This window comes from Haliotis cracherodii, unplaced genomic scaffold, assembly GCF_022045235.1.
Source record: "Haliotis cracherodii isolate W230 unplaced genomic scaffold, xgHalCrac1.p SCAF_2, whole genome shotgun sequence".
Lineage (NCBI taxonomy): Eukaryota > Metazoa > Mollusca > Gastropoda > Lepetellida > Haliotidae > Haliotis > Haliotis cracherodii.
The window spans coordinates 65,848,215-65,912,126 of NW_027266275.1; the positions used below are offsets into that span (position 1 = coordinate 65,848,215).

The window sequence follows — 63,912 nt, forward strand, 5'->3', positions numbered from 1 at the left end:
GTGTAGGTGGGTAGAGAGATGTTAGTGTGTTGTGTGTTGGGGTGTAGGTGGGTAGAGAGTTGTTTTGGTGTTGTGTGTTGGGGTGAAGGTGGGTAGAGAGATGTTAGTGTGTTGTGTGTTGGGGGTGTAGGTGGGTAGAGAGATGTAAGTGTGTTGTGTGTTGGGGTGTAGGTGGGTAGAGAGATGTAAGTGTGTTGTGTGTTGGGGGTGTAGGTGGGTAGAGAGTTGTTTTGGTGTTGTGTGTTGGGGGTGTAGGTGGGTAGAGAGTTGTTTTGGTGTTGTGTGTTGGGGGTGTAGGTGGGTAGAGAGATGTAAGTGTGTTGTGTGTTGGGGGTGTAGGTGGGTAGAGAGTTGTTTTGGTGTTGTGTGTTGGGGGTGTAGGTGGGTAGAGAGTTGTTTTGGTGTTGTGTGTTGGGGGTGTAGGTGGGTAGAGAGATGTAAGTGTGTTGTGTGTTGGGGGTGTAGGTGGGTAGAGAGTTGTTTTGGTGTTGTGTGTTGGGGGTGTAGGTGGGTAGAGAGATGTTAGTGTGTTGTGTGTTGGGGGTGTAGGTGGGTAGAGAGATGTTAGTGTGTTGTGTGTTGGGGTGTAGGTGGGTAGAGAGATGTTAGTGTGTTGTGTGTTGGGGGTGTAGGTGGGTAGAGAGATGTTAATGTGTTGTGTGTTGGGGTGTAGGTGGGTAGAGAGATGTTAGTGTGTTGTGTGTTGGGGGTGTAGGTGGGTAGAGAGATGTTAGTGTGTTGTGTGTTGGGGGTGTAGGTGGGTAGAGAGATGTAAGTGTGTTGTGTGTTGGGGGTGTAGGTGGGTAGAGAGATGTTAGTGTGTTGTGTGTTGGGGTGTAGGTGGGTAGAGAGATGTAAGTGTGTTGTGTGTTGGGGTGTAGGTGGGTAGAGAGATGTAAGTGTGTTGTGTGTTGGGGGTGTAGGTGGGTAGAGAGTTGTTTTGGTGTTGTGTGTTGGGGGTGTAGGTGGGTAGAGAGATGTTAGTGTGTTGTGTGTTGGGGTGTAGGTGGGTAGAGAGATGTAAGTGTGTTGTGTGTTGGGGGTGTAGGTGGGTAGAGAGATGTAAGTGTGTTGTGCGTTGGGGGTGTAGGTCGGTAGAGAGTTGTTTTGGTGTTGTGTGTTGGGGGTGTAGGTGGGTAGAGAGATGTAAGTGTGTTGTGTGTTGAGGTGTAGGTCGGTAGAGAGATGTAAGTGTGTTGCGTGTTGGGGGTGTAGGTGGGTAGAGAGATGTTAGTGTGTTGTGTGTTGGGGTGTAGGTGGGTAGAGAGATGTAAGTGTGTTGTGTGTTGGGGTGTAGGTGGGTAGAGAGATGTAAGTGTGTTGTGTGTTGGGGTGTAGGTCGGTAGAGAGATGTAAGTGTGTTGTGTGTTGGGGGTGTAGGTGGGTAGAGAGATGTTAATGTGTTGTGTGTTGGGGGTGTAGGTCGGTAGAGAGATGTTAGTGTGTTGTTTGTTGGGGTGCAGGTCGGTAGAGAGATGTTAGTGTGTTGTGTGTTGGGGGTGTAGGTGGGTAGAGAGATGTTAATGTGTTGTGTGTTGGGGTGTAGGTGGGTAGAGAGATGTAAGTGTGTTGTGTGTTGGGGGTGTAGGTGGGTAGAGAGATGTAAGTTAGTTGTGTGTTGGGGGTGATGGCGGGTAGAGAGCTGTAAGTGTGTTGTGTGTTGGGAGAAAAGGCGGGTAGAGAGCTGTAAGTGTGTTGTGTGTTGGGGTGATGGCGGGTAGAGAGCTGTAAGAGTTGTGGTCGGAGTGCCATTGAGGATAAGGTTGTTGAGTGATGCATAGCTATATCCGCTTGACAATGTATTGAAAACACACTGAAGACTAGACCCTGATGAATAGACGCTTTTCGCCTTTTCTCTATGATACTAAAGAACCAGCCATCCCTGCAGAAAGGAAGAGTGGGTGAGGGAACTATCATGATTTGTTTGTTTGTTTGTTTGTTGTTTAACGCCGCACTCAGCAATATTCCAGTTATATGACCACAGTCTGAAAATAATCGAGTCTGGACCAGACAATCCAGTGATTGACATCATGAGCATCGATCCACGCAATTGGGATACGATGACATGAATCAACCAAGTGAGCGAGCCTGTCCACCCGATCCCTTTAGTCGCCTTTAACAGCAAGCATGGGTCGCTGAAGACCTATTCTAACCCGGATCTATACCGGTCGGAATATCATGAAGACACCACCCACCACAACCTAAAGACAAACCCAAACCCATGTATAAAAAGTTTGAGAAGGGCACAGTGACCTAGGTCATTGCTAGGTTATCGCCTTAGTTTGTAACTATGCAACTCAAGAGGTTGTTTTACCATTTCCTGTTAGGGAACATGAAGAGTATGGCGTTTCACGGCAGCTAGGCAGGAATGTATAACAAGGTCTGCTTATTACTAGCTCTCTCTGTGCATTATCAACATCTGCCGGTATTTTTCAAATACAGCAGCATGCATTCCAGGTATATGCAAACATTGAATACGGGCAGGATTAATGTATTTTGTATGTTCTATAGGGTTAAATCAAAAGAACACGTGAAGATCCGGGTTAGAATATGCTAGAACCCAAGCTTGCCGCAAAAGGTGATGATGCTTGTCGTAAGAGGTGTTGCTGTTTGTTGTTCAACGTCGCATTGTGATATCAAGTCAGCGAGCCTGACCACCCGATCCGTTAGTAGCCTCTTATGACAAGCGTGGGTTGATGAAGGCCTGTTCTAACTTGGATCTTCACGAGTCTGTCGTAAGAGGCGAATAACGGATCGCGTGGTCAGTTTCGCTGACATGGTTGATGCATGACATCGTATCCCAATTGCGTGTATCGATGTTGGTGATGTTAATCACTGCATTGTGTGGTCCAGACTGGAGTATTTACAGACCACCGTCATATAGCTTGAATATTGTTGAGTGCAATAAACAAACAAAATTTTACATCCGCGTAGCGTAGCGGGATTATACAAAGTGTGCACACCGGTTTTCGCGTTTATGCTTCTACAAAGGCAAAAACATATTTAATTTAATTTTTTATGAATAATAACTTCACAGACTGCTTATTTAATCATTAACACAAAAAACTGCAGACGACAATACGGAATCAGTGACATCGTTCCGTGCAATAATTCAACCAAAGCCCCGCCTACCTTATTATCAGCCAATCGGGAACACATTGACCGCTGGTAGACGTGGGCTAATATTTCTTTTTATTCTTCGGTTGGGAACACAAATGAAACACAAAATCTTGGTTAACCAATCAAATGCCATGGCATAACATGCAGTTTATTTGTTCATTTAAGAAAATTAGTTACAAAACCTACATGTAATTCCAAATATTGTTTTACATTAACGTATTTGGAATGTTGAGGTTATAAACATGTGTATGCAATTCCCTTCTGTTAATCCTGACAGTGTTGGTTCTGCTAACGCACTGATCAAGGCTTATAAACTGCAACTCAAGTGCACAGGAAATGCCTCATGTCGAGTCACCAGATCCCCGACAGATACCCCATGTTGTTATAAGTCTGTGATAATCCCAACCACTTACAGGAAGCCAGCAGTGTATCATCAAGTGCTATATATATCACGTGTTGGACATTCCTGGCGGCGCGTTGTGTTATGCTCGTTCACGTCAAAAGCTGTCAGTAAGACGCGTGAAGCAGGTGACATACTTATATTCACGCACGTGCGGGGATTACATAACGATGCTTGGCGCGGTATGTGTACCGAAGTGTCATTGAACACGTCACAATATCTAACACATGTTATCTATAGAAGTCATGAATGGGTGAGTTGGGTTTAACGTCAGGGCTTTAAAGAGTGGTCGAGTACTCGGGTACGGGCCGAGTTTAGCGGTACTCGAGTCCAGTTTGAAGGACTCGAGTACAGTTTGAAGGACGCGAGTACTCGACCAAGGGAGATAACTCTAATTTGGTCGACTTTCAATAAGTTAATAGAAACGTGTCTTTAGGTAACTTTCTTTTTCAGGAGTAATCAATTAAATCAAATAAAAGTGGCAATAGCTTTTCTTTTAGTTATTTTTCGAAACAATACACTTATTTACAAACATTTCTTAAGGGTATTTCCTGTTTTAAAAAAGTATTTTATTTCTTGTTTAAAAGGGATGTTTTACGAAACTATTTAACTGTCGCAAGCAGTAGACCTATTCTCTCTAAATTAGCGTCGTAACGTTAATCATAATTAGTTCAATATTTTCATAAGATATTTATAACTGGACATCACTTTACTGAATATTAACATTGTGTTACTGTATCTCATTCGATTTCATTCTTCAAATGTCGGGAAAACGTCTTATAGAAGTCAACTATCAATTTACAAGCCTAGTAATCTTTCAATGTCGGTTACTCGAGTCCATACCCGTTGAAGCCCTATTAAACGTCACTTTGAACAGTATTCCAGTTATATCACAGCGTGCCAACTAAATGTGGGAGGAAAGCCTGAAGTGATGCTAGTCGCAGACCTTTACCACTTTGGTGAAACCCACGAGCACTTAGAAACATAATGAAGGCGAACTGGAACCCAAAATCACAGGTTTCTGGTTTGCACAGGGAACACTACTCTGCACAACAAAATGCGTCGCCTTAAACCACTCGGCGACCCGTATCCCCTCTTTAGAAATAGAACCCTATCGTGTTTCTCCGATTTTCGTCAGTATGGGCCTTTAGTATATAAATAGGTTTCATGTGGTAAAAAAAGAAAGAAAATCACGTAGGATATTTGCCAAATATTTCGTTGAAACTTTCAGTGCCACATTTGGTTCTCATCTTACTAATTGAGAGCGTATCTATATTTTATACGTGGTTATTAGTTTAGTGAAAATCAACACAATGAGTATAGTATGTGATCTGCAAATGTACAAATACATGAATAGCCAATTATGGGTTGTCAGCTATGCCGGGCGAAAGTGGACTTTGATCGCTATTCAGTAATACTTTGCTAATTTATTTCCCAAATGTTACTAAATAGCGATGAAAGTACATTTTGGCATCCAATACTGGAGTACACATTATAAAGCGTTGCAACGCAAGTACAACAAATACCCAGTCTGTATGAGAGAAGGTGAGGTGAGGTAAAATGGGGTTTAACGTCGCATCCAAGAATGTGTGTGGCTGTGTGGTTGTGTGTGGCTGCTTGTGCTAGTTCAGAGTAATGCCGATTTTAGAGTGCCCACTGAGACATCATGCCGCAGTTTACCATGAATACCCCACTCAGAAACAGTATACTGACTCCGAGCCGACCAGTCCTTGTTTTAGACCCTTAATGCCGAGCGGCAGGCAGGGTAACAACAAGTGCCATCTTTTTAACGTCTTTTGGTATGGCGCGGCAGGGGATGTATGAGAGAAGCGTCATTGCAATGTGTTATACTCATACTTAACGATAAAGGTATAATTCGAATCACTGCCTTTAAAAAATTAATGTTGCCAAAGGTTTTTTATTCATTCGAAAGACACTAGAGAAGAGGGAACAAATACACCCTTTCATAGGTAGTGTTTATTTAAGAATGTAGCATAGAATGTGAAAAATATATTGCAAAATGTTTGATAACATAAGACTTCCGACATATTTCGTTTTCATTCACCGTAACTCATTTCCCAACAAACAAATACGTCTGCGGGTATTCAAAGAAAATGCTATTACAAGGGAGATAACCATATATCAACATACAAGGGAGGTAATGGAAACAGTACGCGTATATCCCAGAATGCTTCAGCAAAAATGGCAGAGTTCTGAGAGAGTCGTGAATTTGACAAGATGAAAAAAGACATTTAAATACAGATCATTGGTGTTCTAGGCTTGATTAACAACTGCAACTTGAAACAATAATGGTAACTATTCTATGGAATTGTTTGCAAATATTTAACTTCAGATCAGTAAGGGAAAGGCAACAGAACATGTGCGTGGGTTGAACCGTGCGAACTGTCACATGTGATTTGTCGTGTTTTGCAGACTTAACATTTTTACATAAATGAACATGCACTTCGTCAGCAGACCTAATCTGTAAAGTTACTTTCAGAAGGTGAATATTTTTGTTTTATCGTTGTTTTCGGATCAACACGAACATTCTTGAACTTCCATTGGCGTCATATATCTTCAGCCTAACATCTTCAGCCATGCTGCAAGGATCTATCGTTCAATACCCTGAACCAAACCAGCTGTGTCAATGTCATATGTTTTATTGTGTATTATTTGTAATATATATCCTACATCCGGGCCAACCAAATCTGTTTGACACTTCCTGTGATCACTTTCAAGTAATCATGTATACATCTTGTTCCACTCACTGACACAGTACGTGACAGGCAGGACACATAACTGGTGGGGTAGACTGGTGGTTAAGTGATGGCTGATTATGGCGTGAAACCAGTTTTTCTGGTTTCCCCCGCCATGATATTGATGGAATATTGCCAAAAGCTGCCTAAAATCATACCCACTCAATGACCCAGCTAAAGGTTGTTTATAAAATGTCAAGCTCCTTATTGTTTGTAAACTCCTTTACTTCTTTGAGACCGAGATAGTCCTGTGTCAAAAGTTTACTGCCACTGCAATTGCCAGTGAGATTTCTCTCTGATAAAGATGATTGACAATGGCATAAGAGGACAGCTGAGTCATCATTATTACTGGTATGTTTGTACCATAAACTTCTTCCACAGGACAATTCTGTTGGAATGTGTCATTGGCATGATGATAAGGTCAAGATTGTGAGATAAATATATTTTCCCTATAATATTTGTGGTGACCATGGTAACATTATCTAAAAAGGAATTCCCATTTTTTTCCTGAAATTTGGTATGTAGGATGAGGCCTGCTTTGAACATGTTGAAAGGTTTTGTTCAAGATAAAAAGTGGTTGTATCACTCATTCATTGCCACTTACATATGTTTGTTTACCTGTCATGTGCTTGCAGTTGTAAATCTCAAGTTTTCATAATTATTGCATCTAAAAACTTGTGTATGTGAATTGGATCTATCTGAAGTATTTCATTGATAACAACTGAAAATCCAGTTGTCATACCAGTATTATCTTATGTTCTGAATCATTCGACTGGAAGTGGATGCAAATGTTTATTATGGTGGCACGTGGTCCTGTGCACAGCGCGCAGGTCACAAGTTAAGCAGCGTCGGTCGCAGAGAGTTCTTGGACGGGTGACAGCGTTTAGGAAGCTTGGTTCCTGAGAGTTTCTAAAGCTTCAGTCCTGTCCGATTCCCGACATGGGTATAATGTGTGAAGCCCATTTCTGGTGTCCCCCGCCGTGATATTGCTTGAATATTGCTAAAAGCGGCATAAAACCATACTCACTCACTCAGGGGTCATCATGGTCAAGCCTATATAATGAGAAAAGTCTAAAACATTTTTGAATTTTTTTAAATGTTCACACATTTGGGGGAAAAAACAATAGAGTGATGAATAGATGAGAGAAAACAATTTTGGTTACCCAATGAAAAATGTAATAACCCAATTAAAATAGAAAGCCTAGAGTGAAAAACTCAAAAAGTTATCTGGAGCTCTGAGTAAGTGTTTTTTCCAATATGCTTCAACATGGGGAAAGGGTCAGACATTGCACTCTTGTGACAGTTGTCCTTGTATCTGGGGGATGGGGGGTGAAGTTTGGGGCAGTATTGCTCCCAGAACCGGCAGGTAGCTGAGAGGGAGGAAGCTATGCCCGATTTTTAAAAAATGCTCTTTTTAAATTTGAATTTTTACTGTAGTAACCCACACTGACAGATGCACAGAAGTTGCCTTCATTTTTAAACATGCTGTTTGAACAAATACATTTTGCAGCATTTTTTAATTTTATAAGATGTCACAGTTGTTACATGCCCCACAATATTGACTTTTTCCATTGATTTATTACATTTTCTGGGTTCAAGTCATTGACAGTCTTCAAATTTTGAATTGAGAGCTTTGTCAATATATTTTTCAAAACATAGTCTGGAATGGACGTCTGGTCCAGACTTGATTATTTTCAGACTGCAATCATAATACTGGAATATTGCTGAGTATGGCATTAATAATTAAATGTCTTCGGCCTGACATGTGTTCTGCATTGTTGAACAGCAAAGATGATCAGAATGCCATTACTATTGCATTATTACTGAATTTCTGTGAAATGGTGTGTTTTGATGATTTGGAGTCTTTTGATGTTTTGAAAAATTCTGGACTGCATTATTTTTTTCTTCACTGCTGAAGGTATCCAATGACAATGAGTCAAGCGTGGGGTATAAGTAGCCAGACTTCCAGTACAGAATTGCAGCAGATGGAGGGATAGATCACATCCTGATGACTACACTTCACAATAGGGCTGTTATGATTCATTGTGTATTCGGTGAATGGAACCGTATCCATTCATGAATTGAATTTGTTATTCGGGACCAATAGAATTGAATATTCATGAATATGCAGTCATGATCATTTACGTACCCTGTATCCATGGTATCTGAAAATATCCATAAGAGCATATTATATGCATAGATTTCTTAAAAGACAACACTCTTATAGCATTTAATTTGAGAGTAATGTGGTCACTGGTCATTGTTGCATTTGAGCAGATACTAGTACCTGGATAAGTGCAGCATATAAACGTATAATATGTTAATAATTAACAAACCATGTCAAATAATTTGTGTTGCTTTTGTTTCACTGAATATAATAAATAATACATCAACTGCTGACTTCTTATTGTATTCGTGAATTAATATTCGTTTTCGTTACGAATCGCATTTGCCTCATAGTGTATTCGTTGCAGCCCTACTTCACAACCTAACTATTCCTAAAATTATCTGTGTGTTTGACTTGCAGGCATCTACAGAACATTCTCTGAGGTCCTTGGAAACATTGATGACCGAGTTTTTTGACATCAGAACTACAAATGAACGGAAAAGAGAAATTGGTAATTATTTCTTGAACATGATGAAATGCAAACTTTCAGATCCTGCAGTTTGAAACAGCATGTAATTCCATCTAGCAGTAAATATATCCCTTGATGTTTTTTCATTCACCATGATTTGAAAGTCGTAAACTATTTATATATTGTCCATAAAAATATATGCCATGTTATCATGCTTTTTGTGTTGATATTGTGCTACCATTGTTTCAGAGTCCGTGCTGAATAATTTTACTCAGACTAAAGATGCATGGCGACACAGCTTGTTCTTCATCGGTCACACTGGCAACGAGTATGTCATCATGTACTGTCTCAATGTCCTTGAGGTAAGACTAGTTAATTTGTTTTTCACGTTTACCGAAACAATCTTCATAAACAGTGATAAAATAACAAATGTTTAAACTTATCCTATCTCAAACATTATGCATCGTGCTTCAACAAAAGTTTCCATCTTCTAAAAATCAATTCACCTGAACAAATCCCAACATCACCATGGTCACTACCCAAAGAAATGGGTCACACACTAAACGCCCGGCTTTCAAAGATTTTCTCCGCTGCTGATCCTTGTGATCTGTGACTGTCAGCAGAAAGTCGCTTATCGTCCCCTGCTCCTCAATTTGATGTACAAGTTACCGTTGTCCCAACCATGTTGTCTCAGGACACAGTCATGCTTAAGTTGACATCAACAGGGTCGACATCACCTCGTCAGCCCAACTGTGATCGATATCCTATGGACAGTTATCATCTTATGCATGGCTACCCTTATGCAGCATCGCCTGGCCGTTACCTGCCTTATCCTAACTACTGTTCTCGTGAAGACTTCTACCGCTCCATCCCACCCCGAGACCGACAACAACCCTCTTCCCTGGTGGACATTCACAGATAGACACTCAACTAGTCCATCCACGTCACACTCTCCGGCTCCTGCGCCAGCTAAGACTACATCTGTGTTGGCTCCACTGTCTTGTCTAGACCAGTGCTTCGACGCCTGACTTAGAGTTACTCATACAGGCAGTCACTCCTTCTCTACAGCATAGTATCGGTCCGCCCTTGGTACCTCCTCGGGACACTTCGACTCCCATGATGACTCCTGTATAGGTCGATCATCCCGGATCCACAGCTTCTATTCATCCTGATATTGTTACTACATCGCCTCATGTCGTCTTGGATCATCGGTCTTCCCCTGACACGTCTACGACTTTGTGGATCGGGCTATGGTCCTTCCATGGATCGCAGATCACCTTCATTTTCAACATAGCCCTTCTGCAGATGACCAGTCAGCATGTTTTGTTGTACCCAGTGCCGGCTCCTCTACCAGAATGCTACCTCCCAGGCCTTTGCACTTTTCTGTATGACAAGATCAACTCAATCTCATGGTTCTACTTAAAACATTACCAGTAATTACCAGTTTTTTACCGATGCAATTAGGCTTGGACGGTAATTCATATGACTGCCAGTCCCTGTGGACCGGCAAATAAAGTACCTTATAAATCATTGTTGTTGAACAAAACATTGGTGGTATATGATAATTTTTAATAATATTTTTATTTGTTGAAAGTATGTACTGGCAAAAATTAGGGGGAGAGTGGTAATTTTTAGAGTTGCCAGTCCACAATGACTGGCAGTTACAAAAGCCAGTGGGAACACTTAACATACTGGCATTCATGGATTGTCGACTACCACCGTGGCACCTGAATAGGATGGAGATATTTCGACTCTCTGCCCCAAGTGTTCTATTAGTATTATAAGCGCCCATAGCGATATTTGCTAATATATTGGCTAGTGAACAATCCCAATTAGCACCCCTTCCGATTGTTTAATGTACACAAGACTTTTTTATTCGTGTATGATATGTGTGTTATATGCATCCTTAATTATGGGAAATTAGATTCTGGAAAAATATATCTGTCGTATATAAACATTGCAAGCTGTCAGCATAAACCACAAAATTTACGATGTTTCAACTCCATTTTTCACCAAAATAATATTCTGATAAGAGCCCCCTATTTCTAATTTTGAGAGCACCCTGGGTGCTTATTATGTCAAATACGGTACATCTCCTGTAGATGATTGGGATCTACTCCACTTTGACAACCATGTTGTTGGCAACTGAAGCCATTGGTGAATCGGTATCACACACAGTCATCTGAAGAAGCACTTATCGTCGCACTGATTCAAGAACATGGATTCATGGGTGTCTGTAGATCTCCTTAACTTGGAAGACCTACTGAAGAAAGAACGACGTCGACTGCAGTTTGTCCCTTCACAGTCTGATCTCTTTGAACTTATTGGAGCTAGTACAAGTTCTTTTTGTGGCATAGGATGTGGTCGCCCAAGATATCATGGTTACAAGTCCACCAATGTAAGGTCCAAAAATGCGACTCCCCCCACCCCATCCCCAGTGATACATATCCGTACCTTAATCCAATCCAATCAAACAGCAAAAAGTACTGCTTCCGTAAAAACAATAAACAGTCTTTTCCTAAAAATAACACACAGTTTATATGTTTACTCTTTTGATTGGTATTAAGGAAGTTCAAAGGCAATAAAATAATTGAACCAACAACAATTCACCATTTTAATTGGGTTATTAAATTTTTCAGTGAGTAACCAATATTTATTCACTCATCTATTCATCACTCTAGTGACCATTTTAAGATTAAAAAAAAAGGAAATGATGTTTTCGATGTATGTATGTAACTGTTCTAAATATATAGGCTTGTCTCAGAAAGTAAATTAACTTGTAATTGTGTCTCGGAAATTAGCTCCTTTGTACGTATGCAGACAAATCTTCATTGGGTATTTACAGTGCTGTTTTTATACATTTGAGATTTTCATTTAATTCATGCGTTTCTGTACGCAAGTTAATTGAAAGTAATTGGGTTTGGAATATTTTTTTTGGGTATTTTACCCAAATATGCTGCTTATCTGTAGCTCTGGAGCTCTCTGCACTACTTCGAGGTTGTGCAGCCACTTAGGCATGCACGTATGAGACTCTTCATCCCACTTTCTACAGCATCCGCAATGGAAGTCTCCCATACCACAGTCTCCTTTTGGCTCTGTTCGACTATACACCTTACTACAGCTTATGCCTTGCCTCCTCCTATGACATCCAATCCACATGAGACTAGAGACATTGCCTCTACCATGGCCTTACACAGCAATTGCACACTGTTCTCCTTCACGGAGGGTTTCTTTTGGAAGTCAGATAGGTCTTTGCTTCCCACTATCTACGTGACATCTCAGTCACTGATGTTCTTCTACCAGTTTGGGGGGGGCACGGGTGGCCCAGTCGTCTAAGGCGCCGTGATTCGCTGTGCAGAGTTGCGTCCCTTGGGCATGCCAGAAACCTATGATTTTGGGTTCGAACCCCAGTTCGCCCCGATTATGTTTCTAGATTTGTCAGCACCATACCCGTGCTCGTTGGTTTCACCGAAGTGGTAAACGTCTGAGACCTGCATCACTTCGGGCTTTCCTCTCACATTAAGCTGACACGCCGTGATATAACTGGAATACCGTTAAAAGCGGCGTTAAATTCAACTCACGCACTCTACCAGTTTGGTCCTTTGTTCCTGGCGCAACAGTTGTCGACTGCCAATCAACGCAGATAGACAATACTGTACCCATGCCTGTTCGCCAGTACTCTGTAATCTGTATGTGCATAATAAATATTGAAATCATCACTCCTGTGTTTATTTCCATGATTATTCAGGTTCCCAGTACCCAGTGGAGGGTGAGCTACCTCGTCTGTAGAGACTCTGGTCTCCAGCATAAAGTGACTGCAAGGCCTGACCATTTCGACAGTGTCCAATACATTGACCTGCCCACCTCTGCTTTAGGCACGTGCTTCGGTACTGTTTTGAAGATGCTCTGGTGGATGTTGTTAATTGTTCCTCTTGTTGTCTTAGCATGCTTCAATCCCGCGGTCGTGATTGATAGCTATGACAAAGAGATAAAAGAGATCCCAAGCTGGCTCACCTCTTGCCTGTCGGAGATAGAGGTGTGGTCTGTCTTGTCGAACTGATTGGCTGCTGACCCCTTCCTGATCGTTTATTAGTCACAAGCCGAATAGATCTCTTTTCATAGCTGCGTGGTCGACCTTGTCTTGATGTCCTTGCCAGTCATGTGACTGTGAAACTGATGTTCATAAGTGTATGAACGACACAATTTTACTTTCAAACGCTTTTCACAAGGCAGTATTCGTCAAATGGCGTAAACATTAATGGACTACCGGTAGTTCCACATTCCTGGGGACACTTGTGGGAATTCCCTTGCTAGAATACATACAAAAACATTCGTTTCTGATCCGTTAGACCCTTTATTCTTTAACTCAGCATTTTAGCATACATTAAGAAACATCAGAGAGTTTGACTGTATGGTCGTTCACAAAAATCCTAGCTACGACCAATCGTAGTGAACAAAACATTTAAATGTACATCCACTAGGTGTGTCATGATAAATTGAACTATCAATATATTGCTATTGGTAAGCACTTAAAGTCAATAAATGGATTGTTAAATGAGTTTCCGATCAATAGTATCGATTTCAGTTAGGAATATCACATGATTTACCATATCAATGAAATACATGCAATGCTGTTCAAATTTGTTTTTCTTTTGATCATGAGTGGTAGTAATTTACACATGGTAATGTGGAAGTTTCTTTTTATTAAATTATAAGGGTAAAGAAAAAACAAATCAGTCTTATCTCAAACTTTACTTTTATGGTTATCACATTCAAAGGATACTTGAGTTCCAAGGTTTAATTCAACTCTAAAATCCATCTAAAATGATACACTGAAAACTATCGATATTTATCGCAATAGTTGCTTGCAATATCAATACTTATCGCAATAGTTTCTTTCAATATCAATAGTTATCTCAATAGTGATTTCCAGACCAAAAGTCACCCAAACATCACACACTTGATCTGTGTCTAGACTTACAGTTACAGTCTACAGCAGTCTAGGAATTTACCTTAGTATCTATTTGACACATGTTTAGTATTACCTTTCGATGATCAGGCAACTGATCTATGATGACTGTTGTATATTAAGTTCATTAACAACTTTAGAAATCTCTCCCGTCACATTTATCGTGTCGGCCATTTTGACATTTTGTGCTTGATGTAAATGTACTTAGATGCACTGTCATTGTGACTGACTTACTGAGGTTGTTCTTAACATACCGTTCTCACCGAATGGTGATATTACTTGAATGCATGTCTTGTAAACAAACTACAACAGCAAGTTGCACATACATTTGCTCATGTCACATCTTGTTTTGGGGAACTATTTTATTCAGCGCTACAGCTGGTTGTTGTATGGCTATCAGTGTAAACATGAATGACTTTCACTTTGTGTGAGTACATTGGAGTATGAACCTTCATAGAGTGAGGGCCAAACATTGTATGAATGTTGTCGCAAGCACCGACGCTAATACAGTTTGGCCCTGACTCTATGAAGGTAAGTGAAAGTCAATTCTTAAATATACATTAAGTATATGCACATATTACACATTAAACATCCCATAATGCCCATGGCATTTCCACAGTAGATTTGAGTCCCAAGTAAAATGGATCTGTGGTTCAGGTTATTGTCAATTTTATGTATGGGTTGCTGCTCAGTATGTCAATCACTGGTTTACTGGTCGCAGCCCAATCCCGTTGACCATATATGTCAATAAAATATGTTTAAAACAAACTGGTCGCAGCATTTTTTGGCTGTGGCATAAACAACAAACAATCCAACTTTTGTTATCTAAACCATATTTCAGAACCTTATCAACAAGCAATGGTTGGGGTTTGATGGTCAGGACAAGATCAAGATCCGCAACACGCTGAACCAGTTCCTGCTGATACACCATACTGTTGTGCCCTCGTACATCCGCAATAAGATTGTCAAGCTTGTTGTGCACATCGGCAGGATCGACTGGCCACATTTCTATCCAGACTTTTTTCCAAGTATCTTACAGGTATTATATATGTTAATTAACAAATTTGAGATAATTCATGTATAACAACTTCTTTATTTACTGTAAAGGTTGTTTAAGGTGTTGATTGCCACGTCTCCATGTAGATGACGGATGAATTGTTTGATAGGCGTTACTTAGAAGTTGACGGATGACAAAGTAGAGATAATTTATGGATAAAAATGCTTTATTTACTGTAAAGGCTTTTCAGTAAATATTATAATATCAGCAGTAACTATTATAGTACCAGAAGTAACAATTAAAATATCAGCAGTAACTATTATAGTATCAGCAGTAACCATGGTAACTATTATAATATCAGCAGTAACTATTATAGTGTCAGAAGTAACTATTATGATATCAGCAGTAACTATTATAGTATCAGAAGTAACTATTATAATATCAGCAGTAACTATTATAATATCAGCAGTAACTATTTTAGTATCAGCAGTAACTATTATGATATCAGCAGTAACTATTATAATATCAGCAGTAACTATTATAATATCAGCAGTAACTATTTTAGTATCAGAAGTAACTATTATAGTATCAGAAGTAACTATTATAGTATTAGAAGTAACTATAGTAGAATCAGAAGTAAATATTTTAGTATCAGACAAAAGAAATCTTAGCTTGGTCATTAAGATTTACTTTTTCCCACTCTATAGTACTGTTATTGGTGTAAGACTACTGACGTTTTGTCTACAACGGCAGTTATTTTTTCGAGTATCGCATGTTTTTTCAACTGTGTCTCATGGTGAATAAGCACTGTGCTAGAGACGAAACAAGAGTGCAAATTGTTGTTCTGTTTATAACGCTGAAAATATTCAAATCTAAGATCTGATTGTTAATTGGTGGTCTGGCTCGGTGACTTGGTTGATTGCATGTCATTGTGATGATGTGAATCGCTGCTCACAATATCAATCACTGGATTGTCCTGTCCAGACTCAATGATTTAGACTGATGCCATATAGCTGGAATATTGCTGAGTGCAGTATTAAGACACAAAGGAAAATGAAAACAAATCATTATGATAATGAGGTAATATTTTTCAATGGCCAGCTTGCCCAGGGTCAAGACACAACCATGCTGGGTGTTATACTACTGCGGACAGCGTCTGAGGAACTGGCCGCCCCCCGGGAGGACCTGAGCATGGCCAGGAAGGATGAGCTCCATAGACTCTTGCTGGTACAGGTGCCCAATGTCCTGAGTATACTCAACAGTGAGTACCACTTGCATGTCCTCAGTACACTCAACAGTGAGTACCACTTGCATGTCCTCAGTACACTCAACAGTGAGAACCACTTCCACAGTCTCAGTACACTCAACAGTGAGTACGACTTCCATGTCCTCAGTACACTCAACAGTGAGTATCACTTGCATGTCCTCAGTACACTCAACAGTGAGTATCACTTCCACAGTCTCAGTACACTCAACAGTGAGTACGACTTCCATGTCCTCAGTACACTCAACAGTGAGTACCACTTGCATGTCCTCAGTACACTCAACAGTGAGTATCACTTGCATGTCCTCAGTATACTCAACAGTGAGTACCACTTGCATGTCCTCAGTATACTCAACAGTGAGTACCACTTGCATGTCCTCAGTACACTCAACAGTGAGTATCACTTGCATGTCCTCAGTATACTCAACAGTGAGTACCACTTGCATGTCCTCAGTATACTCAACAGTGAGTACCACTTGCATGTCCTCAGTATACTCAACAGTGAGTATCACTTGCATGTCCTCAGTATACTCAACAGTGAGTATCACTTCCATGTCCTCAGTATACTCAACAGTGAGTACCACTTCCATGTCCTCAGTATACTCAACAGTGAGTACCACTTGCATGTCCTCAGTACACTCAACAGTGAGTACCACTTGCATGTCCTCAGTACACTCAACAGTGAGTACCACTTGCATGTCCTCAGTATACTCAACAGTGAGTACCACTTGCATGTCCTCAGTACACTCACCAGTGAGTATCACTTGCATGTCCTCAGTACACTCAACAGTGAGTATCACTTCCACAGTCTCAGTACACTCAACAGTGAGTACCACTTGCATGTCCTCAGTATACTCAACAGTGAGTACCACTTGCATGTCCTCAGTATACTCAACAGTGAGTACCACTTGCATGTCCTCAGTACACTCAACAGTGAGTATCACTTCCACACTCTCAGTACACTCACCAGTGAGTACCACTTCCCCACTCTCAGTTTATTCAAGACTTCAGCGTCCACATCTAAACCCAGTGGGTATTTCGCTTCAGATTAGGTCCCCAGTTATCAAGGCAAGAGGCGACTGTCGACTGAATAGACTTGGTTGATTGTATTTCGTTCTTACTTCTCTGTAATTTACATTCAACACTATTCAGATATTGTATTAGGATGTTGACATGATTTTTTCTTCCTGTTGTTGTTTTCAGATCTTTTAGAAACAGTGCTTGAGAAGCACCGCCACCTAGTGGCAGCCACTCCTCCACCGTCGCCGACTCAGGGCGACAGCGGCATTAGTCGCCGATCTTCTCTCATGCTCTTCTCTTCTTCACCTATCAGATCAGGTAAATAAATAACGAGTGTCCAACATGTTTTGACAAATAAAAAGAGGATATTATATGAGTGTTCATGTCATACTATGTTTACGACACAAATGTCTAAATTCCACTATTTATGGAAATACTGTAATTTAGGCATGATTGGTGTAAACACAGTATGACATGAACATGTATTTAAAGTTCTATTTATTACCAAAGATGATGTCTACATTCAGAGACAAATTTTAGTGTTTACCTATAAGGACAGCAAGTCGCAACAGCAGCGGAACCACAATTTGTCGAATGACGTCAACAATCTTCAACTATGATGTCTAAAGGATTGATCACCAGAGTAATTTTCATATCTAACATGTCTAAACAAATATATATATATAGGATTTTTTAAAGGATTGATCACCAGAGTAATTCAGATGTTTTCTGATGTTTCCAATGTCATATTTTCATGTCATATATGCAACATTGAGAATTTTTGGGGTGACTCTCTCTCAGCCATACAAATTGGATTGTTGTTCATGCTATCAACCTGTGGTTTTCTTGTCCAGGCCCAATTATGACCAGACTTCTATGATAAACCCGATCTATTGATAACTGCAGTGTCTACAAAACAATTGTCGTAATTAATTTCATTGTTTACTGTTAATTTTAATGTTGAAAATGTCATCTTTTCTATCATAATCTTCTGAGAACTTTTTCCACAAGTCATGTTGATATTTTAATGTAGAATTCAAATTATATTATGGCATTATCAAGAAATTTGCACAAGCTGTACAACTTCATGACTCTCATGGCCTTTCTGATTTTTTTCAAGACACTCTTCTAAGCAGTATGTTCAAGTCTCCCATCCGAGGCACCCGCATGGAAGCGCTTCCTCCCCTGGACGATGAATCCCAGCAGCTGTGTTCCGCAGCCCTGTCCTGCCTGGCTCACTACTTCAGCTGGATCCCGCTGTCCACCACCATCACCCCCACACTGCTCAGCACCATCTTCCACTACGCAGGCTTCGGCTGCGAGGTGCGCAACAACCGGGCGTCCAGCCCCAATATGTCCTTCTCTAACAGCACTCAGTGTCTGGGGGTGCTGGCCATGAACTGTGTCAATGAGCTGTTATCCAAGAATTGTGTCCCACAGGAGTTTGAAGACTTTCTGCTGCAGATGTTTCAGCAGACATTTTACTTGTTACAAAAGATGACGAAGGAGAGCTCGACTAACCCCACAGGAAACAGATTAGCAGAACTTGAAGATAGGTGGGTGACTTTGTCATTTTATACCCGATGTAGGGGGATTTTCTGTTGTAATCTCATGAAGGTTCCTTGCTGGGGCATGTGGAAGGATCTTATGATTGTGGGTTCTAATCCGAGTTTCTCCCTGATCCTTGGTTTGTCTGCACCATACTTGTGGTCATGGGTTTTGACGACCTGCATCATGGGGTTCTTTTCTCCCATATATTAAATTTACTAAGTTTGATTTGCTGGTTTTTTGAAGACTTGCGTCATGCTAATATGGCAGATGCTTGGGTGATACAGGGTGTCTATGTTGAATGCAGTAGTTTATCATTGAAAGTTTATCAGGCTATTTTTTGTCTGTGAATAAGTTATCCTACAACATTATTATTGATAACCTGCTGTTGATGTTTTTCTTTCAGCTATGTGGAGAAATTCACTGATTTCCTACGCCTCTTTGTCAGCATACACTTGCGTCGGTTTGAGGGCAGTGCCCAGTTCCCTGTGTTAGAATTCCTCGCGCTTCTCTTCAAGTATACCTTCAGACAGGTAAATATGCACAGTGTTCTAAGGCTTACTCCTAGTTTGTTGTTGACCCGTGAAGATCTGGGGTAGGATATGTCTTCTGCAACCCTTGCTTGCCGTAAATGGCGACTATGCTTGTCATAAGAGGCAATGTACGGGATTAGGTGGTCAGCCTCGCTGACTAGGTTGATGCATGTCTTCGTATCCCAATTGTGTGGATCAATGCTCATGATGTCAATCATTGGATTGTCTGGTCCAGACTTGATTATTTAGAGACCGCCGTCATATAGCTGGAATATTGCTGAGTGTGACGTTAAACAACAAACAAAAAAACATAGTGACTCAGTGACTAGTGACTAGTGACTAGTGACTTTTTGATAAGGCAAATTTAAGTATAGTTAATATCATATGCCATAGAGTCGTATTTGTGCCCATTTCTTGCAATATCACATTTGCGGAGAGAAAAGGGCCAAAGGGCCAACTCCAAGATGTCTCTAAGGCTTGAAATACACTCTTACCAGTAGTTGATTTCTATCATGTTTTCTAGCGAAATGTATTGACTTATTGTGAAGATTGTAGAAAACAAAAATCTGCATTTTAACCTACAATAGTCCAGATCATTATTTCAAAATGACTACTGACTATGACTGATAATGAAGTTCTTTTCTATGATTATTAGCTTGATTAGTTTTTGTTTTGATGCAGCCTTCAAATCAGCAGTTTGAATCTTTGGCAGTTATTGATTTGAAACTTTGACCAAATAGAATGTTCCTGGTATAGTACATTATACTGTAATCTATGGTTATAAAGAACTCAAAAGGACTGCTAATTTAAGATCATTATAACCATTATTTGTTATCAGCATTTCGACTGAATTCCCTCTGTAGTCGTTGTATTTAAAGACAGTTATCCACTTCAAAGGCTATAACCTAATTACTGTTATAACCATTTTATTGTTAATTGAGGATGTAATTTGGGGTCATGGTGTCAGTACTTTTCCAGTTAATCACTTGCCTACAATTGTTTATTGCTCATTTTGAAGAGCTGGGTGTGGCCGCGGATGTTTTTATAAGCTGATTGGTGATACGTGATTAGCTCAGAGATTAACGGTTCATTATACACCAAAGCATTGTCGTTAACAGAGTACACGTTGGACCACAAAGTGAGTTCGCTATATAAGTTATTTCGTTATAACCATGTTCGTTATATCCATTAATTTTATATGATAAAATATACAGCCAGTGCCCGGGACCGAAGAATTAGTGCATTATATATCTGTTTTAAACGTGTTCGTTATAAATGCTGTTTACTGTAATACTGTAAAACATGAAATTAATGCGAGCTTGAATTAAATGTGAAGAATGCGAGTGGTCTTTGCTCGCATTATTAAACATCGCATTTATATCAACAATAAGACATTTTGGATAGCAGAAATACCAACTTAGACATAAGCTGAAAACAAACAACTAATTACATCCTGTGAATTGTCACTGCTGGGGTCAAGACAAGCGTTCTACTCACTTATGTCATCACTGATCACACCTGCAAGTCCAGACAGACGCCACCCACGTAACACAGTGTCTTTGCTCTTTGCAACAGCATCAAAGGCCGACACAAGCCAGCGCGCACGTATTGTTTTAGCTGAAGTACTCTACTCAGCGTTAATAAATGTGCTATTTGGTGTGTGATTGGATTAATGTAAGGTTGGATTAGAGTGAGGATTCTCCTGGAAACCCGACAGACGACATTTTGTTGAGATATAAATCCACTGATGCTTGAGAGGAGGGGGTGTCGCATTTTTGGCTAGGGTCCAGCAGTCACATTCTTCTGGAGTATTAATTTCACGTTTTACAGTATGTGTTTACTTTCCCCAAGTGGGCTGAGTGTGACAAGTTTGTTTCAGCCTGGCAATGATGGCTTCTTCAACTGTCTGGACATCTGGAACACCTTCCTGGACTACCTGCTGACAAAACTACAGGAGAGGACGGCAGATGGCCACAACACAGTCAGCAGGTATGCTTAGGAGTCTCCCCAGACACGTGTACAGTAATTAGGAGATGTACGGCACTGTGTTTAGCATGTAATGTAATGTTCCCTGAACTATGGGTTCTAGTATTCTCAGCTAATCATGATAATACAGTGGTAGAAACTAACAGTTTCAGTCCACTAGTCCTTATAATGATAGCATATAGCAAAACCTTTAAAAATGTCAAAATTCTACTAGTCCTTAGTATACCTTTACTATTGGGCAGTTTGGCAAGGACTATGGGACTAGTGCCAATTTCTAACCCTGTAATAGTCCATATATTACCATGAGTAATCTTAAAATCTACTTAAGCTGATGTTAGGAGATCTCATTTGCACTAATCTTGATAACTACTGGAGTATATATCAATTCTTTCTTTTTATTGTTACCAATAACCAAGTTTACAAGAACACCCGTAGTTGAACAAGAGTGAGTGAGTATGGTTTTAAGCCGCTTTTAGCAATATTCCAGCGATATCATGGCGGGGGGCACCAGAAATGGGCAATGGGCTTCACACATTGTACCCATGTCGGGAATCGAACCCTGGTCTTCAGCGTGACGAGCAAACGGTTTAACCACTAGGCTACCCGACCGCTCCTAGTTGAACAAGAAGTGTTGTAACATTGCGAGAGTGCCTCCAGCTGTGTTCCTCATTCTCTCCCTTTTGTCTGACAGATACCAGGAGGCGCTGCTGTCTCTCGTGTCCCACATCCTGCAGAAGTTCCAGTTCCGCTTCAACCAGTCTCAGCTGGAGGAGCTGGATGACGACACGCTCGATGATGACGTGAGTAAACTGTGCTCTCCATCCAGGAAGTACATCTCTTCAGGCTTCCATTCCACTGACATTATCATGGATAGAGAACAGATATACTGTTCAAGCAGAACTGATCACGTCATAGCAGCTTTGCGTGGAATGAAAGCGATAGGTCCTACATGTAGAGTTCTCACAAACCACAACTCATGATCAGGTCGAATTATCAAACTCGTGATCTTTGGATTCTGGGATGCAACTCTGCACAGCGAATTCTGGTGCCATAGGCCACTTGGCCAACATGTGGGTCATGTCAAATGTTGGCGTAAAGGTGGTGACATGGAGTGATCACATGATGATAGCCTCATCTGCTAGAGGTTGGAGGGAATATGTGTCCATTCATCATGCCCTGATGTTGTGGATTGTTCCTCATACCTTCCAACAATGCTTTGTCTGGTCCAGACTCGACTTCCCGTGGAGATTTGGGGCCGAATAGGTCTTCAGTAACCCATGCTTGCAGTAACAGGCGACTAAGAATGTCCTAAGTGGCAACTAACGGGATTGAGGGGTCAGGCTTGCTGACTTGGTTGAAACATCATATCCCAATCGCGTAGATCGATGCTCATGATGTCAATCACTGGGTTGTCTGGTCCAGGCTCGATTATTTTACAGACCGCTGTCATATAGCTGGAATATTGCTGAGTGCGGCGTTAAACAACAAACAGACAAAAAAAACTTACACATGGTGATATTATTGAAGTAATGGCGACAGTTTTGTTAAGTAACAGTCACTCAGCAAGGATGGAAACTGGACTTTTAAAGTCAGGTAGCTCTCTTGCTTGGGGTCTCTCACTTGACAAATAAACATATCCTTCACGTTTTTCTTTGCAAATACTTTAGGCAGTAGGAAGTTGTTAAATGCATTGATGAAGGATAACCATGAAACATGAGAATGACAAGTCTTGTGTGTCCTTGTCATTTCAGTCGGAGACAGAGTGGCAGCACTTCCTTCGTCAGTGTCTAGAAGTAATAGCCAAAGTTGCTGAACTCCTCACAGCGGAGACATTCCAGCTTATAGTGAGTTCATGTTTCTCTGATTCAACATTAAATAACAGAAATATAGCAACTTATGTCCATACATGCTCAGATAACATAGATGACACTTGGTAGTCTTATGTTCTTGGCTTTATTTGATTTGGACATATTATTGCTCAGGAGAAACTGTGAGATCAAGATGGCCTTTATCATGTTTATATCAAGTAGATGCAATATTGACAGACATTCTCATTTACACTCTCAGGGGTTTATACCATGCACGAGACAGCCTCCGTGGTCTAGTGGTAGAGCGTCCGCCCGGAGAGCGGAAGGTCCGGGGTTCGATCCCCGACTGTGCCATACCAAAAGATGTTAAAAGATGGTACTTGTTGTTACCCTGTCTGGCGCTCGGCATTTAGGGGCTAAAACAAGGACTGGTCGGCTCGGAGTCAGTATACTGTGTCTGAGTGGGGTATTCATGTTAAACTGCGGCGTGGTATCTCAGTGAGCTAGCACTATAAATCGGCATCAGTCCGGACTAGTACAAGCAGCCACACACACACACGTGCATGCACGTCGCTATATAAGTGCAATAAACTTGGACGCGACGTTAAACCCAATTTCACCTCACCATGCTCACCTCACCTTATACCATGCACTGACCATTGATATTAGTTTGTTATAATCGTTGTTTCTTTATAAGCATATATACCATGATATACAGCATATGTACAGCAAATAAACAGCAAATGGCCGGGACCAAAAAATATGTTCGTTTTATCCGTCAGTTCATTATCAGATTATAAGCGTGTTCGTTATGAACGTAGTTTACTGTATATGTATGTTTAGTCTTTTTAATTAGAGTGTATGTAAGTCTCTCAATGCTCAGAAATAGTTCAGTCATTCAGTTGTCAGATTGCGATTCCGTTGCAAGTTTGAAGAGACGTATACGTGTGGGTGTTCATTCACAACTTTCAGTGGGAGCCTTTCAAGGATTATATGAATGTGTACATGGGGCTGGAGACGTGCGTGATTAACGGCATGCAGGGGCGTCGGCTCAACATCACCGGCGAGAACGAGTGTCGGAGACTTCATTGCACACTGAGAGATCTGTCATCCCTTCTGCAGGCACTTGGGAGATTGGCAGATCATTTTATTGGGGAGAAGTTTGCCGAGAGATACACCATTGCACAAGTTCTGGTTGACAAGTAAACATATCCTTCTTGGTTTTCATCTTTACAAACTCTTGATCATGTGGTACTGAAGCAGTGGGATGCAGTTTCTGTGATTGCCCTATTCTTATGACACGTTGCCACATCAGTGATGCTTGTTGTAAGAGGCGACTAACGGGATCAGGTGGTCAGACCCCCTGACATGGTTGATACATGCCATCGATCCCAATTGCGTGGATCGATGCTTATGATATTAATCACTGAATTGTCTGGTCCAGACTCGATTATTTACAGACTGATGTCATATAGCTGGAATATTGCTGAGTGCAGCGTTAAACAACAAACCAAATCAGTCTTTGTTTTTGTGTGAAGCCCATTTCTGGTGTCCCCCGCTGTGATATTGCTGGAATATTGTTAAAAGTGGCATATAACCATACTCACTCACTCTACGTACTTTTAGATCAAGTGGTTGGGTTAGCAAATCTAATATGCACAGACCTTTTTCCTGTTTTCAGACTGGTGGAGACAGTGACGTATGGAAGTAAACACAAGCTCTTTGAAGTGACGTCGGTAGCGCAGTCTGTGCTTCAACCAGACTTCATTCAAGTGTCAGTATTACATGGAAAAACTTGCTCACGAATAGTTGATATAGAGGTCCTACTTTGTTATTGAAAACTGATGGAAACGTATGTATCATGACATGTAACACTGTGGGAATCAAGAACATGATGTTTATGATGTGGTGTTTGTTCACACTGTATTGTGTAAGGTTGATATCAAATTAACTGCGTTTTACCTTATCCTGACTTACTGCGTTTTACCTTATCCTGACTCACGCTATTGCTGATCTCAACTCATTTCTGGAAGGTAGTGGAAACTTCCTGAACTCTGTTCTCGGAGAACAGAAAAAACAACTCACCAAATCCACCTTTTGTCTGCGCTATCACACTGGAAACATGTGACCAAGCCAGTATACTTGTCACTCTCTTATTTTTGCATTGGTTGGGGAAAAATTTCCTGAGCTTTGTAATCCATGTAATCCTATTAAAAATTAACCTTTTTTCATAAAATTATTTCTTCTTCTATCATTCTTTATTCATGATATCTAAGAATTAAGATTGAGATCCCCATCTGTTCGTCCTGCATCCCTCAACACTGCACAACAGACAAGACGAGAAGTTTCTGCGAAGAAGAATTTGCACAGTACCTGTTCATAATACAGAGGAAGAAGATGGACTGTAAGGAGAGGGAGTCGTCTCGTTCTGCATCATCCTCATCAGAGACACTGTCACTACACTTTCATGAGAGCAAGATAGGGAGTCTGACTTCAGAGAGGAAGTTCTTTATGAGCCTCCCTCTCCACAGATCCAACCAGTCAGCCCTACAGTTTCTTCCCTTGGCAGCAGAAGTGTTCCACTAGATTGAAGAAGAAATCTTCTGCTGTTTCTTCTGATCCTTGGCAAAGAAGACTTCTTCCTCTGTCTCATCGAGTAAGAGGAAATACATCTACGCTAATGTGATCACCACCGAGAAGCCGAATTGCTGTCTCATCCATGAAGGGGTTCGTGGAAGGGTCTCTGAAGTTTGCACACAGACGACTACCTCCTCGCAGTCTCTAACAGTGGTTACACCACTATCTTCGCAGAAGCAGCTGCAGCTGCACATGTTGGACTTGTCCTCCCGCAGCCGCAGACCTTCATGCAGGCTTCGACCTTCATGCAGCCTCAGAGGTTCATGCAGCAACTGCTCCATTCTGACGATCATGGCAGGTTGTTTCTGGAGATTGGACAACCTCTTCACTAATCACAGAGACTGCTCCACACAAAATGTTGCTGGAATTCACTAATTTGGACAATAACTGGTCACGCAACAACGTACAGTACCTACTAGAAGATAGACCTCCCTACAGAATACTTCCCTGTTATCATTCAGACATACTGACGTCAGGTTATTGTCCCTTAACCAATGACTGAGAGTCCATGTTCCCGTTTTACTGCGTTATTCAGAGCTTGAGTGAAAACGATTGAGTTGAGTTTATGAGGGTTTTTTTAGAGGGGGTTATTAGAACAGATCTCGACCTGAACCAGGCACACAGGTGGAACCCACCACCTTCCGTTGGATTCAAGCAATAGTATGAGTCAGGGTAAGGTAAAATGTGTATATTTTAGAGTAAAAATATCATTTATACTTATCCTGACTCCAAGGCTATAGTTCCCACTCAGCAGTCCCCTCCTCCTGTGTTTCGTAAGGGAAAAGAGAGAGTGACTATATACTGGCTTGATCACGTGTTTCTGGTACGCATGCACAGACCTGGGGTGCATTCGGGTGAGCTGTTTTTTTCTGTTTTCCAGGAACACAGTTCGGAAGTGTGCTGAGATAAGCAATAGTATGGGTCAGGATAAGTATAACTGATATTTTTAGTCTGAGAAATATATTTGTTTTCCCTCCTTTCAGTCATGCTCAGGCGATGGCAGCCACCAAGGCCTATGCTCATTGGTTAGCTCAACTGTACGGAGTGTCTCAACGAACCAATCAGGAGAAAGAGAAGCTCTACAACCTCATCGTCAAGCTTATTGATGCAGTTGCACCACTAATAAATAAGGAGGTTCGCCAAATTTCTAAATATCAAATTTTCAGATTGATTTGAAATACTTATAGCTTAAGTGGCCCTTTTCCTGCCTGGTGTCACATGTTGGTTGGTTGGTTTGTTGTTTAATGCCACACTCAGCAATATTCCAGCTATATGACGGTGGTCTGTAAATAATCAAGTCTGGACCAGACAATCCAGTGAATCATATCATGAGCATCGATCACATGACTGGTGCCCATGTTACTAAATAATAAAGGGTCATTGTTCGAAGCTTTTGTGTCAGTTTGACTGTGGCCACCAGTGAATTTTATTATGAAAAGCTTATTGACATTAGGAGATATCCTTTCAGGGTCTGGTGATGAAAGGTCAAAGGTTAAGGTAGTGAGATGGAAAATTCTTTATGAATAAATTTGTGGTTACACTTTCACAAAAGGTTTTTAAAATCTTATCACTAAGAAAGTATATGCCTTCTCTAGGATGGGGCCCTTCCTTTAAAAGGTTTCGTCAAGTTAAGTCAGTATTAAGGGTTTCGTCAAACATGGTTAATTATTGTCAGTTTCGTAGGCATGGTTACCTCAACAGACAAACTTTGTTTGCATGATATTTTGAAATCCTACTTCAACAAGTGGTTGGATGGTTGTGGCATCTGTATCAAGGTCAAGGCTGTCTATGAGGTTATGTCTATGAAAGTTGGTTGTATCACAGCTAGCCTGAGTCAGTTGTTAAATCATCCTGGAGGTAGAATTTCAAACTTTCAAGGGGATTTCCTTGTATGTTAGCACTGGTCAGGCCAGTAAATGTTTCAAATTCAGCTGCATATCCCAGTTGTATCTTTTGGTGCCAGTTACTTTTGCATCTGTTCTTGTACATGAATGGGGGCGGTGGGGTAGCCTTGTGGTTAAGCGTTCACTCGTCACGCCGAAGACCCGGATTTCCAAAATGGGCACTATGTGTGAAGCTATTTCTGGTGTCCCCCGATGTGATATTGATGGAATACTGCGTAAAACCATACTCACTCACTCACTCACTGTACAATTATGAGTCAGTCATCTTGCATTTTAAGAAATTGTCTTGAGTAAGGTCATGGTCTTGAAGGTCATCTTCCTGGAAGTGCACAGTGGTATGTATGGCCACTAAGGTCATCTTCCTGGAAGTGCACAGTGTTATGTATGGCCACTGAAGGTCATCTTCCTGGAAGTGCACAGTGGTATGTATGGCCACTGAAGGTCATCTTCCTGGAAGTGCACAGTGGTATGTATGGCCACTGAAGGTCATGTTCCTGGAAGTGCACAGTGGTATGTATGGCCACTGAAGGTCATCTTCCTGGAAGTGCACAGTGGTATGTATGGCCACTGAAGGCCATGTTCCTGGAAGTGCACAGTGGTATGTATTGCCACTGAAGGCCATGTTCCTGGAAGTGCACAGTGGTATGTATGGCCACTGAAGGTCATCTTCCTGGAAGTGCACAGTGGTATGTATGGCCACTGAAGACCATGTTCCTGGAAGTGCACAGTGGTATGTATGGCCACTGAAGGTCATGTTCCTGGAAGTGCACAGTGGTATGTTTGGCCACTGAAGGTCATCTTCCTGGAAGTGTACAGTGGTATGTATGGCCACTGAAGGCCATGTTCCTGGAAGTGCACAGTGGTATGTATTGCCACTGAAGGCCATCTTCCTGGAAGTGCACAGTGGTATGTATGGCCACTGAAGGCCATCTTCCTGGAAGTGCACAGTGGTATGTTTGGCCACTGAAGGTCATCTTCCTGGAAGTGCACAGTGGTATGTATGGCCACTGAAGGCCATGTTCCTGGAAGTGCACAGTGGTATGTATGGCCACTGAAGGCCATCTTCCTGGAAGTGCACAGTGGTATGTTTGGCCACTGAAGGCCATCTTCCTGGAAGTGCATAGTGGTATGTTTGGCCACTAAAGGACATCTTCCTGGAAGTACACAGTGGTATGTATGGCCACTGAAGGTCATCTTCCTGGAAGTGCATAGTGGTATGTTTGGCCACTGAAGGTCATCTTCCTGGAAGTGCATAGTGGTATGTTTGGCCACTGAAGGTCATCTTCCTGGAAGTGCACAGTGGTATGTTTGGCCACTGAAGGCCATCTTCCTGGAAGTGCATAGTGGTATGTATGGCCACTGAAGGTCATGTTCCTGGAAGTGCACAGTGGTATGTATGGCCACTGAAGGTCATGTTCCTGGAAGTGCACAGTGGTATGTATGGCCACTGAAGGTCATGTTCCTGGAAGTGCACAGTGGTATGTATGGCCACTGAAGGTCATCTTCCTGGAAGTGCACAGTGGTATGTATGGCCACTGAAGGCCATGTTCCTGGAAGTGCACAGTGGTATGTATGGCCACTGAAGGTCATCTTCCTGGAAGTGCACAGTGGTATGTATGGCCACTGAAGGTCATCTTCCTGGAAGTGCACAGTGGTATGTATGGCCACTGAAGGCCATCTTCCTGGAAGTGCACAGTGGTATGTATGGCCACTGAAGGCCATGTTCCTGGAAGTGCACAGTGGTATGTATGGCCACTGAAGGTCATCTTCCTGGAAGTGCACAGTGGTATGTATGGCCACTGAAGGCCATGTTCCTGGAAGTGCACAGTGGTATGTATGGCCACTGAAGGTCATCTTCCTGGAAGTGCACAGTGGTATGTTTGGCCACTGAAGGTCATCTTCCTGGAAGTGTACAGTGGTATGTATGGCCACTGAAGGCCATGTTCCTGGAAGTGCACAGTGGTATGTATTGCCACTGAAGGCCATCTTCCTGGAAGTGCACAGTGGTATGTATGGCCACTGAAGGCCATCTTCCTGGAAGTGCACAGTGGTATGTTTGGCCACTGAAGGTCATCTTCCTGGAAGTGCACAGTGGTATGTATGGCCACTGAAGGCCATGTTCCTGGAAGTGCACAGTGGTATGTATGGCCACTGAAGGCCATCTTCCTGGAAGTGCACAGTGGTATGTTTGGCCACTGAAGGCCATCTTCCTGGAAGTGCATAGTGGTATGTTTGGCCACTAAAGGACATCTTCCTGGAAGTACACAGTGGTATGTATGGCCACTGAAGGTCATCTTCCTGGAAGTGCATAGTGGTATGTTTGGCCACTGAAGGTCATCTTCCTGGAAGTGCATAGTGGTATGTTTGGCCACTGAAGGTCATCTTCCTGGAAGTGCACAGTGGTATGTTTGGCCACTGAAGGCCATCTTCCTGGAAGTGCATAGTGGTATGTATGGCCACTGATGGCCATGTTCCTGGAAGTGCACAGTGGTATGTTTGGCCACTGAAGGTCATCTTCCTGGAAGTGCATAGTGGTATGTTTGGCCACTGAAGGTCATCTTCCTGGAAGTGCATAGTGGTATGTTTGGCCACTAAAGGTCATCTTCCTGGAAGTGCACAGTGGTATGTTTGGCCACTGAAGGTCATTTTCCTGGAAGTGCACAGTGGTATGTTTGGCCACTTAAGGCCATGTTCCTGGAAGTGCACAGTGGTATGTATGGCCACTGAAGGCCATGTTTCTGGAAGTGCACAGTGGTATGTATGGCCACTGAAGGCCATGTTTCTGGAAGTGCATAGTGGTATGTATAGCCACTGAAGAAATGGAAGTCAAGGGGCCTCTTCCTTGAAAACACCTCAATATGAATAGATGCTGAAATTCCGAATTTGATTGAAGTTATGTATTTATGATTGACTCTGATCCTGGTTTAGGTTCCAGAGAGAGTGGCTCACTCTGCAGCCCACCTGTTTCTGTCCATGGCCACCACAGTGAGACCCTCTTTCCTCATCCAGCTCCCCAGCATGCAGACCCTGTACAACATGGCCAGTCGAGGAGTCTTCACGTCACTCAAGCAGGAGGTACGTTGCCCCAACCCTGTCACACATACAACATGGCCGGTCAAGGAGCCTTCACGTCACTCATGTCATGTTGATTACTAATATCTTTGCTACTTGATGTAATCGATATTATGGATCAGAGATGCACCAGGCGCAAAATCCTGCATCCTGTTCATATAAAAACTTAAAACTGCATGTGAAACTACTGCCTCCAGAAAATGTGTGCATGTTTAGGAATGAATGCTGCTACTAAATATTTTCTCTATGTTATTGAAAACATACCACACCATCGAATACTTCATGATCTAGCACTGGCTCTTGCAGATGTGTTTCTTTTAGGGAACTCCATATCTATTTTGTTCAAACAATAAATAGCGTCAATTATTACTGCTTATGAGAAGCCCGTCTCCATGGCCTAGTGGTAGAGTGTCTGCCCGGAGAGTGGAAGGTCCGAGGTTCAACCAAAAAACGTTAAAAGATGGTACTTGTTGTTACCCTCCCTGGTGCTTGGTATTAAGGGGCTTGAACAAGGACTGGTCGGCTTGGAGTCAGTATACTGTGTCTGAGTGGGGTATTCATGTTAAACTGGGGCATGGTATCTCAGTGGGCTAGCACTTTGAATCGGCATCAGTCTGGACTAGTACATGCAGACAGACAGACATGCAGACAGACAGACAGACAGACAGACACACATACACATACACTCACGCACGCACGCACGCACGCACGCACGCACGCACGCACGCACGCACGCACGCACGCACACACACACACACACATACACACACACACATATGGCGATATAAGTGCAATAATCCTAGACGCACCATTAAACCCTATTTCACCTCACCGCTTATGAGAAATTTCTATTGTTGGTCTTGAAACTACTAACAGTCTGCTGTTACACTGTTGAAATTCAAACGATTTCAATGTCACCCCAGTCGTATTTGGATATAAGTTATAAGAACGAAGGAAAGCATGTCTGTGGCTTGCAGCAGTGGTGTTGTGTGTGTTGACAGATCCAGCTGCTGATGTGCCGGTCGTTGTCCCACTATCTGTTGCTGCCCTGGCCGGGATTACCAGAGCTGGAGCAGGACTGGGCCAACAGAGCTTCACATCATCAGAGTTTTATACAGTCTCTCACCGCACGCTATATTCAGGTCAAAACAATGGCGGACCTGGCCGACAATAAAGTTCTACAGCAAGAACGTAAGTCCCTGGACTTCCTCCTCTCGTCTGTTCACACTCGTCGGAATGAATCTGCTCATTGTTACACTTATTAAAGGGCAAATAAAGTGAAAAAAAATAATTGCAAATTGTTTTGTGAATATCAATTTCTCTGAATACATTTAGTCAATTTCTGAGAGAGAGAACACTTCCTAATATTCGTAGAAGGTATTTAAATGTCCAAGTGAAAGAACTGAAATCACACGCTCTGTAATTGGCTCCCAAAACAAACCTATTTGGGCCGGTGCAGAGGTGACAACTGTTTTCATTGGCTGATAGGTTTGCAGCATTTATCTTATGATTCTCAGGCGTTATACATGTACTGTTTCCGTTATTGCCATTATTCCTACAAATATAACAACTTTGCATACATTGTTGAATGTGCATCTTTCCGAAGCAAAGGGAGTTAACGGACTGTAAAGTCCAGTTTCTACCACTTGCCGAATTAGGGTAGCATTTTTGGGCTCGATCGTAGCGCCACCCAAGGCTATTACGAGTTATGTCCCTTCTTTATCCCTCCTATTGACCAATCAGATTCCACCTCTCATATTACTTGCATTTGCTTCAAATAAAATGGTGTCGCCCAGTGAAGATGATCTGATCGATAATTAAGATCTATACTGTAATAAAACGTGTCTTTCTTTGCAAAGTGTATCTAATCACGTGAGCACCATAAAAACATGAACAGATTTGGAAAATATCTCTCAACTGTACACATGCTTTGCAAATCCTGCAATCGACCAAAATGTGCACGTCAGTTGATGAACTGAATGTCGATTTTGCTACGTGATTTTGATTGGACTATGCATAGACTCAAAAGCAAAATATAACTCCATAACTCCAGCCTAGTTAGGCAGGGTAACCATTACTACCTTCCTCCCTTCCAGTCAAGCCTGTCATCAGGGTAACGTTGCAGATCATGCAGGACTTGATCGAATCTTTAGCTGGAGAGGTGGTGAAATCCAAACAGATCTGCTACCAGTCGCTCCAGGAGTCTATACAGATGACACTTACTATCTTCCCCATATATATACAACAGACAGGTCAGTGGCTTTGAAATAATCTTTATTCATTGTGACCCCATAGTGTTCCGAGGCAGAATAGGTCCCCAGCAACCCCTGCTTCTCTTCATGTGGGAATACCTATGCTATGTGCTATGTCCCCAGCACCCCATGTTGGTCTCCCTGTGGGGATTCCTGGACAGAATACGTCCTCAGCACCTTTAGCTTGTCTCCCTGTGGGGATTCCTGGACAGAATACGTCCCCAGCACCTTTAGCTTGTCTCCCTGTGGAGATTCCTGGACTGAATAGGTCCCCAGCACCTTTAGCTTGTCTCCCTGTGGAGATTCCTGCACAGAATAGGTCCCCAGCACCTTTAGCTTGTCTCCCTGTGGAGATTCCTGGACAGAATAGGTCCTCAGCACCTTTAGCTTGTCTCCCTGTGGAGATTCCTGTACAGAATAGGTCCCCAGCACCTTTAGCTTGTCTCCCTGTGGAGATTCCTGGACAGAATAGGTCCTCAGCACCTTTAGCTTGTCTCCCTGTGGGGATTCCTGGACAGAATAGGTCCCCAGCACCTTTAGCTTGTCTCCCTGTGGAGATTCCTGTACAGAATAGGTCCCCAGCACCTTTAGCTTGTCTCCCTGTGGGGATTCCTGGACAGATGGGTCCCCAGCACCTTTAGCTTGTCTCCCTGTGGAGATTCCTGTACAGAATAGGTCCCCAGCACCTTTAGCTTGTCTCCCTGTGGAGATTCCTGGACAGAATAGGTCCCCAGCACCTTTAGCTTGTCTCCCTGTGGGGATTCCTGGACAGAATAGGTCCCCAGCACCTTTAGCTTGTCTCCCTGTGGAGATTCCTGTACAGAATAGGTCCCCAGCACCTTTAGCTTGTCTCCCTGTGGGGATTCCTGGACAGATGGGTCCCCAGCACCTTTAGCTTGTCTCCCTGTGGAGATTCCTGTACAGAATAGGTCCCCAGCACCTTTAGCTTGTCTCCCTGTGGAGATTCCTGGACAGAATAGGTCCCCAGCACCTTTAGCTTGTCTCCCTGTGGGGATTCCTGGACAGAATAGGTCCCCAGCACCTTTAGCTTGTCTCCCTGTGGGGATTCCTGGACAGAATAGGTCCCCAGCACCTTTAGCTCCCTGTGGGGATTCCTGGACAGAATAGGTCCCCAGCACCTTTAGCTCGCTGTGGGCATTCTGACGTGGAAAAGGACCCTAGTACCCTATGTACTGTATTCGACGTAATAAGCGCACAGGGCGCTCTCAAAATTATAAATAGGGGGCTCTTATTAGAATATTATTTTGAGTTGAAAGATCGTAAATTTCTTGGTTTATGCTGACAGCCTGAAATGTTTATATACGACAGATATATTTTTCCAGGATTTAATTGCCCATAATTAAGGGTGCATATAATACGAACGCGTATTATACACAAATAGATAAGTCTTGTGTACATTAATCAATTGGAAGGGGTGCTAATTGAGATTGTTCACTAGCCAATATATTAGCAAATATCGCCGTGGGCGCTTATTAGAGCAGGGTGCTTATTACGTTGAATACAGTATTTGTTTTCGGACTTGACTAGGGGTTACAATGCGTCACCAGGTGGTTGTACTATTGTACTCTTGACCAAGATTGTGTTGTGCATCATTGTATTCGTGAAGATCTGGGTTAGAATTGGTTTTCAGCAACCCATGCTTGTCATAAGCGGCGACTAACAGGATCGGGTGTTCAGGCTCCCTGACTTGGTTGATGCATGTCATCGTATACCAGTTGCATGGAACGATGCTCTTTAGGTCAATCACTGAATTGTCTGGTCCAGATGCAATTATTTACAGACCACCGTCATATAGCTGGACTCTTGCTGAGTGAATCGTTAAACAACAAACAAACAAACAAATAAACATCATCTATTGTCATGTGTTTACCCTGTCTGTTTTTTCTTGCAGATGTAGTCGATGACATTATGAGTTTCTTCCTAGCACTTTTTCAAGGTTTACGGGTTCAAATGGGAGTCCCTTTCACGGAACAAGCAATAAGGACCTTCATGAACCTTTTCTCCAGGTAGTCAACTCCCTTCATCATAGTGATATATTAACCATAGGGCACCTAGCTCCTTGCACAGAACAAGCAATAAGGACCTTCATGAACCTTTTCTCCAGGTAGTCAACTCCCTTCATCATAGTGATATATTAACCATAGGGCACCTAGCTCCTTGCACAGAACAAGCAATAAGGACCTTCATGAACCTTTTCTCCAGGTAGTCAACTCCCTTCATCATAGTGATATATTAACCGTAGGGCACCTAGCTCCTTGCACAGAACAAGCAATAAAGACCTTCATGAACCTTTTCTCCAGGTAGTCAACTCCCTTCATCATAGAGATATATTAACCATAGGGCACCTAGCTCCTTGCACAGAACAAGCAATAAAGACCTTCATGAACCTTTTCTCCAGGTAGTCAACTCCCTTCATCATAGTGATATATTAACCATAGGGCACCTAGCTCCTTGCACAGAACAAGCAATAAGGACCTTCATGAACCTTTTCTCCAGGTAGTCAACTCCCTTCATCATAGAGATATATTAACCATAGGGCACCTAGCTCCTTGCACAGAACAAGCAATAAAGACCTTCATGAACCTTTTCTCCAGGTAGTCAACTCCCTTCATCATAGTGATATATTAACCATAGGGCACCTAGCTCCTTGCACAGAACAAGCAATAAGGACCTTCATGAACCTTTTCTCCAGGTAGTCAACTCCCTTCATCATAGTGATATATTAACCATAGGGCACCTAGCTCCTTGCACAGAACAAGCAATAAGGACCTTCATGAACCTTTTCTCCAGGTAGTCAACTCCCTTCATCATAGTGATATATTAACCATAGGGCACCTAGCTCCTTACACATGACAAGCAATAAGGACCTTCATGAACCTTTTCTCCAGGTAGTCAACTCCCTTCATCATAGTGATATATTAACCATAGGGCACCTAGCTCCTTGCACAGAACAAGCAATAAGGACCTTCATGAACCTTTTCTCCAGGTAGTCAACTCCCTTCATCATAGTGATATATTAACCATAGGGCACCTAGCTCCTTGCACAGAACAAGCAATAAAGACCTTCATGAACCTTTTCTCCAGGTAGTCAACTCCCTTCATCATAGTGATATATTAACCATAGGGCACCTAGCTCCTTACATATGACAAGCCAGGGTAATAAACATCACATAATACAGGACCCATGAAGATTCCGGGGTAGAATAGGTCTTCAGCAACCCATGCTTGCCATAAAAGGTGACTATGCTTGTTGTAAATGGCGACTAACGGGATCGGGTGGTCAGGCTCGCTGACTTGGTTGATGCATGTCATCGTATCCCAATTGCATGGATCGATGCTCATGATGTCAATCACTGGATTGTCTGGTCCAGACTCGATTATTTACAGACCGCCGTCATATAGCTGGAATATTGCTGAGTGCGGCATAAACAAAAAACAAATCAACCACATAATATAGTGGGGCCCTGGTGTGGCTGCATTGATCAGAAATTTTAGTATCAATGTATCAAACTGCTATTGATCCGTAGGTGAATGTACATAGGGAGATATTCAATTCAAACCAAAATGATCGAATCCAATCCATAAATGGGGAGTGGAAGCAAACATGTCCGTTCACTACGGGCGATGAAGGAAACAGTGATGAGTAGTACAGGGGCATGCTGGGAGCGAGGTGGTCGGAGGGGGTGTTCCGGTGATTGTTGTTGTTCACAATGTTCTACACTGTTATGTGATCAAAGCAAGAAGGAATATTGCCTAGTGTTGTGTCAGGATAAGTATATAAGTAAGGGGAATACTCTGATTCCCTATAAATGTAAACGTTTCTGTGGCAATTACGGTATTACTACTTAAGTATCGATATTCATAAATTTGTATCGGTACAGCATTTACATTAAAATGTACTAATACATCAATATCGTGATGTACGATGACATCCCTAGTCCGTGGCACAGATGTTGTGAGCAGTAGTCATGGTAATAATTGATAGTTATTGGTTTTAGTCAATGTTTATAGGGTCTTCTCTTTATGAAGTATTTAATGGTAAACTTGGCTAATCAGCTAACAAATGCCCTTTTCTAAAGTTATTGGGCTAAAAAATACATAGTCTTTGTTGTCATACACCGCCCGCATCATCATTAAGTTTGCCACATGTTTCATTTTTATTTCCATTTTTTAAAAAACCTAAAAAATACTTAAATATTCCAAGTTCAACAGTAGTCAAATGTATTCCGGTATTTTACTCATCAAGGAATTCATTTATGTAGTCCGGCCCTTTCACAGGTTGATTGTACACAACTGTTTGGTATTTGGTTACATACTAGTTTAAACAACAACAAAAAACCAAAACACACCGCTCACCTGCACTATATTTTCAAAACCCATTGCCTGAGAACCAATTCTTTTATTTTTTTAAGCCTTACAAAAGCAAAGCAAATGTTAACAGCATAGTTCTGTAGTTTTTCATTTTAAGAAAATGTTTTTCGTCCTCATGTCTTATCGCTAAATTTCTACAGTGAACATATGTCTATATTTGTTTGTAATGGTGTGTAATATGTAAAAGTTACACTTTGCTGTGTTTCCAGTTGTAGTTGTATGTTTGTGCAGGGAACAACTTGCTGAGACAATAAGCCAAGAAAGCTCAACAGGATTCAGAGTCATAGAAAAGTAAGAGTCATGTGATACAAATGGGGATATGATTGTCCTCCAACCAGATGGAACCGCCTCCGTGATGTAGTGGGTAGAACGCCTGCCTGGAGAGCGGAAGGTCTGTCGTTCGATCATCTGGCTTTGTGTTGCCAAAGGGGTATGGTCAGGTGCCCTTGTGGTTTAAGTGTTCGCTCGTCATGCCGATGACCCGGGTTTGATTCCCGACATGGGCACAATGTGTGAAGCCCATTCATTTATCGTACAATAACACACTGCAGGGAGAATAAACAGCTGTGTGTTATTGTACGATAAACATCTCCCACTTGTTGTTTATTTCTTGATTAAACCCCATGTCACCTCACAATGAACCAGATGGCTGCAGGGATTTCACATTCAAATAGGAAAGTGTCATTTGTTCACAGTAGTGGATGAAATGAATTGCATGAGGAGATTCTTGACAATAAGCAACACGTCTGCTCCTGTACTCTCCAGGAGAGAAGGAGGATAACAATGTCCGTACAGCATTGTGTCTCAGAATAGTACATGACACACTGGTGATAATCTGAAGTGGGGGGCACGGGTGACCCAGTCGTCTAAGCCGCCGTGATTCGCTGTGCAGAGTTGCGTCCCCAGGGCACGCCAAAAACCTATGATTGTGGGTTCGAATCCCGGTTCGCCTCGATTAGGTTTCTAGGTTTGTCCTCACCATACCTGTGCTCGTGGGTTTCACCGAAGTGGTAAATGTCTGAGACCTGCATCATTTCGGGCTTTCCTCCCACATTAAGCTGGACCGCCTCCGTGGTCTTGTGGTAGAGCGTCCGCCCGGAGAGCGGAAGGTCCAGGGTTCGATCCCGGGCCGCGTCATACAAAAAGACGTTAAAAGATTGTACTTGTTGTTACCCTGTCTGGCGCTCGGCATTAAGGGGCTAAAACAAGGACTGGTCGGCTCGGAGTCAGTATACTGTGTCTGAGTGGGGTATTCATGTTAAACTGCGGCATGGTATCTCAGTGAGCTAGCACTATAAATCGGCATCAGTCCGGACTAGTACAAGCAGCCACACACACACATACACGTGCATGCATGTCGCTATATAAGTGCAATAATCTTGGACGCGACGTTAAACCCCATTTCACCTCACCCACATTAAGCTGACACGCCGCGATATAACTTGAATAATGTTAAAAGCGGCGTTAAACCCAACTCACTGACTAATCTGAAGTGTTTTGATGTGAAGTGACTGTAGTGCTTGGACCTTCTTATACAAGTATTAGGTCAGCTGTTAACTCACGTTCATTTGTTTGTTTGCAGGTTTTTGAAAATCCTTCAGCTCATTGTCCAGGAACCCGGTTCTTCCTTCAAGTCCTTTCTCCCTCAAATACTCAGTATATGTCTGGAGCAGATCTACCCTATAATAGCACCGGTACGTTCCTCCCTCAAATACTCAGTATATCATGTATATGTCTGGAGAAGATCTACCCTATAAAAGAACAAGTACATTCCTCCCTCAAATATTCAGTATATGTCTGGAGCAGATCTACCCTATAATAGCACCGGTATGTTTCTCCCTCAAATGCTTGTGTATATCTGGAGCAGATCTACCCTATAATAGCACCGGTACATTCCTCCCTCAAATACTCAGTATATGTCTGGAGCAGATCTACCCTATGATAGCACCGGTATGTTTCTCCCTCAAATGCTTGTGTATATCTGGAGCAGATCTACCCTATAATAGCACCGGTACATTCCTCCCTCAAATACTCAGTATATGTCTGGAGCAGATCTACCCTATAATAGCACCGGTATGTTTCTCCCTCAAATGCTTGTGTATATCTGGAGCAGATCTACCCTATAATAGCACCGGTACGTTCCTCCCTCAAATACTCAGTATATGTCTGGAGCAGATCTACCCTATAATAGCACCGGTACGTTCCTCCCTCAAATACTCAGTATATGTCTGGAGCAGATCTATCCTATAATAGCACCAGTACATTCCTCCCTCAAATACTCAGTATATGTCTGGAGCAGATCTACCCTATAATAGCACCGGTATGTTTCTCCCTCAAATACTCAGTATATGCCTGGAGCAGATCTACCCTATAATAGCACCGATACATTCCTCCCTCAAATACTTAGTATATGTCTGGAGCAGATCTACCCTATAATATCACCGATACATTCCTCCCTCAAATACTCAGTATATGTCTGGAGAAGATCTACCCTATAATAGCACAGGTACGTTTCTCCCTCAAATATTTGTATATACATTTCTTCCTCAAATACTTGTGTACTGTAAATCTAGAGAGTTTTCACCATAAATTATTGTGAGTGGCTAACATTAGCCTTAACTGCATCAGGAAAGATTGGCTACACCCTGTTAAGATTATCAAAGATCAAAGCTACTATTGCACACGTTATTTTTATCCCCCAGTTTTTCAATGTAGCGATCAGCTTGTCCATCCATCTGTCCTGTCTGTTTTCCAGAGCAGAACTCCTTATCCGTTGAATATTTCTTGATGAATCTTGCTATAAAGATCAGTCTCAGGGCAAACTTGTGCCTTTTGATGATTTGGAATATTGAAAAATACTGAACAGCATTAACTGAAGGTATCCAATGGCAATGAACCAAAAGTGGGGAATGAGTTGCCAAACTCCATATCTGAATTGCATCAGATTGGGGGGATATGTCATCTCCTGATAAATCTTGTTTAACCTTTAGCCTGCTGAATTATTTTCACACTTCTTACCCCTGCCTGCTGGATAAATTTTAGCATAAGGCACTGTAAAGAGGGTGGGTGATTTCAAACAGTTGGTGATTCATTATACAGAGTCCAATTGAAGAAATATTTTGCACATTTATTCCTGATAGAAAACTACACAGTACTATGTAAAAATATCTCGATGTTTTCAATCATACCAAGGTTAAGACCAAAGCGAACACAAAATTTGTAAATTTTCTTGTACTTACCTGAATTGCGTTATTGAAGGTGAGTAAATTATGTATTTTCTTTTGAATTTGAATCTATTTCGGAATTTCTTTATGATATCTTACCAACTTTTGCATATATTGCTTCCATGTGTCACCTGCGGTACGTGCTTCCGGTTTCAGAAATGATAGCTAAAATTGCAAGTATTTTGATTATTTCTCCTAAACTGCATTATTTTGCTATTGAATGGTTTACCTAGAATGTAAATCAGTTCAGATTTTGCGTATCGTCCAATATTTGTCATTTTTCACAGTGTTTGTTAACTTTGTTCAATTCAACAAATCGCGAGTTAGGCCACGCCCAAACGTGTCACTGACGTTTGTCGGCTTGTCAATGTGTCTGGAAGTTTATCAAACGAAATCATTTGCAAACTTTTTAAAAATGATTTTTTACAAAGATTTATACATGCGTGTCAATAATTCTAGAAAATTAAGTTAGATGTAACAAAATGATTGTAATAGTTTAACGGGATAACTATGCATGTGGAGTTGTTTGTTTACCGCCGTTGCCATGATCGTACAAGTTCCATCCAATCGATGATGTTACGATTCAGATTGTTTTTGTTTACAATTAGTTACACTGAAAGTTGATACTTTTTAGAAATTAAGGAACATGAGTGTTTTCCTTTCGTCAGCAAACAAAAAATTATGATCGAATAGGACAAAATGATGAAATTATAAAAAAAATATCGGCGTGCATGCCGAACAACTTGAAGTGCCAAAAGTCAACAATGGCCGGTTTTTGGTAGTTGTGTGCCGAGAAGTTTGGCCGAAACTTTTTAAATCGCGATATTTTCTTTGAGCTAAATAAATTACTGAAAGTTTTGATATTGAGCAAACTGAGCATTTAAGCATGTCATACGTAATTTAAATGTTACGCAAAGCCTTCTTGGTAAATAGATATGGCGAGTTTTATTTTGGGGTGTCGTTATGCTATCCACCTGTCGAATAGGTTCGACATCAGATGCACAGGAAGTGACACCTCTGTCGAATGGGTTCGCCATTAGCGTGCAGAGCTTTAAAGTAGGAAGCGGTGTGATGAAACGGGAACCTAGTGTCAGTCAGTGATTTTTAAACTAGATGCATGTGTTGTTTCAGTTGACAAGGGGGGTTGGAGTAGTGTGTTTAGCTAACTGCATCGACTAGCCAGTATCTGCCTGGACTAGTCAGTGTTATTTAGGCAAATCAGTACTAGAATCTGTACTTTACTAAGAAAGTGTTATCCCAAATATGACATTTGTTACATGTGATGGCTGGTTTCATAATGTGTAGAAGTGAATATGAGAAATATGCCTCCTTACATTTTTTGTTCGTTGTTGGTCTGCAAAAATAGCTATGTTGTGAAACTATTGCCAGTGCATCTCACCTGCAGTTTTTGCAGTACTTTCGTGCTTGCCATACGTTCCAGATTTACAGTATATCTTAACACTTTGTCAAGGTTTACGGGTTCAAAAGGGAGTCCCATTCACAGAACAAGCAATAAGGGGAACGTTTCTTCAGACACATGTAACAGTGTAACAAATGTAATAGTTGGAATTCTAGTACTTTTGGGGGTTGAGTCCCATCCAGAATTTGAACCCACACTTCCAGAGTAGGGCACCTAATCACCAGCACACAAAGTCAGCCATCTCACCCACTTAGCCACCGGGGCTTCCACAAAATGAAAGTCTGACAGCTGGTAGTCTAGATCACTTACTTTGTGTACCCCTCTTACAAGTGTACAACAAACCTTTGCAAACAGACACACTCAACAGTGTACAACAAACCTTTGCTGCAGACACATACAACAGTGTACAACAAACCTTTGCAAACAGACACATACAACAGTGTACAACAAACCTTTGCTGCAGACACATACAACAGTGTACAACAAACCTTTGCTGCAGACACATACAACAGTGTGCAACAAACCTTTGCAAACAGACACATACAACAGTTGACAACAAACCTTTGCAAACAGACACATACAACAGTTGACAACAAACCTTTGCAAACAGACACATACAACAGTGTACAACAAACCTTTGCTGCAGACACATACAACAGTGTACAACAAACCTTTGCTGCAGACACATACAACAGTGTACAACAAACCTTTGCTGCAGACACATACAACAGTGTACAACAAACCTTTGCAAACAGACACATACAACAGTGTACAACAAACCTTTGCTGCAGACACATACAACAGTGTACAACAAACCTTTGCTGCAGACACATACAACAGTGTGCAACAAACCTTTGCAAACAGACACATACAACAGTTGACAACAAACCTTTGCAAACAGACACATACAACAGTTGACAACAAACCTTTGCAAACAGACACATACAACAGTGTACAACAAACCTTTGCTGCAGACACATACAACAGTGTACAACAAACCTTTGCTGCAGACACATACAACAGTGTACAACAAACCTTTGCTGCAGACACATACAACAGTGTACAACAAACCTTTGCAAACAGACACATACAACAGTGTACAACAAACCTTTGCTGCAGACACATACAACAGTGTACAACAAACCTTTGCTGCAGACACATACAACAGTGTGCAACAAACCTTTGCAAACAGACACATACAACAGTTGACAACAAACCTTTGCAAACAGACACATACAACAGTTGACAACAAACCTTTGCAAACAGACACATACAACAGTGTACAACAAACCTTTGCTGCAGACACATACAACAGTGTACAACAAACCTTTGCTGCAGACACATACAACAGTGTACAACAAACCTTTGCTGCAGACACATACAACAGTGTACAACACACCTTTGCTACAGACACATACAACAGTGTACAACACACCTTTGCAAACAGACACATACAGCAGTGTACAACACACCTTTGCTGCAGACACATACAACAGTGTACAACACACCTTTGCTACAGACACATACAACAGTGTACAACACACCTTTGCAAACAGACACATACAGCAGTGTACAACACACCTTTGCTGCAGACACATACAACAGTGTACAACAAACCTTTGCTGCAGACACATACAACAGTGTGCAACAAACCTTTGCAAACAGACACATACAACAGTTGACAACAAACCTTTGCAAACAGACACATACAACAGTGTACAACAAACCTTTGCAGACACATACAACAGTGTACAACAAACCTTTGCTGCAGACACATACAACAGTGTACAACAAACCTTTGCTGCAGACACATACAACAGTGTACAACAAACCTTTGCTACAGACACATACAACAGTGTACAACACACCTTTGCTGCAGACACATACAACAGTGTACAACAAACCTTTGCTGCAGACACATACAACAGTGTACAACAAACCTTTGCTGCAGACACATACAACAGTGTACAACACACCTTTGCTACAGACACATACAACAGTGTACAACACACCTTTGCAAACAGACACATACAGCAGTGTACAACACACCTTTGCAAACAGACACATACAACAGTGTACAACACACCTTTGCAAACAGACACATACAACAGTGTACAACAAACCTTTGCTGCAGACACATACAACAGTGTACAACAAACCTTTGCTGCAGACACATACAACAGTGTACAACAAACCTTTGCTGCAGACACATACAACAGTGTACAACAAACCTTTGCTGCAGACACATACAACAGTGTACAACACACCTTTGCTACAGACACATACAACAGTGTACAACACACCTTTGCAAACAGACACATACAGCAGTGTACAACACACCTTTGCAAACAGACACATACAACAGTGTACAACAAACCTTTGCTGCAGACACATACAATAGTGTACAACAAACCTTTGCTGCAGACACATACAACAGTGTACAACAAACCTTTGCTGCAGACACATACAACAGTGTACAACAAACCTTTGCAAACAGACACACTCAACAGTGTACAACAAACCTTTGCTACAGACACATACAACAGTGTACAACACACCTTTGCAAACAGACACATACAGCAGTGTACAACACACCTTTGCAAACAGACACATACAACAGTGTACAACAAACCTTTGCTGCAGACACATACAACAGTGTACAACAAACCTTTGCTGCAGACACATACAACAGTGTACAACAAACCTTTGCTGCAGACACATACAACAGTGTACAACAAACCTTTGCTGCAGACACATACAACAGTGTACAACAAACCTTTGCAAACAGACACATACAACAGTGTACAACAAACCTTTGCTGCAGACACATACAACAGTGTACAACAAACCTTTGCTGCAGACACATACAACAGTGTACAACAAACCTTTGCTGCAGACACATACAACAGTGTACAACAAACCTTTGCTGCAGACACATACAACAGTTGACAACAAACCTTTGCAAACAGACACATACAACAGTGTACAACAAACCTTTGCTGCAGACACATACAACAGTGTACAACAAACCTTTGCTGCAGACACATACAACAGTGTACAACACACCTTTGCTACAGACACATACAACAGTGTACAACAAACCTTTGCTACAGACACATTCAACAGTGTACAACAAACCTTTGCAAACTGACACATTCAACAGTGTACAACAAACCTTTGCTGCAGACATACACCAGCATACAAACAAACCTTTGCTGCAGACACATTCAACAGTGTACAACAAACCTTTGCTGCAGACACATACAACAGTGTACAACAATTAAGATGTTAAAATGATAATGTAGGTGTTGCTAGTCTTCCATGTTGCATGTCCTTCCAGAGACCTGCCCCCGACATCAAGTCAGTATTATACGAGCTGCTACATGAGCTGATGATGAACAACTGGCGCTACTTCTTCAAGGGGTCAGTCATGTCGACTCTCAACAGCCAGTCGGAGCATGTGGAGAACGGTCCCCAGTTCACGACTATTATGCAGGTAGGACGGGAGTGGCGGGATTGTCTCTCAGCTTTTCCTTTTGTTTTAAATTTGAAAATGATGGCCCAGTGGTCTAAGGTCCTGCCAAACTCCACTGATTGTGGGTTCGTCTCCAAGGTTTGCCCTGAGTATGATAGTCCTTGGTTTGTCGAGACCTTTCCCATGCTTGTCTGCTTCACTTATATACCCGTGAAGATGCGGGGTAGAATAGGTTTTCAGCAACCCATGCTTGCCATAAAAGGCGACTATGCTTGTCGTAAAAGGCGACTAACGGGATCGGGTGGTCAGGCTTGCTGACTTGTTTGATGCATGTCATCAATCCCAATTGCGTGGATCGATGCTCATGATGTCAATCACTGGATTGTCTGGTCCAGACTCGATTATTTACAGACCGCCGTCATATAGCTGGAAAATTGCTGAGTGCGGCAAACAAACACTTATCTTCCACTGCCTTCTTCAGCTGGGCTCTCCTCCCACATCAAGCTAACACTTTGTGATATACCTAAAACATTGTTAACTAAGTCAACATCTTTGTTAAATCCAACCTATTCATGCCTCTTTTAAAGTTGCTTTATAAACAGACTCAGTCCCTTTGTGTTCATCTGTAACTTTCCAAGTCCATTGTCTCATGTCTGTATGATTTTGTATGACTATCATTCTATACAACTCTGTATGACTGTACATCATTGTATGACTATGATTCTATTCAACTCTGTATGACTGTACATCATTGTATGACTATGATTGTATACAACTCTGTATGACTGTACAACATTGTATGACTATGATTCTATACACCTCTGTATGACTCAGTACAACATTGTATGTCTGTATGATTCTGTACAACATTTGTATGACTATGATTCTATACAACACTGCATGACTGTACAACATTGTATGACTATGATTCTATACAACTCTGTATGATTGTACAACATTGTATGACTATCATTCTGTACAACTTTGTATGACAGTACAACATTGGTATGACTATGATTCTGTGCAACATTGTATGTCTGTATGATTCTGTACAACTCTGTATGACTGTACAACATTGTATGACTATGATTCTGTGCAACATTGTATGACTGTATGATTCTGTACAACTCTGTATGACTGTACAACATTGTATGACTCTGTGACTATACAACTCAGTATGAGCTATATGTGAGTTCTGGGCCAAATGTCTTGTCTTCAAGATTTGAGATGATGTATTTGATGAGTTGAGGTGTGTATCTGGTTTCTCTTTCAGTCATATGGACAGTCATTCCTTCAGCCTGATATTGCAATATTTAAACAGAACCTCGAATCATTAGAAAGCCTCAACTCCAAATGGAAACTGTATCATAAGGTGAGTGACGGTTCAATGTGGGATTGACTTTGTAGCACATGTGGACGAAATGAACAGTATGATTAGATCATTCTATCCCCATGGGAACACAGGTTAGAAGACGCCCCAAGCACACTCCTGCTGGTCATAAGAGGTGACCTAATTGTACTGTGTAGTCAAGCTTGGTGACTGTTGATTGCTTGTCATCTTACCCAAACAGACGCTGATCACAATATCAACCACTTATTATCCCCCGCCATGAGGTAGGGCAGGGGAAATTGGAACGGAGTTCTCAAATGAGTACAAAAATTGATGCCGTAAATTAAGTGTCTACAGAGTTATGGCCCTTGCTCCATGATTTTCAGATTGGTACATACTACGTGAAGTGGGGACAGGTTTCTCAGAAACTACTGAGGTTTTATGAATGAAAGTTTGTGTGCTTATCTACATGATCTAAGAGATACTTGTCAAGACTGAGTTCGAAAGTTGGTCCCATCAATTAATTGTTTACAGAGTTATGGCCTTTGATTGATGTTATTTGTGCACTGGAGAGAGATACTCATCAAGACTGAGTTATTATTTCCAGAGAAAGGGCCATTTGTGTGTATAAATTTCACATTTAATCATTTTTATCCCCCGCCGGGCCAGAATGGCTGAAGGGGGATTATGTCGTGGTGCAGTCCGTCTGTCCGTCCGTCTGTCCGTCCGTCTGTCTGTCCCACAGAGGGTACTAAGCTTGTGAAATCAACTCCTACAGTTTCCAGAGAATATCCCTGACACTCTACACACAAGATGTCGACATGTTGATGATACGCATATCGCAGTCCCGTTTCATTTCGACTAATTTTGACAGAGTTACTGCCCCTGTTTTACGGAGCTTCATGAAAAATGCAAAGAAAATATAAACTCGTTAAAAAAATTCATGCGGGGGATGTTGTTCTCTCTTTGTTTTCTAAAGATAAAAAGCAGCCCAAGTGCCTATCTCTTCTTAAGGCTTTATTTTTTTATTGTTTATGTTCACTACTATGTGAACAAACAAACTTCTAATGTGTCTCGTGGTGGGGCATAGTAATAAGGCTGTCTTCTTGTTATATTAATCATGTAACATATTCACCGCGAAAAGCATCAAGATTGCTGATGCAGGTTTAATTATTCCCCACAATGCGTTTTAAAATGGCCACTGACCGTCCGTGTTTCACTCTGTGAAAGATGTTGTTTCTGGAGCAGATCTTGAACACCGTACAATATTTCTTCACAAAACTTGGTTTATAAATCGTAGGTCTAGTGGTGAACTGGTGCCTTTTGATAATTTGGGATTTTGCCAAAAAATATTTTTTGAGTTTTTGCAACTTTTGCTTTGGCTGAAAATGGTGGTAATGCTAGTTCCCAGAGCAGATCTTGAAAACCATACAATATTTCTTTACTAAAGTTGGTACATTGATAGGTCTAGTGGTGAACTGGTGCCTTTTGATATAGTTGATATGGGATTTCCGAAGCAAATGTTTTCAAGTTTCCATGGCAACAACTTTGACCTATGGTCTGTCAACCATCATTTTTGCACCCGGATTTCACCATTATTTTCCATTAAACACACAATCACACAACAGAAGTTGGTTATCATGTTATTTTGCATCCCTTGGCATGGCCTTGTAGTGTGGGGTTAGAACAGACAATGGAGACATGCTGTCAAAGGACAACATGATATGATTCGTGAGGTGTCATGTTTTTTAAAAGAGAAACACCCTTCACAAAAAGAACATTGCATGCTACTAGCATTTCTCAAAGGACTTTATTCCGAATTATCTCCCCTGATTAGTGTTACAAATCTGCAGATGACGAAGCAAGGGGGGGGCATTCCAAATCCAAAGAAGAAAGAAAAGACAGACAGTTTTGACAAGCGGGTATTGAGAGATATCATTCCACTCATCACTATTGATTTAAATACTACAATAATACCAATATTTAACACGGGTTTTCCAACGACTGCAAATCAGATGTACTTCTCAGAAAGGTGTTTTTGAAGTTGCTGACATTAAGAAGTGATACACATAAGGAAGAGAATTTATGGATGTCAACTTCTTTATTATTGAGGAACACAACATTTCGGAGTATATATTCTCTTCCTTATTGCCAACATTGTCCTCTTGTTAAAAATTACTCTCGCTCATGTATCGTAAGAATATTTGCGTGCTGTTGTTTGAACCGTGTTTTTGTGACCGTATTGCAAGTATACTACTCAAAAGAAGTTAAGGATCATCGATTCTTTCATATTACTATTGTTAATCTGCCCTGAAATGAGAGATTACCTGCAGTAATATGAAATATTCGGGTGATCCTTAACTTCTTTTGAGTAGTATACAAGAGAAAGGAGGTAGGAAAAGGAAAGGAGCTTCCACATGAATGTCCTGGTGTCTCTTGACCCTTCACTGCATTAGTCATTACAATTTTATGTCATTGTCAAGACTACCTACACATTGTTTCGTCAATCCTCAGAAAATCTTCATGGAGATGATGCTGTGTCAGTTCCTGAACGTGCTGATCCAGGTGCTGGTGCAGAAGTCACATGACCTGCTGCAGGAGGAGATCGTCATCACCGTGTACAACATGGCGTCCATCGACTTTGATGGCTTCTACTCCACCTACCTGCCCCAATTCCTCACCAACATGGAGGGCCTGGATGACAACCAGAAGACTGTGCTGGCTCACAACTTCAAGATGGACACGGTAAGTTGGGATACCGTAGGGGTTCACAACAGTCCCCTAGTACCGACTAACGTGTGATCGTCACAATGTGTGACCTGGCCGATAGCTCGGACTCGGTAAGTTGGGATACCGTAGGGGTTCACAACAGTCCCCTAGTACCGACTAACGTGTGATCGTCACAATGTGTGACCTGGCCGATAGCTCGGACTCGGTAAGTTGGGATACCGTAGGGGTTCATTACAGTCCCCTAGTACCGACTAACGTGTGATCGTCACAATGTGTGACCTGGCCGATAGCTTGGACTCGGTAAGTTGGGATACCGTGGGGCTTCACAACAGTCCCCTAGTACCGACTAACGTGTGATCGTCACAATGTGTGACCTGGCCGATAGCTCGGACTCGGTAAGTTGGGATACCGTGGGGCTTCACAACAGTCCCCTAGTACCGACTAACGTGTGATCGTCACAATGTGTGACCTGGCCGATAGCTCGGACTCGGTAAGTTGGGATACCGTAGGGGTTCATTACAGTCCCCTAGTACCGACTAACGTGTGATTGTCACAATGTGTGACCTGGCCGATAGCTTGGACTCGGTAAGTTGGGATACCGTGGGGCTTCACAACAGTCCCCTAGTACCGACTAACGTGTGATCGTCACAATGTGTGACCTGGCCGATAGCTCGGACTCGGTAAGTTGGGATACCATGGGGCTTCACAACAGTCCCCTAGTACCGACTAACGTGTGATCGTCACAATGTGTGACCTGGCCGATAGCTCGGACTCGGTAAGTTGGGATACCGTGGGGCTTCACAACAGTCCCCTAGTACCGACTAACGTGTGATCGTCACAATGTGTGACCTGGCCGATAGCTCGGACTCGGTAAGTTGGGATACCGTGGGGCTTCACAACAGTCCCCTAGTACCGACTAACGTGTGATCGTCACAATGTGTGACCTGGCCGATAGCTCGGACTCGGTAAGTTGGGATACCGTGGGGCTTCACAACAGTCCCCTAGTACCGACTAACGTGTGATCGTCACAATGTGTGACCTGGCCGATAGCTTGGACTCGGTAAGTTGGGATACCGTGGGGCTTCACAACAGTCCCCTAGTACCGACTAACGTGTGATCGTCACAATGTGTGACCTGGCCGATAGCTCGGACTCGGTAAGTTGGGATACCGTAGGGCTTCACAACAGTCCCCTAGTACCGACTAACGTGTGATCGTCACAATGTGTGACCTGGCCGATAGCTTGGACTTGGTAAGTTGGGATACCGTAGGGGTTCACAACAGTCCCCTAGTACCAACTAACGTGTGATCGTCACAATGTGTGACCTGGCCGATAGCTCGGACTCGGTAAGTTGGGATACCGTAGGGATTCACAACAGTCCCCTAGTACCGACTAACGTGTGATCGTCACAATGTGTGACCTGGCCGATAGCTCGGACTCGGTAAGTTGGGATACCGTAGGGGTTCACAACAGTCCCCTAGTACCAACTAACGTGTGATCATCACAATGTGTGACCTGGCCGATAGCTTGGACTTGGTAAGTTGGGATACCGTAGGGGTTCACAACAGTCCCCTAGTACCGACTAACGTGTGATCGTCACAATGTGTGACCTGGCCGATAGCTCGGACTCGGTAAGTTGGGATACCGTAGGGATTCACAACAGTCCCCTAGTACCGACTAACGTGTGATCGTCACAATGTGTGACCTGGCCGATAGCTTGTACTTGGTAAGTTGGGATACCGTAGGGCTTCACAACAGGCCCCTAGTACCGACTAACGTGTGATCGTCACAATGTGTGACCTGGCCGATAGCTCGGACTCGGTAAGTTGGGATACCGTAGGGCTTCACAACAGTCCCCTAGTACCGACTAACGTGTGATCGTCACAATGTGTGACCTGGCCGATAGCTCGGACTCGGTAAGTTGGGATACCGTAGGGCTTCACAACAGTCCCCTAGTACCGACTAACGTGTGATCGTCACAATGTGTGACCTGGCCGATAGCTCGGACTCGGTAAGTTGGGATACCGTAGGGGTTCACAACAGTCCCCTAGTACCGACTAACGTGTGATCGTCACAATGTGTGACCTGGCTGATACCTTGGACTTGGTAAGTTGGGATACCGTAGGGGTTCACAACAGGCCCCTAGTACCAACTTGCGTGTGATCGTCACAATGTGTGACCTGGCCGATAGCTTGTCGTTAGCTTGCTTGCCACATCCAGACTTGATTCTTTATGGATAGCCATGATATAGCTGGAATGTTGCACCATTACTGCTTACATCAACATTCATTCTATGTACGTTTGGACATGTCAATGTTTATGGAAGCTAATTTGGCAGACCGCACTTGTATTCATAAATTAGCCTAGATAATAACTAAGTGTGTTTGGTTGTGATAATTTCAGCATTTTCATTTCTTATTAGTCAGTTTGTAATATACTTCTTGTAATACACTCATGATTTAATCCAGTGTTATATCATATGAAATGCTTCTGAAACATGTTGACCTGTGAAGATCCGACGGAGAATAGGTCTTCAGCAACCCATGCTTGCCGTAAAAGGCGACTATGCTTGTTGTAAGAGGGGACTAAGGGGATTGGGTGGTCAGGCTCGCTGACTTGGCTGATGCATGTCATCGTATCCCAATTGCGTGGGTCGATGCTCATGATGTCGATCATCGGATTGTCTGGTCCAGACGCGATAATTTATGGACTGTCGTCATATAACTGGAATATTGCTGAGTGCGGCATTGAATAACAAACTAACAAACTTTAAACACGTTAAAGCCAAATGTTGTTCTTCCAGGATCTGCCCTCCTTCACCCAGAGCACACATAGGTTCGTGAACGACATCCGCTACTACAGACTCATCAACAACAGTTTGCCAGAAGGCTCTGTCAAGTTTTAAGACACATGCCACAATTGTCCTCAGATAACATTACTGAAACACCCCTGGACTGAATAGGTCAACACCCCAAGGAGGAGTCGCCAGCTTGAAGCTTGTGGACACAGGAATCATTTGATCAGAGATGGCCTGCCAAACAGTGATTCAGTTCTCCTGCTATGTCCTGGCAGATGATTCAGTCAATTGTCCTCCAGCATTCAAGAGTCGCATAGGATTGCCAGGATGCCGTTGTACAAAACAACCTTAGCGTTATGACTGTTGTAAGTCTATGTTAAAGTATAGGAGTAACTATCACCTTAGCGCTAAGATCGCTCTGTACAATGGCACCCAGGGTGTATTTCAGGAATGCATTCCTTCTATGGTTGTCTCCCTTTGTCCAACGTCATCTATCAGCATTCTGGAGATTTAAATAGCAGTATTTTTAGTGGTATTAGTTTCCAGACATTTTGTATGAAAGCTTGGTGCATGTCTTGAAGGATCAGTCTCAGGCTAGGCCAGGCTGCCCAACAAAAGACAGAAATAAGGTATTGCTGCAGCACTTGTTCATACACAAACCTATCCCCCACACTATCACGTTTGCGTAAACCTCTTGAAATAGAAAAGTGGTGAGCCACAAACTTATTACAGGGTAATCCAGACCAAGTTATTGTGAGACATGGATTTGCTGAAGGATTTGATATGTGCAGTGTGACTGTTACCTCCAAATGTGTATGGTGGGGACAATGTGAACGGGAGTGTATATATATATATACCCATCTGACAGGGCTAGACCCTTGCGGACTGTACAGGTGTAGATATTACTGTCCATATTGTATATTATTGTGGAATGTGTGTGGATACAATGTCTGTAGTGCTGACTGATGAACAAGGCAAGATGGCAGCGACAATCAAAGAGACGGCTGTATGTGGTAGTCCCAGCTGAGATGTGAGAGGTGTTTCCGAGTGTCTGTCATGTGTGATTCTGTTGTACTGTTAGATGAGGCCATCTTGTAAAATGAACATGATAAGTTTATATTCTCTTTAGATGTATTCCTACATCATCTGCAGGTACATCTCCCCGAGGCAAGGGAGTTAACTGACTATAAAAGTCCAGTTTCCACCCTTGCCAAACTAAGATGGAAATAAGGAGTTATATTTTGGCTGGAGTGCTGAGTCTATGCATAGTCCAATCAATATCGAGTAACAAAATCGACATCCAGTTCGTGAACTGGCGTGCAGATTTCAGTCATTTGCAGAATTTGGAAAGCATCTTAGTGGCAAGAGATATTTTCCACATCTTTCCATGTTTTTAATGAAGCTGCTCACGTGATTTGATGTACTTCGTGATGTAAGACTCATTTTATTACAATTTAGATCTTGAGCTCATATCGTCTTCAATGGGCGATGCTGTTTTGTTCCAAGTGAATGCAAGTGATATGAGAGGTGGAATCTGATTGGTCAATAGGAGGCACATAGAAGGAACCTAACTCGTATGGCTATGTTTGAGCCCAGAAATTCCAGCCCAGTTCAGGCCAAGGGTGGAAACTGGACTTTTACAGTCAGTTAACTCCCTTGCCTTGGGAACTGGACTTTTACAGTCAGTTAACTCCCTTGCCTTGGGAACTGGACTTTTACAGTCAGTTAACTCCCTTGCCTTGGGAACTGGACATTTGCAGTCAGTTAACTCCCTTGCCTTGGGAACTGGACTTTTGCAGTCAGTTAACTCCCTATACTCGGGAAGATGTGGCAGGTATTCCCCTTGCTATGATTCACTTACACACTTTGTCCCGATGAAAACCTTTAACTGTTAACCATGCCTGTGCTCGTGACCTTTCACATAAGTGGTACGTACATCAAGTTTCCTCGAATGTCCAGCTGACTCGCCATGATACACGAACTTACACCCAATGCTTGCATCATCAGGACTTGTTTTGTTTCCATTGTTATATCCCTGTTACCTGGATCACCCCAAGCTTGAGGCTGTACCCTAATGGTCAAAACATTCGCTCAAGAAAGTCCCATTTATTTCCCTCAGAATCAGGGGGTGATTAGCAATCCACTCGTACCTGATGTACATGATATAATGGTTTGTTGCAGTTTCCCATAACGTGTTGCATTTCTTTAAATATTCATGTTTTCCAGCAGTTAGTGACCTAGTCGGACATATTTCATCAATCATTTCATGTAGTAATAGTTCTTGATACATTTGAAGAAATATGCCATTAATCTTTCATGTTTTCTAATCGCTTGAAAGGCTTTGATCCATATATGATTGGCAATTGCTTTGTACAGAAAGATATTTGGTAAAAAAACAGTTTCTGTATTTGGACAACAAGTAGTTTCCTGTGAGTTGACCAGAATTCCATCAATGGCTTTGATAGAAGTGTGACAGGTTCGAATACCGGTATTTCCTATGATATGACACATATGTGTCACATCAGACCTCTGTGATTGGTCAGTCATGTTGTGTTTGATTGACAGATGACAATAGGATAACCCACACTGGTTTAGTTCATGAAGCCAGGGCTTAGTGTAGTTTCCTGGGCCCACACGCACAAAGCAATGTGAGAGCTGCGACTATTGCAAGTCTGTGATAAACTAGAAGTATCGGATTTATGTTTGTGAGTGTGGTTAGATCACTTTGTGGAAGTGATTTGTGTCAAGAGACGGTTCCGGTGTATAGTCTTCATGGCTTATTCCAACACGGGGGGCGGTCGGGTAGCCTAGTGGTTAAAGCGTTCGCTCGTCACGCCGAAGACCCGGGTTCGAGGGGAATTGATTCCGGGTCTAAGGCATGATGAGCGAATGCTTTATGCATGATTTGTGATGGGGCATTGTGTTTCACAACAACTCCCTCAACCTTGTATAAGTGACATGCTCAAACAGACTGGTTGCCTATCAGCATTCTTATGATGTTAATACTGTTATTTATGCCACAGGGAGTTAACTATGAGCTGCTTATGTTGTGAACTGTCCCAAACCCTACACGACAGCAATCTTTATGCCTGGTTTACAGATTGACTTTTCAAATTCAAAGAGTTTAAATCAAACTACAAAAAGAACTGCAAGTATATATTTTAAGTATGGTACTTACAATGAAGACCCATGAAGATCTGGGGTAGAATAGGTCTTCAGCAACCCATGCTTGGCATAAAAGGCAACTAAAGGGATCGGGTGGTCAGGTTTACTGACTTGTTTGATGCATGTCATCGTATCCCTATTGCGTAGATCGATGCTCATGATGTCAACCAATGGATTGTCTGGTCCAGACTCGATTATTTACAGACTGCCGTCATATAGCTGGAATATTGCTGAATTACAAAGAAACACAAACGTTTGCTGAACTAATTGTTTTACCACAGTGAAACAATAACTCAGCTGAAAAGTTAATCCTGTTAACTACTGAAATCATTCAGAATTACAAATGTCTGGCTAAGTGAATCCCGTGCAATGTACTTTATGTATGTGTAAGTGTGCAGCAACCCGGTTGATGGCCTCTGAATCAACAGGGTCCAGATCAGGGAGGTTTCACAGTATATGAACAACGATTGATTGAACGTTCTTGATACAGGAACTTATCACACTATAGTTTGATGTCAGCAAGTGAGTTAACAGGATTTACTGTTGTAGTTGAGGGATTACATTACTCCGTGTCATAGAGGCCGTTATTTTGTTAATTTGTCAATGGGGTTAAATTTGTTAATGAACCAATCTAGAAGGAAAATATATGAATTATTTTGTGTGATATTTTGAGATAGGCAGATCATAAAACAAGTGATTAAGAACAGCATAGCGCTGAAACTTGTTTTGTGCAAGAGGCCCCGTGTTCCATGTTTGTAGGGCATTATCATCCATTCCTTGTTGAAAGTGCTTTACCATGTTTACATGTTTGCTCTTGCTAAGTGCCATCAAAATCAAAGTGCCAAATGTGATGCTTTATGACTTTCATAATTGCCTATTGATATGTAACATGCTCAGTAACTGTCCCATAAACAACACTGAAAAAGCTAAAGGTGTGGAAGTGTACATGGTTTTCTCTGTAAACTGTTCCTGTGTGTCACAGTGGCGTATCATCTATGGTGTGTATTTACATAGTCCCACCCTCGTTGTTATTGTCATGTGTTGTTCACTGTTGATGAATCCTTGCAATCTCATTAAAATCAGATCTGAGTTCTTGCCACTGCTAAACAAAGATCTGAGGACGTCTGATTACGGGTCACGTCAGACCGACCTTTCGTGGACATTGACCCACAATGGAATTCCCGACAAGACGTCGTCATTAGCCAATCAGAAGTCAGCTTTTTCCTGTTTTACAGTGCTTGTTTCAAACTGGAGATGCTTGGAAACATTTTTTTACAAATGCTCGACTGATATTTTAATAACTGAACAAAAGGACATTCTGGAATGGCCAATAGATGGCCTAGATTGTACAAATTCAGTCGTAAAGCCCACATCTGTCTTCGGAATACCCTGTGTAATGTCTTTCGAGGTTAAATGGAAACACTTTCCAACAGTCACTTTCCTGATCTGATTAGCGACGCTTTGATTGGTCACATAAAAGCTCGTTCTGATGTGACCCCAAATGGGATGTCCACACATCTTTGTTTAGCTGTAGCAAGAACTAGGATCTGATTGTAATAAGATTGATGATGTTGTTGCTGAAAGTGATACACTGAGGTACTGGGGTGTACTCGATACTGCCACCAGACAAAATCCCATTGTGTAGTCCAAGATGTATGTGTACTGGGATATGAGGACATGATACGAAAGTGAAATGTACCACTTCCTGTTTGTGAAGAGGTGGTTTAAGAAAATATACTAGATATAAGCCCTCCATCTTTGCATATTGTCCAAGAAGGTTTGTGAAAGAAGAAACAAAGGTGTCTGTGCCCTGAGTTTGGGTTTGATCTTCCATTGATGGACCACAGCCTTTTACCACAAAGTGTGCTCTCGTCATGTATGTCTCGTGTATCATATAGTGTGTCGTAGTCTAACTATTGAGAGATGTATCCAACCATGTATCTTGCAAAACTGAAATAATTGATTGATGCATTCGTGCACCTTGGTATTTATTGTAGTCAGTGTGATTCAGGATCTTCTTTATTCTGTAGTGTTTTGTATGTTGTTTATGTACCAGAGATCAGATTGTTTCAAATTGGTGCCAAGTAACATTTGGGTTATCGTATTCGACGTAATAAGCACCCCGCTCTAATAAGCGCCCACAGCGATATTTGCTAATATATTGGCCAGTGAACAATCCCAATTAGCACCTCTTCCAAATGATCAATGTACACAAGACTTATTTATTTGTGTATAATACGCACTCGTGTGTTATATGCACTCCATATCATGGGCAATTAAATTCTGGAAAAATATATCTGTCATGTCTAATACACACAGACTTTTCTTTTGTATCATTTCAGGCTGTCAGCATAAACCACGAAATTTACGATCTTTTAACTATTTTTTTCACCAAAATTATATTCTAATAACAGCCCCTTATTTCTAATTTTGAGAGCGCTTACTATGTGGAATACAGTATGTATACTACTCAACTTTTGATAGGATAATCAGATATTTCATTCTATTTAAGTATCCACTTTACATATTAAAAGAATTGTGTGTATAATGGAAAGATATAAATATCCCTATCAAAAGCGCAATGGTATATATGAGTCTGACATTTGACACAAAAATTGAAACGATAATATCGAACAGATTTGTTTTCCTCTGTTAATTAGAAAATTAGAAATATATGTGTTCCCACTTTTACTGTTAGTTATGTATGTGTGATACGTATTGTATCTTGACCAGAGTAGGGCATTATGTGTTATTATCACAGTATCATCTCAGCCCTAACATTATGACAACATGTGTCATTCCATCACAGATAGTGTTAGTGGTTGGAGAACCCACCATCTGCAGAAAGTAGGCATGGTAGTATTGTGTGAGTATTCAGAGGTTGGCCAGCTATGCAGCTAATACCACGGAGATTATCTCCTTAACTAACACCCTTCCCACACGTCCAGTCATATGCACTCAGTCAGGCGGCAGTTCTACAGGAGGCCTGCTTATCTGAACAGCACTCAAACTTTATGTCAACCTGCTGAAGCTGATGCTGAACGAGATCATCGCATCTTAGATAAATGATCCTAATAATATCGTGGTATAAATACGTTCACTGTGTTTATGGGGGTAGAGATGGCCCAGTTCATAAGGCACTGCAATTCAATGTACAGTTGTCTCCCTTTGACATGCCAGGAACCTATGTTTGTGGGTTTGAATCACAGATCCATCCTGATTATATTTCTTGGTTTCTTGGCTCATACACATGGTTTTCATCAAAGTAGTAAACATCTAAGAGTAAGACCTTCCTCCCACATTAAGCTGACACTCCATGAAATCACTAAAATACAGTATACTCCGGTTATAACAAACTCAGAAGGGTCTGCTAATTTTAGTGTGTTATAACCAAAGTTTGTTTTAAGCATAAATACAGCAAATGTCCGGGACATAAAACAGTTTGTTATAAGCATGTTCGTTATAAACATAGTTTCCTGTACTGTTCGACATGATGGTAAATCCAACTCACACACTGCCTTGGTGTCAAGCAAGATTAGGAAATAATGAAGACATCAGTCAACCCTGACTCTTTTGATCCAATAGGTTCTAAATGCCAGTTGAGGATAAAATGAAATAGAACCAAATTAATCCAATTTTGAGGTGTGCCAACAGTAAAGTGAGCTGGGCCTGTATGCAGAAAGAAAACCTAACTGGACTGAGGACCAAAGCCTGCTTCTGACAAAGCTCATTGATGAAAACAAAACGGTTTTGTTAGGTATGACAGCACAGCTGAAGAAAGGAATAGTGGCACATGTTTGAGACAGTCAAGAACAACAAGGTGTTGGTACCTTCAAACAGTTTGACATCACATAGTTTGACTATTTTCAAATTTGAAACATCAGTATTAGTTGTGGAGTAAACTTATTCATTCTATGGCTTTTGAAAGTCAGCAGTCCAATGATATCCACTCAATTAGTGATTCTGACAATGACTAATGTTAGTATCCACACTGACTGCCACTGTGGCTAGTGTTAGTATCCACACTGCTACTGTGGCTAGTGTTGGTATCAAGACTGACTGCTACTGTGGCTAGTATTAGTATCAACACTGCTACTGTGGCTAGTGTTAGTATCAACACTGACTGCTACTATGGCTAGTGTTAGTATCAACACTGACTGCTACTGTGGCTAGTGTTAGTATCCACACTGACTGTCACTGTGGCTAGTGTTAGTATCAACACTGCTACTGTGGCTAGTGTTAGTATCCACACTGCTACTGTGGCTATTGTTAGTATCCACACTGACTGCCACTGTGGCTAGTGTTAGTATCCACACTGACTGCTACTGTGGCTAGTGTTAGTATCCACACTGACTGCCACTGTGGCTAGTGTTAGTATCAACACTGACTGCTACTGTGGCTAGTGTTAGTATCCACACTGACTGCCACTGTGGCTAGTGTTAGTATCAACACTGACTGCTACTATGGCTAGTGTTAGTATCAACACTAACTGCTACTGTGGCTAGTGTTAGTATCCACACTGACTGCCACTGTGGCTAGTGTTAGTATCAACACTGACTTATACTATGGCTAGTGTTAGTATCAACACTAACTGCTACTGTGGCTAGTGTTAGTATCCACACTGACTGCCACTGTGGCTAGTGTTAGTATCAACACTGCTACTGTGGCTAGTGTTGGTATCCACCGACTGCTACTGTGGCTAGTGTTGGTATCCACCGACTGCTACTGTGGCTAGTGTTAGTATCCACCGACTGCTACTGTGGCTAGTGTTAGTATCCACCGACTGCTACTGTGGCTAGTGTTAGTATCCACCGACTGCTACTGTGGCTAGTGTTGGTATCAAGACTGACTGCTACTGTGGCTAGTGTTAGTATCCACACTGACTGCTACTATGGCTAGTGTTAGTATCAACACTGACTGCTACTATGGCTAGTGTTAGTATCAACACTAACTGCTACTGTGGCTAGTGTTAGTATCCACACTGACTGCCACTGTGGCTAGTGTTAGTATCAACACTGCTACTGTGGCTAGTGTTAGTATCAACACTGACTGCTACTATGGCTAGTGTTAGTATCCACACTGCCACTGTGGCTAGTGTTAGTATCAACACTGACTGCCACTATGGCTAGTGTTAGTATCAACACTGACTGCTACTATGGCTAGTGTTAGTATCAACACTGCCACTGTGGCTAGTGTTAGTATCAACACTGACTGCCACTATGGCTAGTGTTAGTATCAACACTGACTGCCACTATGGCTAGTGTTAGTATCAACACTGACTGCCACTATGGCTAGTGTTAGTATCCACACTGACTGCTACTTTGGCTAGTGTTAGTATGCACACTGACTGCCACTGTGGCTAGTGTTAGTATCCACACTGACTGCTACTATGGCTAGTGTTAGTATCCACACTGACTGCTACTATGGCTAGTGTTAGTATCAACACTGACTGCTACTATGGCTAGTGTTAGTATCAACACCGACTGCTACTGTGGCTAGTGTTAGTATCCACACTGACTGCTACTATGGCTAGTGTTAGTATCCACCGACTGCTACTGTGGCTAGTGTTAGTATCGACACTGACTGCTACTATGGCTAGTGTTAGTATCCACACTGACTGCTACTGTGGCTAGTGTTAGTATCGACACTGACTGCTACTATGGCTAGTGTTAGTATCCACCGACTGCTACTGTGGCTAGTGTTAGTATCGAGACTGACTGCTACTATGGCTAGTGTTAGTATCAAGACTGACTGCTACTGTGGCTAGTGTTAGTATCGACACTGACTGCTACTATGGCTAGTGTTAGTATCCACACTGACTGCTACTATGGCTAGTGTTAGTATCCACTCTGACTTCCACTGTGGCTAGTGTTAGTATCAACACTGACTGCTACTATGGCTAGTGTTAGTATCAACACTGACTGCTACTGTGGCTAGTGTTAGTATCAACACTGACTGCTACTATGGCTAGTGTTAGTATCGACACTGACTGCCACTGTGGCTAGTGTTCGTATCAACACTGCTTCTATGGCTAGTGCTAACATCAACACTGCTTCTATGGCTAGTGCTAACATCAACACTGCCTTCGTGACTAGTGCTACTGTTGACACTAGTGCTACTGTTAAATCGTAGCACAAGCTTTGACTCATGATAACATGTTCACCAGATTATGTCCCACGGTTTATTTAAATGCTAGGTGTTGAATACTCTTCTGACCAGTTCATTAATAGTACGTGCTGATTACAATGAGGGCAAAATGCTGAGGGACATATGACGCTACCTATCATATTCATGCCAACTTGTTTCCCTGTTATTAAGTGTATAAAGAATACCACAGAAAAAGACATCTTGAAGGCACAAAACTACCTTTTAGCCATCTTATCAAAACCACATACTAAGATGTATAAATAACATTTTTGTTTTCAGGGAGGAACACAATTTGCCAAATGTAAACTAACCCCAGCACTGGAGTGTAAATGTTATCAGTATTGTGTTGGGCTGGAGGGGACGCATGATTGTACTGAAACACCGGTTTACGTGTCAGCCGTATCGGTATTTAATACTGATTATTTTCATACTTGTAAATATGTACATACTATTACAGCATGTGCCATCTATATTTATATCTGACTGTATATACTTGTGTGCCTATGATCTGTACATGGTTTTGCTACAGTACCGCAGTGTATAAAACTATAACGTACAAAAATATCTGATCAACATTGTGTTTGTTTTCTTTACCACTGCCTACTGAAACACTGGCGAGAGAATGGGCATAAGAACTGAATACTGTGCAAAACCTCAACCAGTCCAACTCTCTCACTGAACCCCGCTATTGGGGTAGGATAGTCACAGCTCAGCCATCTCACACACGTAGCCGTTAAATAGTGCGATCTACCTAGCAGCCAGGTCACAGGCATAGCCGTTAAATAGTGCGATCTACCAAGCAGCCATCTGACACGCATAGCCGTTAAATAGTGCGATCTACCAAGCAGCCAGCTCACACGTCGCCGTAAAATAGCCCGATCTGCCAAGCAGCCAGCTGACACATGCAGCCGTTACATAGCCCGATCTATCGAGCAGCCAGCTCGCACTTGCAGCCGGTACATAGCCCGATCTATCGAGCAGCCATGAAACATGAGGCACTGGGTACATATTTTGTCTATAATCACAGGGAAGACAAGCAGGAAGCACTGGGTACATATTTTGTCTATAATCACAGGGAAGACAAGCATGCGGCACTGGGTACATATTCTGTCTATGATCACCAGGGGGAGACAAGCATGAAGAAATGTGTACATACTCTGTCTATAATCACCAGGGGAAGACAAGCAAGAGGCACTGGGTACATATTCTGTCTATAATCACCAGGGAAAGACAAGCAAGAGGCACTGGGTACATACTCTGTCTATAATCACCAGGGGAAGACAAGCATGCGGCACTGGGTACATATTCTGTCTATAATCACCAGGGGAAGACAAGCATGCGGCACTGGGTACATACTCTGTCTATAATCACCAGGGGAAGACAAGCATGCGGCACTGGGTACATACTCTGTCTATAATCACCAGGGGAAGACAAGCATGCGGCACTGGGTTCATAATCTGTCTATAATCACCAGGGGAAGACAAGCATGCGGCACTGGGTACATACTCTGTCTATAATCACCAGGGGAAGACAAGCATGCGGCACTGGGTACATACTCTGTCTATAATCACCAGGGGGAGACAAGCATGCGGCACTGGGTACATACTCTGTCTATAATCACCAGGGGAAGACAAGCAAGAGGCACTGGGTACATACTCTTCCACGCATCAGTTGCTGCATGAGGAAATTATCGGCAGCCAAAACATTAAAACTTTGAAATCGGAACAACAAGTTTGTGTTCTGAAAGTGATATGTCAGGGAACGTGCGATATTCCTTCACCAGATCACACGGGTACACCGGCGCTGTGCCGCGTACACGCTGATAAGTACGCCATACGACATTGCAATACAGGAACGGGTAAGTGGTTAAGTCCGTTAATTGGTTGATTAAAATTTAAAGAAAATGAAGTATAAGGAGGGTGTGTGCGTGTGAGAAGAGTTGAGTGGACAGCGGAAAGCAGATAGGTGGAGAAGAGGCGGGGGCTTCCTTCTAGTGTTCCATAGTGAAGACGATCTGATGGATAATCAAGGTCTGGTTTTACTCCTTTTCAAACTCCAGTGGAGTTTTGTTAGCTCTAATGGTTCTAAAACCAAAGTAGCAAAGGCAATGTGGTTTGCTTTTCTCAAAATGAAAACAAATCGTTCATCGTTGCTTTAGAAATTAGTTCATATATCGTTATTGTCTGTGTTGGTTTTCATAAACCAAACGTATTTTCAAGAATCAAACACTTTGCATTTCTATTGGATTTAATTCCGGTCTCCGACAACTCTTTTCAAAGACATACGGTTGGCTCTGCCGTTTTAGACGGCGCAGTTCGCAGTGCGTCTCCTAGACGTACCAGTAAACTATGATCGCGTGTTCGAATCCCAGCACGATACACATACATCACT

At 42.0% G+C, this 63,912-nt stretch overlaps 1 protein-coding gene across 1 annotated transcript; it reads left to right on the forward strand.

The window, feature by feature from the left end:
- The first annotated feature begins 5,723 nt into the window (after positions 1–5,723).
- Positions 5,724–59,318, forward strand: LOC139468380 (exportin-6-like). Its single transcript, XM_071250307.1, has 24 exons — positions 5,724–5,832; positions 8,804–8,894; positions 9,102–9,214; positions 14,663–14,860; positions 15,920–16,079; positions 17,286–17,420; positions 18,223–18,658; positions 19,057–19,183; positions 21,063–21,172; positions 21,861–21,969; positions 22,921–23,013; positions 23,950–24,179; positions 24,659–24,751; positions 26,598–26,748; positions 30,447–30,593; positions 31,592–31,781; positions 32,687–32,842; positions 34,755–34,869; positions 37,466–37,525; positions 38,817–38,928; positions 45,219–45,374; positions 46,627–46,725; positions 49,198–49,428; positions 52,216–59,318. The coding sequence occupies exons 1-24, from the start codon at positions 5,830–5,832 to the stop codon at positions 52,315–52,317; spliced, it is 3,417 nt and encodes a 1,138-aa protein (XP_071106408.1). The 5' UTR covers positions 5,724–5,829; the 3' UTR covers positions 52,318–59,318.
- Positions 59,319–63,912: the final 4,594 nt, after the last annotated feature.

Bases quoted from the DNA above. Each gene is read 5' to 3' on its own strand.
- LOC139468380 (XM_071250307.1), top strand. The intron at 19,184-21,062 runs GTAAATATGCAC...AGTTTGTTTCAG, and splicing joins TCAAGTATACCTTCAGACAG to CCTGGCAATGATGGCTTCTT. The intron at 32,843-34,754 runs GTCAGTGGCTTT...TTTTTCTTGCAG, and splicing joins CATATATATACAACAGACAG to ATGTAGTCGATGACATTATG.